Consider the following 52483-nt stretch of genomic DNA (forward strand, 5'->3'; position numbering starts at 1 on the left):
ACCAGAATATGCATTAGAAAATAAAAATGGATTCTTGCTAATTGTGATATGACAAAAGCAGAACTTTATTAAAAACAATAGGAGACACCCAATGAGGAATTCGCATTTCATTGTCTTTCTATGAGGGGTAGGCACAATGAGGATGTCATCTATTTTTGGTACTAGTGAGGATGACATCTTGACTATGCTATTATCAACCACCACAGTGAAGATAATAATGATAGTGATTATTGATCTACAGAAAAAAGAAAAAGAAATATAAATATAATAAACTGTGTGCTGTAATAAAAAAAATTTAAAAGAAAAAATAATATGTAGTGTGTAGTGTTTAAATAAAAGATGTCGACCAATTATTGTTTTAATTACAGTAAGCATACATAACGACATCAATTTGTTGCTTACATATTGCAATGTGCCTAATATAGCAGAGTTGGATTTTCCGTACTTTTAAGAATACTTTTAATGGGAGGAGAATGACTCACATAACTTTTGATCATCATTAGTTTTTATTATAATTTAAAGGATAAATATTACCTAATTTAATAAAGAGTTGTTAATGGTTAAAATTAATGAAGAGAAAAAAAGAACGAAGGAATATGATATACTAGTATTTGTATTACATTTGTTACTATTATATTGTTATTTATTAACCCAAATTAACTCCATGATGCCCCCATTAAAGTGAAAGTAGATCGCGATTCTGAAGCGACCCGAAATATTCTGAAATTAAATATTAAATCATTATTTTAGAAAAATTTCCCCCTCACATTCATCTATTTTTATAAATCTTGTTTGATATACTGACTACTGTCGCATATTAAATATAGTCTTTGACAAAAATAGTTGGTTAGCTAGTTAAAATTTGAAAATTAGTTAGTAGCTATTAATTGAAAGGTGTGAAATTAACTTATTCATTTATAATATTTGGTAAAATCAATTTGAATATATATATATATATATATATATATATATATAGGGGTCAAAGACTTAAATGATAATTTATATCTTTTAAAATTTAATTAATATGACTAATGTTATATTTTCTGTCGACTAATTTAACTATTAATTTTTCAATAATTGCACATGTATTATTCAGGATTTACAAAATTTATATAATATCCTACGTCACATTTAGAGATAGTGTCAATTCTTACGTCATTAACTTAACTAATATTTAAATGTACTTGAATATCTTATTTATTCATTGACAGATAAATAATTACATGTAATGTCACATGTTATCTACAACGTAAAATTCTCTTCTACCTTTCATCTATAAGCAAATATTTATTTCTAACATTATCTATAAGCTTTCGATTATTATCTATAAGTCAGAAATTATGCACAAGACTATAACAACCCTTACAAACAAGGACCAATACACTTGCTCAACTAGTATAAGTAGAGGTTTCATTGAACCCTTCTACACGACTTGCTCACACACACACGATAGCAAGCATGTGTCCTCTTCTCTCTGGCTCATACGAGTCTGATTAAGCAAATACTTACTTGAGTGTCATAGTCCTTTGTTTTATATGTCTCTCTTCTTGTCAAAAACAATTCTCCTAATCGACATACTCACTTGAACGTCATAGTCTTTTGTTTTACAGATCTCTCCTCTTATCTAAAGCATCTCTCCTAATCGATGTGTGAAGTTTAAGACCTCACTCAACTACATCCACCCTAATGTGTCACAATTCTAGATAAGAAAAATATGCCCACTAAATAACATAAACTAGGGGGAAAAACTAAAGTTAAAGTACACTACTTAATCCAAAAAAAAAAAAAAAAAGAAAAATCAGCTTCAACAACCTAACATTTGACACGTGTTACTTTACCCCACGATAACTGAATATTCTAATACGCTTATCTTAGCAGTTCACCATCATCATCTTATTTCTTATTACTATATAATGAACGTACCATAAAATTATGTTGACCAACATGTGCTTAATTATATTTGCATACATATAAAAAAATTATGTTGACCAACGTGTGATTATATTATTTTTAGTTTACAACTTAATTTTTTTTTTACATTTGTTTTTTATTCCTGTGAGTTTTGATTGATTCATTATGAGATAATGCAACAAACTAAGAGAGTATCATATCATTGATTAATTTGATTAAATATGATATAACATATAAAATATAAAATAGTCACATACTCACGTTATCATTTAACATATTTAAACTAACGACACATACTAAAAATAAAAATTTAAAAATATCAAATAGTAAAATAAAAAATATTTTTTAGACAATAAACTGAAAAAAGTGTATATTAAATATATGAAAATTAAATTTAAGTGGATTATATTTGCATACAAGAAGATCGGTTATTATTATTATACCTTCGATATCTCTTTTATTTTATTTTATTTTTCTTCATTTTGGTTCAGTATACTAGGTTATATTTCAAATTCTCAGGTGTCTAGTGACTCCAACTGTTGGTTGGATGAATCTTCTTCAAATGAAGTTGTCTTGACCTGAATTTGAAGCAATAATGAAAATACATATAAAGATATTCTAATACTTAAGTTAGCACAAATCCCCACTCAAAATATATATATTTATAACAATGATACTTGATATATATATATATATATATTAGACTTGGACTGGAGTTATTGTCGCAATACACAAAATCCCTTATAGATAATTATCTTGTGTTGTATTCGTGCAACCTTTAATGTCACATGTTATCTTCAATTAACATCTTAAAATGAATTTGAGTTTACTAATGTAAGGTAAATTGTATTTAGGCTCATTATTGATAGTTTTTTTTCTTAACATTATATTTAATTCTGCCTCTTTCTCTTTTTGTTTCCCACAGTTGTCTTTAAAAAATAATTATATTTGAGATACAATCAGAAACTAAACATAAACACCTCTCATAGTAAGGATTTTCCCTCTCTTTCATTTATCGCTGCGTACAACCTAAAAATGAAGACTGAAGTGTGCATTTAATATTTTTTTTAGAAAAAAGAATAAAAGTTATTCAATTGTGTGAGGCAAGGAAAGATAGGTAGGAAATTAAAATTGAATTGTGATTAGGCACTATGGCACTGACTCTAAAGAAGTCCATACGTGAAATGATTACACTCATGAAGCATAGCAAAACTCCCACAATTTTCCTTTTCTTTTTATGAGTATTTTCCCATATTGGCAGGCCCAGCAACAATGGCGGGGAGGATCATGATCCTGTGGAATCTACATGTCACGTCCTTCTCTCAATCCCCACCGTTTATAGTTAATCCGTCAACTCAATCTTTCAAGAAAAATATTTGATGGACACTATAAAACACTTGAGTGAGAAAAAAGAAATAAAAATATTTAAGAAATATGGATGAGATATTTAAAATAAATAGGTATTTATATATTATTACTCATCTTTCAAACGCTGAAATGATATATAGTAACAGTGCATGCAGCAGTATCCACAGCATAAGGTGGTGGTGGTGGTGGTGGATTGCCAGAACACAAACCAAGAACAAATAACAAAAAGAAAAACAAAAAATTAACAACACAACAAAACACACACACCAGAGAATTAAACACACGTAGTACAGCAACAACGACTATAGTTCATGCCACTTCGCTGTAAAGTGCTTGCCTTAAACAACAACGTAGCGTTGACCCGAAACTTCAACCATCCTCAAATCACGGTTCACCTTCACTTTCATGCCCTCATCAATCAATGTTATGTGTCTTTTACTCTCTCTCTCTCTCTCTCTCTATCTGTCACTGTGTTGAGTTGTGTTATGTGTTGTGTGCTCTCTCTCTATCTCTCTTTTTCTCTCTTATCCTAGTGTTTTTGTATTGATTGCTTTGGTGGGTCTATTTATTTTTTCTTCGTAACCAAATGGGGTGTTAATAATTTCTCAAATTGGCTTCTGCTTCATTCACTTGTTTGTTCTCACCACCAAGCATTTTTCTTTTTTTTTTTTCCCTCTTCCTTTCACAACACGGTACTACTCTTAATTTTTTTTTCCTATTATGTCATCTTCTGCTTTGTCTTGAACCTCCTCTCTCAATTGTCCCGTGTTCACTCTTGATTCTGGGAAACCTTTCCTTATATTGTCTCTTCTTCAAAATAATAAAGCCAACTCCTTATGCTGTTTTGGTTTGTCTGAGAAATGATGGCAATATTGGAGTGTAGTAATAGTTTCCACTTCCTAAATGGGGTTTACATGGTGCTGTTGTTTTGTCTTGGTATTATGGTCCTTGTGAATTCGGTTAATGAAGAGGGTTTGAGTCTTTTGAGATTCAAAGCTTCCCTTCTTGACCCAAACAACAATCTCTATAACTGGGATTCTTCTGATTTGACTCCTTGCAATTGGACTGGTGTGTACTGCACAGGTTCAGTGGTAACTTCTGTGAAACTTTACCAACTCAATCTGTCTGGTGCTTTGGCTCCTTCCATCTGTAATCTTCCAAAGCTTCTTGAGTTGAATTTGTCAAAAAATTTCATCTCTGGCCCCATTCCTGATGGTTTTGTTGACTGTTGTGGTTTGGAGGTTTTGGACCTTTGCACAAATAGGCTTCATGGACCCCTTCTGACCCCTATTTGGAAAATCACAACACTTAGAAAGCTTTACTTGTGTGAAAACTACATGTTTGGTGAAGTGCCAGAGGAGCTTGGGAATTTGGTATCACTTGAGGAGTTGGTCATTTATAGCAATAACTTAACTGGAAGAATTCCATCATCAATAGGAAAGTTGAAGCAGCTTAGAGTTATAAGGGCAGGTTTGAATGCACTCTCAGGGCCAATACCTGCTGAAATCAGTGAGTGTGAGAGCTTGGAGATATTGGGGTTGGCACAGAATCAGCTAGAAGGTTCAATTCCAAGGGAGCTACAAAAGCTTCAGAACCTCACCAATATAGTTCTGTGGCAAAACACTTTCTCTGGGGAGATTCCTCCAGAGATTGGAAACATTAGTAGCTTGGAACTGCTTGCTTTGCACCAAAATTCACTGATTGGTGGTGTCCCTAAGGAAATTGGGAAGCTGTCCCAGCTTAAGAGGTTGTACGTGTACACCAACATGTTGAATGGAACAATTCCACCAGAGCTAGGGAACTGCACAAAAGCTATTGAGATAGACCTTTCTGAGAACCATTTGATTGGGACCATTCCCAAGGAGTTGGGAATGATCTCTAATCTTAGCTTGCTTCATCTGTTTGAGAACAATCTGCAGGGTCATATTCCAAGGGAGCTTGGTCAGTTGAGGGTGCTAAGAAATTTAGACCTGTCACTGAATAACTTGACAGGTACAATTCCCCTTGAGTTTCAAAACCTTACATACATGGAGGATTTACAGCTGTTTGACAATCAACTTGAGGGTGTGATTCCTCCTCATCTTGGAGTTATTAGAAACCTTACTATTCTTGATATATCTGCAAACAACCTTGTTGGTATGATACCCATCAATCTTTGTGGATATCAGAAGCTGCAATTCCTTAGCCTTGGTTCAAATAGGTTGTTTGGAAACATTCCTTATAGCCTCAAAACATGCAAATCTCTTGTGCAGCTTATGCTAGGGGACAACCTTTTGACAGGAAGCCTACCTGTGGAATTGTATGAGCTTCACAATCTCACTGCACTTGAACTCTATCAGAACCAGTTTTCGGGGATAATAAACCCGGGTATAGGCCAACTTAGGAATCTAGAGAGGCTTCGGTTGTCGGCTAACTACTTTGAAGGCTATCTCCCTCCTGAGATTGGAAATTTGCCACAACTGGTCACATTCAATGTTTCCTCTAACCGTTTCAGTGGAAGCATTCCTCATGAGTTGGGAAACTGTGTTAGACTGCAGAGGCTTGATCTTAGCAGGAACCACTTCACTGGCATGCTTCCAAATGAAATTGGCAACTTGGTGAACTTGGAGCTGTTGAAAGTTTCTGATAACATGCTCTCAGGAGAAATACCAGGCACTTTGGGGAATCTTATTAGGCTCACAGACCTGGAACTAGGTGGCAACCAGTTTTCAGGAAGCATCTCTTTTCACTTGGGAAGACTGGGAGCTCTTCAGATTGCACTTAACCTGAGCCATAACAAACTTTCTGGCTTAATTCCTGATAGCCTTGGGAACTTGCAAATGCTAGAGTCCCTTTATCTAAATGACAATGAACTTGTTGGTGAAATTCCTTCATCAATTGGTAACCTTCTCAGTCTTGTAATATGCAATGTATCTAACAACAAGCTGGTAGGAACTGTTCCAGACACCACTACATTTAGAAAGATGGATTTCACAAACTTTGCTGGGAACAACGGCTTGTGCCGTGTTGGTACCAATCACTGCCATCAATCTCTATCTCCCTCTCATGCTGCAAAACATAGCTGGATCAGAAATGGTTCATCAAGGGAAATTATAGTGAGTATTGTTTCTGGGGTGGTTGGACTAGTTTCTCTAATTTTCATAGTGTGTATATGTTTCGCCATGAGGCGGCGTAGCCGTGCTGCTTTTGTTTCACTTGAAGGGCAAACAAAGACTCATGTCTTAGATAACTACTACTTTCCTAAAGAAGGCTTTACATACCAGGATCTCTTGGAAGCCACAGGAAATTTTTCAGAAGCTGCAGTTCTAGGAAGAGGAGCTTGTGGCACTGTTTACAAGGCTGCTATGAGTGATGGTGAAGTTATTGCTGTCAAGAAACTGAATTCCCGTGGAGAAGGAGCGAATAATGTTGACAAAAGCTTCCTTGCTGAGATTTCAACTCTTGGAAAGATCAGGCACAGGAACATTGTGAAGCTGTATGGATTTTGCTACCATGAGGATTCTAATCTTCTCTTGTATGAATACATGGAAAATGGAAGCCTTGGAGAACAACTTCATTCAAGTGCAACCACTTGTGCATTGGATTGGGGTAGTCGATATAAAATTGCTCTCGGAGCAGCAGAAGGCTTATGCTATCTTCATTATGATTGTAAGCCTCAGATCATCCATCGCGATATAAAGTCAAACAACATATTGCTTGATGAGGTGTTTCAGGCTCATGTTGGAGACTTTGGCTTGGCTAAGTTGATTGATTTTTCCTACTCAAAATCCATGTCTGCTGTGGCAGGTTCATATGGCTACATTGCCCCAGGTAAGAATAAGTTCACTACATTGGTGCAGTAATTATAGTAGTTTTATTGTTAGAATATAAGTGAGTCCCATTTTAGTCTTTTGTTGTGATTTACTTTCCAATATTGATTTTCATCAGCTGTGACAACTGACTATGCTTTTGGAGGAAAAAATTATTAAAGTGCATATTAACTATTAAGAGATTTTATCAATAAAAAAGTTACTAATCCCCAACTGTTTAATGCAAATTATCAAAAAGTTGATATTAATAGTGTGCTAAATATGTGATATTTTTACCAAGGTCTAGCATGATTGGTAAATAATTGAGTCTTGACTAGGTGTATCAAAAAGGATTTGTTTGTAGAGGTTTACCTACTTTGGTGATCTGCCTTGAAAGGGATTAGTTTTTTATACCCTTGATGCATACAAAAAAAAGATTAATATTTTCATCAGCAGAGTTATAGTCATTGTAATCATTTTTCTTATGGTTGCTTGATTACTTTTTTCAGAATATGCTTACACCATGAAGGTGACTGAGAAGTGTGACATCTATAGCTTTGGGGTAGTTTTGCTGGAACTAATTACTGGGAGGTCACCTGTTCAACCTTTGGAACAAGGTGGAGATTTAGTGACTTGTGTGAGAAGAGCAATTCAAGCATCAGTACCAGCATCTGAATTATTTGACAAGAGATTGAATCTTAGTGCACCAAAGACAGTTGAAGAAATGTCTCTAATTCTTAAAATAGCCCTGTTCTGCACCAGCACATCTCCACTAAATAGACCTACAATGAGAGAGGTCATTGCAATGTTGATTGATGCTAGGGAATATGTCAGCAACTCACCAACCTCTCCCACATCAGAATCTCCATTGGATGAGGATGATGGCATTTCTTCCAAAGGTTAGAAAACTTAAATGTTCATAATCATATTTTCTTTTGGTGTGATGATATTAATAGAGCTAGTCTTTCATATTATTAGTTTCCAGATTTGTGCTTATATATAAAGGATCAATTCACCTCATGCATTTTGGTAAATATAGGGGGTATAAGCTATTGAAGTTTATACTCAACTGCATTATTTTGAATTTCAGCTTCCTCATGTGCTGCTTCATATTTTTGTGGTATTACTCTGCTTTTGCAATCTGTTAATCTATACTTCACCTTGAACTATTGAGTACTGACAGTTAAAGAATTTCATTGATAGATATCAGGCATCTAGTTTATACTATATAGTGCATATGCACCCACAAACAAGAATTTACTAAAAAAAAAAAGGAAATAGCACTCCCTCCCCCAAACACTATTTATGAACCACTTATTCTCTTTTCACTGGCTAGACTTGTACAATTAAAATCCTGTACTTGTTCCCCCTTATAATCACATTCTTACACATCCAGCATACAAGTTTGATCATGTTAGCTGAAACATGCAAGTAGCAATGTACACTTCAAGTTATATATGTGTGTGTGTGTGTATATATATATATATATTTCCCTTGGGTTTCATTTGTATAGATATTTAAATATCTATTTTATTGCAAAGTTCATATGATAATCAATGTATTGATAATTAGAGAGAAAACTAAATGGCTTGTCATGGTTTGTGCAGATGGTGGTTTTGAGTTGTAAGTTATAACTTATAAGCCTTACTTCGTCCTCCATGGAGAAAGTTTTTGGTACAACAACTTCATTTCTACATGTTTGAGTCTTGGGCAATCATATATCCCTTGGCTCAACTAATAAGTAGCTTTATCTAAAAGGATGACACAAACAACTTCAGAAAAGCAAATGCAGTGCATTAACCCAACAATGTAAAGCTACTCTAATCTATTGTACCTTTTTAGATGTATGATGATTCTATTAACATAACAAACCTCACTGTTCTCCATCTAGGCATCATATCCTTTGTTTCGTGTCTATGGTAGTGAGTTGAACATACAAAGATCGTCCAAGGTAGGCTCATTCTGCATTTAATTCTTCTAATTATGACTATCTTTGCTTTTGACTTCACACAATTTGGCAACATATAAATTGTAAAGTTCTTGCTACGCCTTCTAATTTTCTCAGTAGCCTTGTAGAGATTTTAATTTGTAGCATTAAAGATTTTTAAAGTCTTATGTATGTTTCTTTTGTACAGGGTATTTGTGTTTCAGTCAGTCTTTAGGTGAAATGGATACTCTCATTTTCAAATTTCAAGTGGTTGTGAACATTGTCCTTATCTTTCTATCTTCATATAAATTAAATATGAAGGGCCATACTAAAATTTGCTTACGTTTAAGATGAAAGTGATAAACATAACTTTTTTTTTTTTTACATAATATGGTCATGTAAAAATTCAACATGAGAGCCGGTTTCCCGAACGATTTGATGGTTTGGAATGCATTTCCCAAGCAACGAGTCTTCGGTTCGAAACCAGCAGAGAGAGAAGAAGAGAGGAAGAAGAGAAAAATTAGGTATTCCAAAATACCTGTCTTTTAGAAAAATTCAACATGAGAGAATTTATTCCTATTTTAAGGACGGTGAAACGAAGAACATGAATAGAAAAGAGAATCCACCTTATTTTTTATCCTAAGTCAATAAAAGCATTAAAACATGCGATAAATATATAATCCGTTGTTATATTATAAATTAAAATATACAATTTAAAAATAAGTCTCTCATTCTCTTCGATTAGATATTCTCAATAATTTTTCCTTTAAAGATAGATTTCACCCACTAAGCCAAAAATTTCTTTTAACTATATTAAACTATCTTTCTTTTATTTTTATATGTGTAATTAATATTCTTAACCACTTAACCTTTCAATCTACCCTATTTTATCTCTTTTTAATCTATATTATTTTATTTTTATCTCTAAATTACTTTTAATCATTTTTCAAAAGAAATGGTCAATAATTAAAAATAAATTAATTTCATATTTTAAATTACTTATTATACATTCAAAATACCGTTCATATATTTTTAAAAAATTAATCATTATTTATAAATTTAATTATATAAAAAATAATATTTATTTCATATAATGTACAAACTAATATAATATTACTTTAATTATAATATATTTTGTGCATTAAAACTATTTATTTATTATAAAATTTAATTATATAAAAATAAGCATTTATCTTGTCTCCTAATTAAAGTTATAAAACCATTTATTACTATTCTTAAAGTAGTCGTTTTTCCTCATCTGCCATGTGTAATTTATTTTGACATGTGAATTGTGTTTGCAACAGCTGGCACCTGTAACAGATGTCATTTGACCCACTTATTAACATGTTTAAGCCATAATCTTTCTTTTTAATAATTACACTTGTAACTTTCAATAATCTTGTGTGCACTTCTCTGTTTTACATCACTATCACACTGCATATAGTTAAAGTTGGATACATGTGCATTCTCTAAAGTATTATTAGAAAGTTAATTATTTAATTTTAGTGGTTCATGAAAAATTAACTGTTAATGTTATATATTCGTGTATGATAAATGACGTATTATCATCTATTAAATTTTCATCAAAATTAAAATTACTTGTTTTTACTTTTACTCACTTTTTATAAAAAATACTTATTTTACTTTTACTTACTTTAGAATAACCAAAATCAAAACGAAATTGTATAATTGCAATCCCTCATCACTAATCCCAATATGATGGTGTTATAAACAAATAGCTGAGTTGTAAACACAGCAACCTTACCTAGTGCATCATCCTCATTCTCGTTTCCAAATATTTCCTCTGGCACCAGACAATAATATTTGCTAAAATTCAAGATTTAATTCGGGAAACTTCTGATCAAGGTTTTGAATATCGATCCCGATCATATTACAGTTTTATCGCATTTGCTGATATCATAGCAAATTACGGAGAAATGAAGCTGCATGCAGTCCTAATCGCAATCACAAACAGTTAAAAAAATCTTGATGTTTCCATACAAATCAGTGTTGCAGACCGTTTTTTAAAATCTTGTTTGTGATTGTTGATGGTGTTATATATTTACCAATCTATGACCAAATATAGTTTTCCATCAATGTAGGACATCCTTGTACCTTCGAATTTCTAAAGTGAACACCAAACGTGCATAACATCGTGATTATCACTCCTTTCAATAATGTTATCTATCTCAGTCGGTCACACCAGGATATTTTAAGCAGCTGGAGCTGTTGAAGCCTCTCAGCCAGAGATTGGAAACACAGATCTTTTAAGCAATTGGCTTTCACAACCATTTTTTATTTTTATTGTTTTTGCTACAAGGCTTTCACAACTATTGACAACCACTGTAGAGGTTTTGAAATATGAGGACCTCCTTAAGGATCTTAATTTATTTCGTTAAGTATTATAGTGAGTTGCTAAATCGTGCTGGCTAGCACCATTGTGTCTTGCATTTCAAAAACAACCCTTAGATAATGCATCATAAAAAGATACCTTCAATGTCTCCATATTGGGTAGGTTATTAAGAATTGAAGATGGAAATACATTATCAATAACTGGCATTCAATATATATATATATATATATATATATATATATATATATATACACATATATTGTTCAGCTTGCAAAATGAATTTGGAGCCTGTTGATTGTGCCATATTGACTTTAAATTATTCAGGTAGATGATGGCCAATGTCTTTCAATTTGTCTCCATAAAAGAGTTTAAAGTAGTGAAGTAGTCCTGTGAATCATGTGTTCACCTTTTCATTAAATAATGTCAGAGAGAAATGGTGGTTTGTGTTAGTGTAAGGGTGTTTCCTCATCTTATTCATGTTAGGCAAAGTGCCTTATATAGACATTACAAAGATAGGCCAGTTACTTGGTACAAGTAAGCACATATATACAAGAGAACTAAGCCCAAGCTTCTCTTATCCTAACAAATCCTCCCTTACACTGAATTTTACAAACATACAAAGGAATTCAGTGTAACAAACAATCAAAACAACAAAAAAACAAGCTATACATCTTTAACATCACACATGCTCAACTCCTCCCTTAGTTTGCAAAAACTGTCAAGTTTCAAGGCTTTGGTCATTATGTCAGCCAGTTGCTCTTGAGTGCTGCAATGCTTCAGTTTTACAACTCCTTCTTTTGCAAGATCTCTTAAGAAGTGAAACCTTACATCGATATGCTTGCATCTCCCATGCATGACTGGGTTTTTAGACAACTTGACTGAAGAACTATTATCACACCAGATCACAACTCCACTGTCTTGAGGTTTGCCAAGTTGATCAAGGATTCTTTTGAGCCAAACAGCTTGACAAGCACACGATGCTGCTGCTACAAATTCTGCCTCAGTGGTGGATAAGGTCACAATGGCCTGCTTCTTAGATGACCAAGAGATTGGTCCAGATCCAAAGGTGAAAACATATCCAGAAGTGGATTTTCTGTCATCTAAATCACCTGCATAATCCGAGTCAGTCCACCCTTGCAAATTTACTCTTCCATTCTGTTTCTTGTACCACACTCCAAACTCCATAGTGCCCTTCAAATACCTCAAAACTCTTTTTGCTGCAGCTAAGTGAAGTTCAGTGGGTCTATCCATGTATCTTGCAATGAGACAAACAGAAAAAGTAAGATCAGGTCTTGTGGCCAAAAGATACATGAGGCTTCCAATCATTTGTCTGTATTTAGTAGCATCTACTGATTTTCCTCCTTCATCTTTGGTTAACTTGTTGCCTGGTACCATAGGATTGCACACTGCATTACAATTCTCCATGCCAAATCTTGCCAATATGTCTTGAGCATATTTGTGTTGACAGATTAGAATGCCATCATCCACTTGCTTGACTTCTACTCCCAAGAAATATCTCATCCTTCCCAGATCAGTCATTGCAAAGTTGCTCCTCATAGATTTTCTGAATTCACAGAACATTCCCTCATCATTCCCAGTGTATATTAAGTCATCCACATACAGACTTATAATCAGAACCTTCCCTTTATTGTCTTGCTTAACAAACAGTGTGTGTTCATAGGGGCATTTTGTGAATCCTTCCTGCACAAAATATGACTCAATCTTGCTATACCAAGCTCTAGGAGCTTGTTTCAAACCATACAAAGCCTTCTTCAGCTTATACACACTGTTCTTTCCTTGCTTTTGATAGCCAAGAGGTTGTTCTACATACACATTTTCCACTAGCTCACCATGTAGAAAAGCACTTTTCACATCAAGTTGATACACATTCCAGCCATTGCTTGCAGCCAAAGCAAGTATAGTTCTGATTGTATCCCATCTAGCAACTGGTGCAAAAACCTCATTATAATCAATTCCATGCTGTTGACTATACCCCTTTGCAACTAATCTGGCTTTATACTTCTCTACCTTACCATCTTCATTGTATTTGGTTTTATAGATCCATTTCACCCCTATTTTCTTGCTTCCCTTTGGTAGATCAGTCAATTCCCAGGTATCATTTCTTTCTATGGATTCAATCTCTTGATCCATAGCTTTTCTCCATATTTCAAACTTAGCAGCTTCTTCATAGGTGGTTGGATCATGATTACTGCTAAACACAGCAAGGTTATGCAATTCTGCATCTTCTACATTTTCAATGTCTGTCACAAAATCTCTGACCCAAGCTGGTGGTCTTCTGCTTCTAGGAGTAACTACTGGTTCAGCATCATGCTCTTCACTTTCAGTTTCACTAGCATGCTGCAGTGGAGATTCATTATCACTTGAGTCACCATGTGCATTTACATCTTCTGCTACAGATGGATCTACACTCTCTTCTACATCAATACTTTGCAATTTTTGAGATTTGCCATCCCATTCCCAACCCTTTGTTTCATCAAATATTACATCCCTGCTCACTATGATCTTCTTAGCAACAGGATCATAGAGCTTGTAGGCCTTTGACTCCTCACTGATTCCCAAGTTCACACACTTGATACTCTTGGGATCTAATTTCTTTCTTTGAGTATCAGTAACATGAGCATAAGCTAAACATCCAAACACTTTGAAATGATGAACAGAAGGCTTCACATTGCTCCATGCCTCTTCAGGAGTGATATCTTTGACAGACATTGTTGGACTTCTGTTTAATACATATGTAGCCCATAACACTGCTTCTGGCCAGAACCTCTTAGGAACTTTCATCCCTGCAAGCATGCTCCTAACCATGTTCATAATTGTTCTGTTTTTCCTCTCAGATACTCCATTCTGCTGTGGAGTATATGCTGCAGTCAACTGTCTCTTGATCCCATTTTTACTGCAGAAATCATTAAATGCAGTTGAAGTGAACTCACCACCTCTATCAGTTCTTAAACACTTAATTTGACAGTTGGTCTCTTTTTCAGCAACAGCCTTGAATTGTTTGAAAATAGCTAGAGCATTTGCTTTGCTCGGCAGGGGAATTGGCAGGAGCTACCACGATTCCATCTTCAATAATGCTCCAATACTCCTTAGAACGAAGGAGATTTTCCATCAACATGGACCAATGATCATAATGACCATCAAATTTGGGAATAGAGGGTTGCAGAAAGGATGATTCCGCCATGGATTTGCAGAAAGAAACGAAACAGAAAACGAAAGAACCAGGAAGACGATAACAGAAAACGGTTACAATCACACGCGTGTAACAAACTGCGGTTGTTAGCACTCAGGACCCTCTGCGGACTCCTGATACCAATTGTTAGTGTAAGGGTGTTTCCTCATCTTATTCATGTTAGGCAAAGTGCCTTATATAGACATTACAAAGATAGGCTAGTTACTTGGTACAAGTAAGCACATATATACAAGAGAACTAAGCCCAAGCTTCTCTTATCCTAACAGTTTGTCCTCATGAGCTGTTAATGGCAAACAAAAACTGAAAAGCAAAGGCAAGTTTTCCAATGCAAGATGATGCAATTCAGGGAGCATATTCTTTCTCATCCTCTAGTCTTTCTTCAGCATGATGCATGTCTTCCTTAAACTTTGCATTTTGAAGTTTCCATATGAAAGGTTTCTGTTAATTGCTAGGAAATTCAAAAATTTATTCTTCAACACATCACAAATTGGACTTCAATAACTATTAGTTTTCCAAGAGTGTGCTCTGGAAAGTGGATCATAGAATATTCACTTCTTCCACATGATTCAGCCAAATTGGGGAATGGATCGGAGTTTAGGGACCCACCAACGCTCGAGTTAAAGATTGTGTAACAATTCATCATTGTGTTGGATAAATAGGGATGGATTTATATTGATATAACTTACCATCAATATTAAATTTTGAATTAAAAATAAATAAAAAATGAAAAATAAGGTGTTATTTTTATAATTAAAAGTGAAGATAGAAAATAAAGATAAAATATTTTTTTTTTCCATTTTTTTGGGGTAGAGAATGTAGATATCTACTTCGGAAGACAAGTTCAAGTCGGATTACTATGTGTACCAAAATTCATTTTTTAAATATTTAACATAATTATATATTTAAAATTTGAATTTAACATCACTTAAAATCACTTGTTAATTAATCCATATGGTTGTGGTGATAAAAATATATTTATTCAAACCAACCATGCAGTCCCCTTGTTATAATATTTTCAAAAAGTTGACGCTATACTTATATTCAATATATAGAAAGAATATTAAAATAATATCCACGTGTATCATTGTCATCACTAAAAAAATTCCAGTTAGGAATATTTAATTTTACATTCAAAGTTTGTTACATATCTAATACTTTTTTGCTTGGTTTCGATTCAATATAATACTTGCAGTAAACTGTTGAGTTTTCTTGTCAAAGACTTAGACTTGGGAGATAATGTTTTCTAAACTGCAAAGGAAGCATACAATAAATGTGGAGCGATTATTATAGTGGATGCTATAAAGGGCATCTAAACGTTCGAATTAAGACTTAATTAGTGATTTGTTCCAATTAAAACATGGATGAAGTAGTTCTTGTGGGGTTCTGGACCAGCCCTTATGTGATGAGAGTGAAGATTGCATTGTTAGAGAAGGGAGTTGAATATGTGAGTCCCTCATCATTCTTGAGTACATTGATGAGGTTTGGAAGAAGCAAGAAAAACAGCTCTTCTCTGATGATCCTTACTACCGAGCCAGAGCCAGGTTTTGGATTGATTTGTTTGACAAGAAGGTCACCATTCTCTTACATGTTAGAGATAAGTTTGTCAACCAATATAATTAGGAAAATTAATTCTTAATTCTTATCAGCAATTTTAATATTATATTCTTTTCAAGACATTTTTTTTATTATTAATTGTCATTTTTTATGTTCGTTAGTATATATGTTTTTTCTCCATTCATTTGCATAAGATTTTAGTGGGTAGTACTTTTGCAAGTCTAGTCTTGTGTTTTAGATTCGAGTACGTACTTATAATTTTAAAGAGCGACATTTTTACTCTCTTTACTTTCTTAGTTAATTGGCTTTTTTATGTTTTCTATGATAGCAATTACTATTGTTTTTAAATTTAAAATATATTAATTATTCTTATTAAGAGCGTGTTATTATTTTTAAATTCAAATTAAAATTCATTTTATTTTAAATTCGATCTAATAAAATAAATTTTATTTTCTTTTAAATATTGTTGTCGTACTTATTATATACCAGTATCTTTAATTTAAATGGATTATCTTATTTTGTTATATTAACTTAATTCATTCAAAGAATATAAAAATGATTTTATTTTATATAATTAAGTGATTAATATATAAAAAAATATCTACCCGTGTTATAGGGGTTAAAATGTTAGTATGCATCGAATTTGAATCCAACTGTCATCTCTATATATGTTAGTATATGCATCTAATTTGAATCAAAATTATCATATCATCTATCTATATATGTTAATATGCATCAAAATTGACTCCAAATTATCATTTTTATATTTGACAATACATGTGATATGATTAGTAAATAGATAATTTTATTCCTTAGTCATGTGATCATATATTTGATCCGTAGCTCGTGTGTATGGAGAAATATCTATTGGGAGAGGTCAATTTCTTAAGTGTGTTTAGATGAAGAAATTTAAAATTTTGAAAAATTTTAAATATTTTAATTGAAATTCTTTTATTTTTAAAATTTTGAGTTTGGATAAAAAAAAAATTAAAATTGTGAGGGTAAAAGAAAATGAAGGCAAAGAAAAGAAAAAATATGGTTGATGTGCTTCCAAAAAGAAGAACATTGATGCGGCATAGGAAGTCCCAGGGGAACCCAGCATGACAGTGTATTTCATCACACCTGACCACAACATTCAGTCAACACGCAAAGCATGGCCCAGACCATCTGCGTCGGCGAGCACCTCCATCGCGTGATGGATAGTGACGACTGCTCTCCTGACTAGCCGGTGTAGTTCTATGTGTCCTCCTACGCTCACACACGATCAATGTTTCACGAGCTTAAATGGTATGAAGAAGAGGATCATCGACGTGAGGGAAGAGTCATGAGTTCGAGAACGAGATTTTGGAAACTTTTTAGGTAGAAGAGAGGATTAAGATTATAAAAGGAAAATGCGAACATTTTAGAAGATTCTTCTATCAATAAGAGAATTTTAATTTCTCACCTTTTAGAAGAAAATTAAAATTCAACATTTTTAGTTGTTTAAAATTCTGTTTTAAAATTACAAAAAATTAAATTCTTCATCAAAAAAACATCAAAACAATGAATTTTAGATTAAAAAATTTAAATTATCTAATAAATTACTTTCCTCAGTTAAAATTTTTCATCCAAACACACTTTAAATGAATTAAAAAATTTCAGTACTTCGAGAAAATAGTCATTTTAGTTTTAAGAAAATCTGAAAATTTAACGACATGTTTTTGAGATCAAACTTGATTATATATGCAGATAGCTGATTGTGGCAGGAGACTGTGGGCTAGCAAGGGAGAAGACCAAGAGGCTGCAAAGAAAGAGTTTGTGGAGTGCTTGAAACTCTTGGAAAATGAACTTGGAGACAAGCCTTATTTTGCTGGTGATTATTTTGGCCTTTTGGATATAGCCTTGTTACCAATTACGTGCAGGTTTTACACATACGAGACATTTTGCAAATTTAGTGTGGAGAAAGAATGCCCAAGGTTCATGGCATGGGTCAAAAGGTGTAATCAGAGGGAGAGTGTTTCCAAGACACTTCCTGACCCATATAAAGTCTATGACTTCGCGTTGGAGACGAAAAAAAGGTTCAATATTGAGTGAGATCGAGTTAATTAGGAAGTAACAATATTGCAATGGCGGTTATGCTTGTATTACATTATGTCATTGTGTAAGGTAAATAAAGAACGGTTGTGGAGAGCTTAGTAATAAGAGAGAAATGATACTTGTATTGTACAAAGAAATTTACAACTAACAAGGAGAATAGATCAAAGAAGTTTGAAATGTAACAAATAAATAATATATAAAAATAGAATGTATGTATTAATCATTAATTTTCTCATTGATAATAAAAATTACTTGCTATATACTTTTACACATCTTATAATTTAATAATAACAATTTGATGGTGATATAAACACATTGTTAAGTTTTAAACACAACAATCTTAGATTAAGACTTAAATATATGCATGAGTTGCTGTAAAAAAAATTAGTATTTTTTTTCAATTCATACGAATAAAAATAAATAAATAATATATGTATGTATATAAACAAGTGTACATATGATATCTTATAAACTTTTTTTAATGGTTGAAATATCACCTTTGACTTAGTCATGCTTTTTAAAAAAGGTTAAGGTATGATCATTTTGTTAGACAAGCCATGCAGGCTAGATCTTATGCAAGCGAGACCCATGATAAATCGTCTAATCTATTTTTATCCTTACTAGGATGTTACAACTTGTACTTCTGAAAAGGAATAGAATTAACATAGGTATTACACCTCAATTAATCCCTTAAGGTAGTTGATTTTTCTCAAAAAGTGCATTTTTTTTAAAATAGGTTTTAGCACAATAAAATTGTCACAATTTATGTTAAAAAATGAAAGATTAAAAAGGGTAAGGATCATGCTTAAATCAACCCATTTTTTAAAAATAGGTTTAAGAATAAGATGACGATAGCATAAAAAATAAGTAAATAAAACAAAAAAATACATGAATAAATACATGAATGCAACAATTACTGATGAGCACAAGGCTTAAAATGATTCATAGCAAGACTTGCATCTCTAACTTAAAGTTCTAAGAATAGTAAATAAAAGTTAAACTAAGTTATAGGCCTTATGTTATTCATCAGGCCCATATAACCCAACTTTCGGATGATGTTAATGTTTAATAATATATATATATATATATATATATATATATATATATATATTATTGTCACCTGATTCTTTGTTCCTTCATCTTCTACTAATCTATCTACATTCTCATACCCGATTCCATGTTCACAAAAATCTCATTACAAGGATACTGTGATTTGTTTCTACGAAAGAAAACAAATTATCATAGACCAAATGGTATGAGGTTTTTTCTAATCTTGTGACATTAAGATCTCAAACACCTAATTGAGTAGTTTCTTCTTTGACCATCACTGAGTTATTTCAACTAGGTGCCAAAATATGAGAAAATTACAGTATTGACAAGTTAAGAAAACAACTATTATGTGTCCTTATAAAATGAGTGATTTATTGATCATAAACACACAACTTAAAACAAACATTACAACATCCATCCTTCCTCAGCTCCAAATCCTGTAGACACACTCAAGGGTCTAGCAATCATAAGTAACTGAAGGCTAGCAAACATAAGATAAAGTTACAAATCCTGCAGACACTAGACACACTCAAGTGTCTAGGAAGCTATAAGTAACTCCCAAGCAAACATAAGATAAAAATTACACAAGACCTTACGTGAATTTATTCAAGAAGTCTCTCTAGTTTGACTCAAGTACTTTTGTTACGGCCACAACATAGTCATACACCTTCTTCTCATCAGGAAGAGATTTGGACACAGCCTCTCTTTGCATGCATCTCTTAGCCCAAGCAACGAGTTTAGGACACTCTTCTTCCATTTTGAAGTTGCCATATGTCTCAAAGGTATAAAACCAACTGTAGAAAGGGATCAAACCAATATCAAGGAACCCAAAGGTGTCACTTCCATAATAAGCTTTGTCACTCAGTGTCTCTTCTAGCTGCTTAAAGATAGAGATAAACTCCTTCTTCCCTGCCTCATGCTCCTCTCCTTTAGAAAGCCACATTTTCCTCCAAGTGTCATACACCTGTGTTGAAAATCACACATTTTTATTTGTATTGAAAACAGAGATAAAAACTTTTTTTTTATCACTAGGTTATTTATTCTTAGTATATCGATTTTGCCTATAATTAATCTTTGCCAAACAACTTAGCTAGTTACCTTTAATGAGTCTTCTTTTCCTACCACATTTGTTTCATTTACAAAGCTCAAATCCAAAACTCTGTTTAAAGGATTCGAACCCAATTCCACTTGTACTACCGAGATGTTGGCACAGAGATAAAAATCTAGTACTCCTCCCAGGCATCAAAATGAAAAATTACCAAAAAAACAAAGAAATATTCCATTTTAAACTATTTTTTTTATTTTAGTAGGCCATTATTTTAAAGATTAGTTTTATATTTTTGGGAGAGAAGCATACAATATGTTCTGGTTTGTTTCAAGGTTTGAAAAAACTTCCTACTTAAAACCTCTACTTTCAGACATATGGGGGTCAACACACTTATTAAGTGAGGCCAGAAGAAAAATTAAAAAAGAAAAATTCATTTTAAATAGAAGAGTTATATGTCGAGCTTTTTCTTACATATGTGACCTTTTTATTTTGAAAAATTAATTAATTTTTTATTAGTAGACCAGAACTTTAATTATTTTATCCATAAGCGATATATTAACAAGATATGTGAGTCGTCTAATCCCTAGTTGAGAGTGAATAATAGCAAACAAAGAATCCCTGTACTTCAAACTTCAAATTTTGAATTAATAAGACAAAAATAAAGAATAGGAATCACATGACACATATTAAAGCATGTACCTTTTTGTCAATGTAATCTACCCAGAATCTGGCTTGAGCTCTCTCATAAGGGTCAGAGGGCAAGATTGGAGCTTTGTCATTCCAGACCTCATCAATGTACTGCACTATAATTGCAGATTCACAAATGGGTTTGCCATTATGGATCAGAACTGGAATTTTCTTGTGAATTGGGTTCATTTGCAAAAGCAAAGGACTCTTGTTCCTGAGATTTTCTTCCTTGTATTCATACTCAACACCCTTTTCAGCTAATGCAATCCTAACCCTCATCCCAAACATGCTGGCCCATGTATCCAACAGAACCACCCCGTCAGCCATAAGTTCACAGGATCAACAAAAACGAACTGAAGCTGTGAACTAGCTAGCTCTGAAATTATAGGTAATAGTTTCAAAGGATAGATAGAGATAATGTTTATTAGGGAAAATAATTTTTCTGGTCCCATAGTGCCAAGAGTTAAAAATATTAATTTATTCCAATGTAAATCTAATGAATAAAAATAAAATGAACACAAAAATAAATGTCATAATCCGTTAACAAAATTTTAATTCTGCTTAAATTTAATTTTAGGAAATATTTAAATTGCAGTATCAACACTTTCAGTCTTGGAGAAAGGGACTTGGGTTGAAAAATGTGTTTAAAGCAAAAGAGCTTCGATGGCATTCTTAGGACTGGACAAATATAAGATAACGCTGAGACAGCTGGCTTAGCTAGAAGAATCGAGATACACCAATGTGAAGACAAAAGAAGGGATGGGTTCTTACAAAGAATGACCACATTATATGCACATGTTTATTCAACTACGTATATCCCAAATCGATCCGTATACTCTGTCTTCTACACTAGACCAGAAAATGAAGATATTTGTGTCCAAGAGATCCTGTTTCATGAAGAGATGGATGCTTACCCTGTCGCATTCTAGAGCCAACAATTGCATGTCAAGAATTGCCTAAGTTGTTATCCATGTGAAATAATAAAAAATAAAAATAAAAATTAAAGCTTACTCATTTATGTAAAGTTAAATCTTGGTTGTTATGCATGTATAATATGTTATGGTTTACAAAAATGATAACGGTTTGTTTCTGGTTCAGAATATGAATTCTTATAAATTGTATGAAATAAATTATATTGGAAGAAAAATTATTATCTTGTATATATGTATTCCGATAGAGATTAATCATCATTCCTGTGGGATTACTTCATACCAATATTATAGTTAACAAAAAAATACTCATATATTTAATATTTTTTTTTCAAAATTTAATGATTATATATATGTGTGTGTATATATATATATTAAAATTTTATTTAACCATAAAATTTTTAAAAGATTTATCAAACAAAAAATTAAATATCTTCAAGATTTAATTCATACCATCTTAAAATATTTTAAATCTATCACCACTATAACTACCATGGTCATGACTATTTTCTATCACAATTGTGAGAACTGCCACCGCAATCACCATAATTATTGTCAATGTTACTTCCACTACAACTATGATCGTTGCTGGTGTTGGTGGTGGCGATAACGACAGAGATCATGTTGATAGTGACGATGGTGGTCATGGTGACAATCATGGTGGTGGTGATTGTTGTTGTGGTGGTGGTGATCTTGACATAAAAAAAATCAATAAAAGGAAATATATTAAATCCTTAAGATATTTGATTTTCTGTTTGCTAATTTTTTTAGAGATTTTACAGTTAAATAAAGCTATAATTTAAACTTAAAATATTTTAATCTTAATCTTTCATTTTAATCTAATGATTGAGATTAATCATTCTCATTCTAATATGATACATCCTATATATATATATATATATATATATATATATATATATATATATAAAGTGAAACATGCTAATAAGAATTAAGTTTGGTTTAAATATCATATTGGTCCTGTATATTATCATTTTTTATTTTTGGTTTCATTTTTTAATTTTGGTCCCTATCATCTACTTTCATTAAAAAAAAAAGAGGTAAGACATCATTGTGTGCCATATAAGCAAAATATGATGTCATCACATGCCAGGTCAACAAAAATAACACATCATCAATGTTACTATCGATAATATTACGTTAACGATGACGTCAAATGAAATGAAAAAATAGAATTTATATAGACTAAAAATAAAAGAATAAAAAATATTTATCTGCAAATGTCATTAAAGTTGTGCATATTCATGTTTTCGAATATTTATGTGTTACAAAAATAATATGACAACTATCATATTAAAAACAATTGATGCAAAAGATAATGAGAAAAATGGTTATACACTAAAAGTATAATTTTTTTATACAATTATCCAATCACAGTCTACTATGTATAGTAAATTTATTGTTTTTTAAATTAATTATTTTTAAGTAATTCAAACAATAATTTATAATTGGATAATAATGTAAATTTATTTTACACTAGTGCATAAACATTAAACTTAAAGATAATTAAAAAAATCTAACAAATTAAATCTTATGAGTTTTTTTTGGGATGCAGCATGAATAGAAAAAGCAAGAGACAAGAAAGCTTAACACATGGTCAGGGAATCTTTCATAAGTTTCTCTATAAACACATCGATCAAAAGGAGAGTCTCCTCTTTGCTCCAAAATACTTGAACAGATATCCTAACTAGCCAAGGTATTTGCCACCTTATTAGAATCACAAGACGCACATGCAATCAGAAAATTCCAATTATTTCTCACTAGCACTATTTTCCCCCCTACAATCTTGGATGCATATTTGTGAATGAAAAAGCATAGTTCTACCACAGATGGATGGATTATGCGGTAGACGTGATTAATGATACTCTAACATATGCAAATATTTTAATTAATTCATTATTACTTATTTTATTTTATCTTAAATTTGTACATGATACTTAAGATCATACTTAAATATTTGGCTATGGAATTCGCACGTGCCAATAATAAATTCTTATTCACTTTTAAACAACACGTGTGCTGCTTGTTTTGCAAACTTTTCTAATCATGAGTACTAGAAGCATGTTCTCATGGGACAACTGAAGACAAACAATTTAAACATTACACGTTACATAATTATGATTCTTATCCAAAGCTTTGAAACAATCACAAACAACAATTTCCTTGCCAGGAAATGAATCTTCTAGCAAAATTCTCAGAAACCGTAATCTTGCAAAAACTATTTTTCCAATAGTGATTCCCATGTATTAGAAAAGTGGACCCCCTAATAAAGAGTAGAGCTCAGGATGATTGCTGAGAACTCTACCTTTACAAATTTGACAATTTAAAGCAGCTACAACTGCCTCAATAGCTTCTGCTCAATCTAAGCTGCCCCAAAAGGATCTTCCTGCATTATTGCATTTGTAAGCTCTTCGGGCTATTAAAATCGCTTTCATGTATAATAATGGAGGGTCTAAAAGTTATGATTTTAAAATTACTGAGTCACAAAACTTAGGTAGCTGTGCATAACCAATGTTTCCATATAAGCACTCATTGAATGAAATTACCATGAGATCAAGCAACAATAATATCACTGCAACTAAAGGGCGTTCTTCAGGTGGAGAGCCTTCTGAAGGTAAACGAAGAAAATGTGCATCATGTTTAAGATTCATCATCTTCGAGTCCTCTTCAGAACTTTAAAATCTTTGGTTCTTCTGATAAGATTCCAAAAGGTTGTCAACATTTTCAATAGAAAAAAAAAACGGCACACAAAACAAATATGTCAGCAAAGGTAAGAAAGAAGCACATACCAATCAAGGTAGAGCAACACAGCTAGCCCAGACAAGACACACACAACCATTGGAATTTCGTTTACTACTGAATACTGATAAGTGATAACAATGAGTTTCATGTAACAAAGTCCTGTCTATATTGATTATGTTACAAAGTCCCACAACCAACCAAAGTTCCTCCAATTAGACCCATGAAATGTGAGGAGATGCGTGTTTGTTAATTTTTTTTAAATGTTTTTAAAATCAAATTAATTTTTTTGACATAAAAATAAAATAAAATAAAAAACAAATTTTATATTGAGAAAAAATAACATAAAAATGTATATTTTAAAGTTAAATTTAATTTTTTATTAGCATACATTTTTTCTATAACATTCATATTTCTTTCTACTCTCTTTTTAACTAATCAAAACAAGCAGAGAATTTTTTTTCACTTTTTCCTTTTCATTTCTATTCATCTAAATTCTAAACTATAAGTTTTTCACTTCTATTTTTCATTTCACTCATCAAAACTACACATTTTTCTATTCTATTTCCCTTCTATTTACATATTTGGCATTTCTTCCTCCCTATTTCACTCCTCATACAAACACAGTATTTTTTTATTTTTTATTTTATCAGCAAAAATAGATATGTATTCATATGAAGTACCAGAGGTACATACAATACATAAGGAATTAGACCATATAGATGGTTCCAGAATCAGACTAAAACACAGTCTTGATAGGAACCAACCAATGGCTGAGAAAACATAGGCTGAAAGATTGATTTGTTATGTGAACTCCTCAACTAAACAAAACCATTCCTAAGGTTACTTGACCACTGATTAAAATGTATTGTAAAATTCCTCTCTAAACCTTCTAAGCCAGGTCCAGAGAAGAAAAACTGCGTCTTCAAACACTTTGTTGCCATTGAACACTGCATTGGACCATGTCAGGGCCAACCACCAACATTGCCACCTATTTACCCTTATGACCTTGTCCAGACCTGAACCATGTTGGAGGAAGTGCTGTCTTGGAGTTTGTGGGGTAGCACCTTGAATATTCAGCCAGGACATGGATTCCCACCAGAGAGGTTGGATTTTACTGCAGTGAATGAATAAATGGGCTTCATCCTCCTCTGAACATCTGCAGAAAGGGCAAGACATATCGATGATCTGCAGCTGTCTTCTGTGTAAATTTGTTCTTGTTGGCAGCCTGTTTCTAAGTAATCGCCAAGCAAAGACTGAGATTTTGCTTGGAACTTTTATCTTCCATAGCATCTCAAAGCATTCAAATTGGCTTCCCTCAGCTATTTCCCCCTAAGCATGTTGTACAAACACAGTATTAGTACGAACCTACAAGAAAGGACTGAAAATAGTCCAATCTCTACATCACAGGCCATAATTGACCTCAATTCTTGTCAATTTGGGTTAATGCTCTTCCAATATATATCATCCCTTCTTCCTGTCAGCAGTGAGAAAGGATATTAGATTTCTGAAATCCAATTCTACATTTTGAATCTGTAGATTTTCATCTACGAATTTAAAGCACTGAAACTAACCTGAACAAAACTGCATTCGTATTCATCTTTGTACAGTATTTCAACAACCTCAACATGAAACTGAAGAAGCTTCATCAGAATCAGTCATATTCAGTTTCATATTCATCTTCACTTCCAACTTCATATTCAGCTTCACTTCCAGTTGCATATTCAGTTTCACTTTCAATTTCAGAATGTTCTTTTGAGTTGAATGTGAATTTCATCTCTTGGCTAACTAACTCGGCAAGATCCTTCCTGTTGCAAATTTTATAGGCATCTATAATAGCCTTGAACAAAGATTCATTCGACTCAATCTCGCCATATTCTAATTGGCTATATATCCGTTTCACACCTTCAACCATGCCAGCCTTTCCATAACAACCTACCAAATAAATATACGTTACAAGATCAGGTCCCAGATGTTCATCCCGCATTTTCATATATATATTCAAGGCCTTGTTGATATCTCCAGCTGAACCATATGCATAGATTGCCACATTAAAGGCAGAGGAGTCCAGATCGACCTCAGATTCTATGAATGTTTGAGCAGATTCAAGTGCCAAATTATGCATACCAACTAAAGAGTACAAAGCTGTGAAGGTTGTTTGCCGAGCATAAGGTTTCCCCTCCTGGTAAGATGACTCTAACTGTGCCACTGCCTCAGTGGGAATCCCTCCCTTCTTTAATATAGTGAATAACACTTTAAAAGTCCCATCATTTGGCAACAGCTTCTGAGATATCATCTCATGTATTAATTCACCACATTCATAGAATTGCCCGTTGGCAGCATAACACACCAGTACCTTATTATATGAAACACAATCCCTCAGTAAACCTGACAGTTTCATCTCCTCTGCAATCTCAATGGCCTCGTCAATCAGGCCGACACCCTTGTAAAGATACATGATAGTTGCATATGAAATTGCATCAGCCCGGCCCATTTCTCTCAAATTTTCAAAAGCCAACTTGGCTTCAGATACCAAGCCAAGATCTGCAAAGAGACCAATCATACTATTACATGCAACTAAGTCAAGACCCCCTTCCATGTTCTTCATCCGCTCATAGATGGCTTTTGCTCCTTCCAAGTTTCCAACCTTACAATAAGACTTTAGTAGGGATGTTAAAACAACTAAATTTGAGGATAATCCAGATTCTTCCATCATGTGGAAGTATTTAAGTGCCTCTTCGAGACTACCATGTTCGGCAAATCCATTTATTAAAGATCCATACACTACCTCATTTGGTTTTACTCCAGTTCTTACCATTTCCTTGAACACACTGACTGCATCAGAAAGCTGACCAAGGCGAGCATAACATCCAATAACAGCAGAAAAAGTTTGACAAGGTGGCTTAAACCCCACTTCCTGCATTTCATCCACGAGGTCCATTGCTTGGTCCACTAAATCAGCACCAGATAACATTTGAACAAGGGAATTATACGTGCTTTCGTTTGGCCAAGTCCCGTGATTTTTCATCCCCTTAAAGAGAGAAATAGCCTTGTCATAAAGTTTTGCTTTGCCATAAGCTTTGATCATGACATTGCACTCTAGAACATCCCTTTTCCGCCCTGCCAAGTTCCTTCCCCTGTAAAACACATCCTCTGCTTCCTCCCAGAGTCCTTTCTCAGCAAAAACATCCATAATCGCAGCACGAATATTCGATGACATCTCCCCATTCACTTGAAACTTCTTCAGCAAGTCAAATGCTTTATCAACATCCCCCTCACCAACATACATCTCCACAATACCAGGAACACAATGCTCATCAACAGACACAAAAGCCCTCTCCATTTCATCAATCAAATCCTCCACCTCTCGAACCATATTCTTCCTGCACAACACGCCAAGCAGAGCCCGGTAAGTCACCTCATCCGGACACAACCCAGCCTCCCTAATCCTCTTGTAACACAAAACCGCAGCACCAATATCCCTGGCTTCAGCATACAAAGACAGAAAAATGTTAAAAGTCTTGGTATCCGGTGCCACGCCTTTCTCCTCCATCATCCCAAGCAAAGCCTCCGCCTCTGCCAAATCACCTTGACTCCCACAAACAAAAATCATGGTATTAAAAGTCCACACATCCACCGCCACGCCGGCCTTCAACATCTCCGCGAAAACCTCCGCTGCCTCGCTCAACCTCCCCGCCTTACCATACAAATCAATCAACACATTATAAGTATTAGAGAGCCGCGGCTTCTGCGGTCCATTCAACGAACTCGAATTCGTTGAACGCGCCTCACCAGAAACCGGTGCTCTTCCACCAATCTTAAACAACTCAGTGGAGAGAAACTGCTTGAAACTAATCCCCATTGATGCAGACCCATTACTACTATTATTAATCCCTAAAGAATCCTCTAATTCAAGATCATTCAACTCAACCTTTCCCTCGCACCACCCTTTGTAAAACCTATGAGCCCTATCAAAATCCCCAACATCCTTCAGCACCTTAACAACAGTACACATAGTAACCTCGTCAGGGAAAAAGCCTCTCACCCTCATGTGGCGAATCCACAGAAGCGCTTCTTGAACGAGACCCGCTTTTCCGTACACGTCGACCAGCATGCTGTAGGTGTTGTTCGTGGGCAAGACTCCGTTTTTCGCCATGTCGAGCCAGCAGAGGCGTAACTGGTCCCATTGCTGGGCTTTTCCTAAGGCCCTGAGGACGACGTTGTAGTGAATCGCGTTGGGGGTGTACCACGTTTGGGACTTGAACCATTCGAAGATTCTTGCCGCGCGTTGCCACGTGGATTGTTCCTTGAGGAGGACGGTGATTTCTTTGGGGGAGAGAGGGGAGGGGAGGGTGGAGAGGGCAGTTTCCAGGTCGGCGGCGGTGGAGAGGGTGCGGAGGAGGGAGGGGAGGGCGCCGCCGTAGGGTTTTTTCTTTTTCTTTTTTCTGTTTGGGGGGAGGGGGAGGGTGTTGGAGTGGAGAGAGAAAAGAGGGGGAGGGACACGTGGCGGGTGGTGGAGAGGGGTGAAGGGAAGAGAGAGGGGTTTGGGGAAGAGGGTGGTGTTGGTGAGGAAGGGAGAAGAAGAAGAAGAGGAGGGTTTTAGAGGGAGTGAAGTTGCGAACATGGTGGTTGTTGGGGGAAGAGAAGAGACTAGAGAGGTTAACCAAGACAAAATTCCCTATGATTTTTATTTTTATGTAATGGTCGGCGATTAGGGTTGTTGCATAGGTCGAACTACACAAGTAGTTTCATTCAGTTGCAATTGCAACTACCTAACTAACTTCTAAACACTATGGGTCTTCCGATAAAGGGTGCATGTTGTCCACTAAACAAAGAAAGTAGCATCGTGAAAATTCAAGTACAACCATAAAAATTTTGGAAAGTTCACATTAGATTCTTATAGACATGGCAATGGGGCAGGTCGGGTACGGGTATTGTCTCCCCAATTCCTTACCTCGACTCCTCAACATATCCCCCGTACCCGATATTCGACGGGTTTGAGTTTATTGTCCCATCCCGTAACCGTCGGGTATCGGGTAGCCCCAACCTCATTTCACACACCATTTAGAAAAATATTTTTTTTTAAAAAAAAATATTAAAAATTTGATTTTAGAAAAAAATAAATTGATTATTAAATATTTATTTTTAACTACTTATATATCAATAAATTTATTATAACGCGTGTGTCTACATAAATAGTTAAGAAAATAATATTAAATTATGTAAAAATTTTAAAATAAAATTAACTAGTAATAAAAATTATATGCCTTTTGATTAAATTATGCAAAAATTTTAAAGATTTTAAGTGGTGGGACGGGGTCGGGACGGGTCTAGTAATCTCATACCCGTACCCGTATCCGACTTTTGGTTATCAGGGAAAACCCGAACCCGTACCCATACCCGGTCAACTCGGGTATTACCCGTCAAAGTCGGGACGGATTCGGACGGGTACCCACGGATATAAATTTTCTTGTCATGTCTAGATTCTTATCCACTGGTGTCAATCTATATTGACTCTTTTTATCCATCAAAAAGCTAAAACAATAGCCTTATATTTACTATAAACATTGTTAATGACATTTGAGACAGTAAAAGGACATAGGGATGAAAGACAAATATCCAATCAATCAAACTTTGACCACAAACTACTCATATCTTAGCTAGATGGTCAGCCTAAGAATTATCTTCCCTAAACATGTGTTGGCAATCCAACTTTAAGTTCGCAGACATTGTTAAAGTTATTATCCGAGGTATTTATTTGTTTAGGTGTTTGAAAGCTCATCATGATTTTTTGTTCTTGTTAAAAGGTACCTATATGGATTAAGAGAGGATGATGTATATAAATTATCATTGGTCTGGATTTCTAACCAATGTGAAACTTTATGACTAATGGAACAAACCCCCAATCAAGGTTAAGAGACAAGAGTAATCTAGACCCTCCTTCTAACACCAATGTTTTAATCTATAGTCTCTGGACATTAGGATCATCATCCAAAATATTGTTCGCTTAGAACTCTATCATGATGTTTTTCTTTTGATAAAAGACACCTATACAGGATAAGGGAGCATAATGTATATAAACTACCATTGACCTTATCTCCTAAGCAATGTAGGATTTTGTGACTATTGAAATAGTTGAAAATACATATTCTAATTGCGATTTCTAAATTGATAATGTTGTGGATTAAAGGTGCATAGGAATGAAGAGAATAAACCCTATCAACAATAGTCTTGACGGCTATGGCTATCAATGGAGTCAGATTCATAAATGGTATCTTGCATATATATATATATTTAAAATTATTTTTCCTATTTTCATATGTCAATGTTTTAGAAAAATCTTATTATTGTCATTATAAAAAAAAGATTACTTTATTCTTTTTCTTTGAAAAGAGTATTCTTTGTAAGATATAGTCATCGGCGTTAACATTAAATTAATAAAGAAAGAAAACATGGAAATGCTTCCAAATTTTAGTAAAACGTTGATTCATGTCAAAACGTAAGTGCGAACGTAATAAGTAATAACCAAGGTCTTTATCAGCCGTCTCGTATATAGGAACATTTCAAAACCAATTTCATATTTTCAATTCCTAAAACGTTGATTCATGTCAAAACTTAAGTGCAAACGTAATAAGTAATAACCAAGGTCTTTATCAGCCGTCTCATAGGAACATTTCAAAACCAATTTCATATTTTCAATCCCTAAAAGGTTGACTGTATCAGTATAAAAGAACCACCATGCTGTAGCCAACAGCATCTACACTTGTTTCCATCTCACAACTCCAATAGTGTTTTTGATGATCTTGTGCAGCAATGTCGCACGACGAGGTGGTTCTGTTGGATGCATGGGGAAGCATGTTTGGGATGAGGGCATGGATTGCATTGGAAGAAAAGGGTGTTAAGTATGAACACAAGATGGAGGATCTCAACAACAAGAGCTCTTTGCTTATGCAGATGAACCCTATTTACAAGCAAATTCCAGTTCTCATCCATAATGGCAAACCAATTTCTGAATCTGCAATTATAGTGCAGTACATTTATGAGGTCTGGAATGACAACAAAGCTCCAATCTTGCCCTCTGATCCTTATGAGAGAGCTCAAGCCAGATTCTGGGTAGATTACATTGACAAAAAGGTACGTAGAAGCTGGTTTAATGTGTAGATCATGTGATTTCTTTTTTGGGTCTACTCAAATTTGGAAGGTTCAATTCAAAATTTGATGATTGATATCCACGCTCAACTCTTGAGTCTTGATTAATAATCTGTTTATATAATTGTTTCCAAATTAGATCTTTGGTGAATTTAGATATTATAAAAGGTAGTAAGTTTAATTCAGTTGATTGAGTAGAGTATTTGATCTGTTATAACCTTCTTATTACTTATTTTTTATTCCAATGGATAAAAAAATAGTCTAAAAGGTGGACAAAAATTTGTATTATTAAAATAAATTTTATTAAACTTCAAAGCAAATGAGTGTTTCTAATGGGAGTCCAAATGAGAATATATAATTGGTTTTTAGTAACCTTTATATTTTGGTGGGAGGAGTATTAGAATTTTATATTTTGTACGTTAAATTTATGTTTTTATTACCAATAATAGTTTTGTGATATTCAATGCAGGTGTATCCTGCTTGGAATAAAATGTGGCTTTCTAAAGGAGAAGAGCATGAGGCAGGGAAGAAGGAGTTAATCTCCGTCTTTAAGCAACTAGAAGAGACATTGGGTGACAAAACTTTTTATGGAGGTGACACGTTTGGGTTTGTTGATATTGCTCTGATCACTTTCTATAGTTGGTTTTATACTTTTGAGACATATGGCAACTTTGAAATGGAAGGAGAGTGTCCTAAACTCGTGGCTTGGGCTAAGAGATGCATCCAGAGAGAGACTGTGTCCAAAGTTCTTCCTGATGAGAAGGAGTTGTATGATGCAGTTGTGGAAATGAAGAAGGAACTTGATTCGAAATAGAGGAACTTCGTGGATCAACCCAATGAAGATTTGCATGTTAAAAGGCCTTGAGTACTTTAATTTTGTGTTTGTTTAGCTCGGGTTATTTATGGTTTGCCCAACACTTAGGATTTCTACTCTTTACAAGATTAAGATGGGGGTTGAATGTCGTTATTTTTGTTTTAAGTTGTGCACCTATAATCAATAAAATCTCATTTTATCAAGTCATCGAAATAGTTGTTTTCCTCACTAGCTAGTTTTTGGCACTAAAATAATTAGTATCCGAATTGGCCGTAACCTATATCGGCTAAGAGTGTAAATCCTGTAGTAAAATAAAGGTTAAATGTACTAGGTTTTTCAATTATTAAATAGTTTAATTGAATTCTCTAATTATTTAAAATAATAGTTAAAATCACAACAATATTATTGATCCATCTAAGACTTATCTCCTAGATATGATGACACTAGATTTTTTTATAAAGAAAAAAAAATTATATGGTGTCCTCATTAATTTGGAGGTATTGATATAATTGATTTTTCAACTAATTAATAGAAATTAATTTGTATTATTTTATTGTTATTTTAAAATTTAATGATAATTTGAAGAAAAAAAACTTCAATTTTTTTTAAAAAAATTTGTTAGATTAATTTAAAGAAAAAGAAGGTATACCAATTAACATAATAACAAGCAAAATGGTATGACAGCAAATCAAGAAAGTGATTAAAAAAATCCACAAGTTTAAAATTTTGAATTTATTCTTATCTTTGTTTTAAGTCTTTGTATTTTAAGAATTGTATGTATTTTATATAATTCTAACATATGCAAAAGATATTCATTGCTTATCTTTCTACCATTTTCATTTTCCGTGTTTACTATAATTGTTGCTTGTAACTTTATTTATTTTTATTGACAGCGATAGTTTGATTTAAATTTGCAATTTAAAAAAAGTTTGCAACATTATCTCCAAAAGTACTCCTAATGAGTAGTCTCTGATCTGGTTGAGACATTTGATATGAGAATTTCCTTTTGCAAATGTAAGAAAAAAAATATTTCTCTATTGTATTGATGCTAGGATACGTTTGTCATTATTGGAGCTCACGAGTCACGACATTCTTCTAGATTGGAAATGTCTTGTTTGGATACGTTCTCCTTGAATAAAAAAAAAAAATTGTTTGTAATATATACATCATATAAAATTATTTTTCTGATCATCTTTTGCTTTAGATGATAATAAAAAAGGTATTTAGACACGTAGTTTAGAGGGTATGGTGGAGCATGTGATAGGTAAATTGAATAGACGTAATTGCTAACGTAATATACATACGAATATTTTTTTCTATCTCAACAAAAACATTTGACGAAACAATGATTTAGGGGTATTTTTTAAAAATTATTAAATGGGAATAAATTTTAAACAAACATTCAGGAAGGAATTGTAAGGTATTTGAAGTGGTAAATAATATTATTTTAGTTTTATTTAATATTTATATTTTTATATATTTTTTATTTAATATTTTTATATTTTGTATATTGTTTTTATTTAATATTTATATTTTTTTATGTTAAGATTTTTTTTCTAATTATAGTACATTCCAAAATTCGACTTTAAAATCATACATATCACCACAACTTCATTTTATTAGAGCTTTGTTTATATAAAATATATTACATAAAACAATATAGAAAATATAGATAATATTAAATAAAAAAATACAAATATTAAAAAAATATTAAATAAAATAATATATAAAAATATATAAAATATTACATAAAACTAAAAATAATATACAAAGTCGTATATTTTTTATTTAAATTAATATTTTTTATATTGTTTTATATAATATTATTTTATATTTTTATTTAATATTTTTTATATTTGTTAAATTATTTTATTTAATATATTTTCTATAAATGAAGCACTAATAAAATGAATTTGGGGTTATATATATATATGACTTTAAAGTTAAACTCGCTCGAATGTACTACAATTAGAAAAAAAAAATATAAAACATATAAAAGTATTAGATAAAAAAAAATATACAGAAATATAAAAAATATTAATTAAAATTTAAAATAAAATTATTAATTTAAATAAAATTATTTACGATTTTAATGTCATAAATTATTTAGGACTTCAAAGTAAAATTTAAAAAAAAATGAGATATCCTATTACTTATATGGATATTTATTTAAAATTTATTCCCATTTAGTATTTAGAAGAAAAAAATTAGCCTAAAAGGTCGTTTCGCCCATTTGAGAACTATCTGCACATTTCTTTATTGCAAAAAAATGTAAAAAGTTGTCTCATTATAAATGACCACTTGTCCTGTTAGTCCAGAACATATCTACACTTTTCTGGCAAGTTCATAACTTGAGTTGGGTGTTTTGGTGATCCTTTGCAACGATGGCAGACGAGGTTGTTCTGTTGGATACATGGGCTAGCATGTTTGGAATGAGGGTTAGGATTGCATTAGCTGAAAAGGGTGTCAAGGAAGAGATTCTTAGGAACAAGAGTCCTTTGCTTTGCAAATGAACTCAATTCTCAAGAAAATTCCAGTTCTGATCCATAATGGCAAGCCCATTTGTGAATCTGCAATTATAGTGCAATACATTGATGAGGTCTGGAATGACGACAAAGCTCCAATCTTACCCTCTGACCCTTACCAGAGACTCAATGCTAATTAAAGAAACTACTCAATTTAGGGTGTGTTTGCATAGGATTTGCATCCAAAGCAACCAGCTTGCAAGCCAAAGCTTCCACACACCTGCTTTGGCTTTTTTGCTTTGGAAAGTGTGTAATTTTTCAGTTTAACGTGGATACAACGAGTATCCAAACACTCTTGGTGTTTAAGATCTTGAAGTCACAATAACTTGTTATGCATCTATCAGATGTGGGTTCAAGAATTGAAAATACCACTCATACCATTTGTGTATGATAATTTGGTGGGTCTCCATATTGCTTAGGAGTTAGGAAGCCTTCTTGTCCTCGAAATCAAGTAGCTCTTTCTTTCACCTATCAATTGGCTTTAAGCACCGAGGCATTTGTAGTCAAAATTGCTAATAAAGCACCATAGAATATAGAATATTATCATAATTTGCTAATACTGACTCAATGAAGAAAAATCTTCAGTTTCTTACTCATAGGATTGACTACTGTTCTTTGTTAGTTTAGTCCTCTTTGACATTGCAATGATACCATATGCAAAAGAGAGATATTCATAGCTCAATTTTATACCATGTTTAGCACTTTAGTGGCTTGTAACGTTTGCAATGTAAAAGGTTTGTAACATGTAATCTCTGAAAGTACTCCTAAGAAGTGTCTGATCAGGTTGTGACTTTTAAGTAAATTATTTATTTTGAAATAAGTGAATTTGCTGGTGCAAATATTTGAATAATCCAAAGTATTCCTAAGAAGTGTCTAATCAGGTTGTGACTTTTAAATAAATTATTTATTTTGAAATAAGTGAATTTGTGGGTGCAAATATTTGAATAATCCAAAGTATTCTTAAGAAGTGTCTGATCAGGTTGTGACTTTTAAGTAAATTATTTGTTTTGAAATAAGTGAATTTGCTGGTGCAAATATTTGAATAATCCAATATGTTATTCACAGAGTTACTATGTAAGAGAAAATTAGTTTCTCTATTTATTGATGCTTGGATAGAAATTATAAGGAATATATTTGTTTTACATAATTATAAGGAATATATATATTTTTTACATAATTATAAGGAATTTCCTAGATATTTGCCCATGTATGTCACTAAAGCTCACCACGTTCTTTTCAATTCATTTGGAATTGGCTTGTTTTTGCTCGTTAATCTCATTTTTTTGTTTTCTAGAGATTACGAGTAGTTATCAATTCAACAGGTGCTTGTGGTGTGTGACTGCTGTTGGTCCAAATAAATTTTGTTCAGTGAAAATCGATAGTCTTCCTTCTCATACTAAAAAACTTGTTCTTTCTCATGCAAACATAAAATGACTTTATATCACTGTCACAATCTTTTAGGTTTTAACCTTGGTTTAATTGTTGGATTTGTATAATCTTTCATATATATTTTTTTATTTTATAAAATTCTCATATTTTTATTAAAATTAAATATGTAAAACTCAAGATATTTTTAAGATAAAAAATATTAAGGAGCTATGAAAGTAATCTAAAATCCATAAAAAAGTGTGAAAAAAGAAAAAAAAAACTTGTGAACTAAAATCTATTTGCCCAACCCACAGCCCTTTCTGACATTTCAGAGTCCTTTGACTTGTGAGAGTGAAACAATATCTAATTGCTTTATGGGTTTTGATAAAACAGTGCCTAAAACATAATTTAGGAGCATTTTATGTTTTTTATGAAATATTTTTATTATTTTAAAATTGATTATAAAATATTTTTCATGTTATTAAAATAAAAAATACATGAATGGTGAAAAATTATTAATATTAGGTCAAGAGTGATTTAGAAAGGCTAGACACCCAACAGCAACCAAAAATTCTGCACTCTTTGCCCAGAAGCTGTTTGATGATTTGTCTGAGAGAATTTTAATTCTGTTTTTACTTGTTATTGCATGGTTCACATTTAAACTCCTGCACATCCTTTCATAATTTAAACGTACTTTGCCTAGAAAAATTGGTGCACAAATTGTTGAGTACAAACTTAGTCTATTCAGATACTTAGACTTTTCATTTATTACCACTTATCAGCGAGTTAACACCAACTAAAACAGAAAAATAAATGGCAGAATATGTAATATTAGTAAAGACCAAGTCTATCTCAGAGGCAAACTCTCACAGCTTCAAGAAACACTTCACAGTGTTCCCTTAGTTCAATATAAATTTGTTCTTATAATCCAAAACAGCCACATAAACCTCCCTCTCATCTGCAAGAGTTTCTGATACACTTTCCTTCTGCATGCATCTCTTGGCCCAGGAGATAAGTTTTGGGCACTTTCCCTCCACTTTGAAGTTTCCAAAGGTCTCATAAGTATAAAACCAGCAATAGAAAGGAATGAGAGCTACATCAACAAATCTAAATGTGTCACCCCCAAAATAAGGCTTGTCTCCATGAAACTCCTCCAATTACTTTAAGCTCTCTGGGAAGTCCTTCTTTGCCACCTCTTGCTCATATCCCCTAGAAATCCATATTTTCCTAGAAGCATGATACACCTACATTTTTTAGCACATAAGTCGTTACTGATAACTTTCAAGAACATACATGTTATATACTTAGATACAATAACTCTTATGTTCAAATTTTGAAATCTACCTTCTGATCTACAAAATCAGCCCAGAACCTGGCTTGAGCTTTATGGTAGAGAGCAGAGGGAAGCAAAGGACAATTATTGTGCCAAACTATATCAATATACTCAACAATTATGAGAGACTCACAGATTGGTCTTCCATGATGTATGAGAACTGGAATCTTTTTGTGAACTGGGTTCATTTCCTGAAGCAAGGGGCTCTTGTTGGTGAGATCTTGTTCCATGTACTTATATTTGATTACTTTCTCTGCCAAAGCTATCTTAGCTGTCATCCCAAAAATACCGAACCCTGAGCCTAACAAAACCACTTTGGCTTTTTTTTCCACCATTGCATTAGGCAGCAACTGCACTGAGAAAGTGAAGGGAACAAATATCTGGAAGTTTAGTTATCTTTGGTCCAAACAAGAGATATTGGTGTCAATCAAGTAATGTCAAGTGAATAATTTCATTAAACACTTGTAAATTTGTAACAAGGGTTTATTCCTAAGCTTGACTTTAGAAGTCGCTGTAATAAATTAAAAATAATGAATAAACTTCTCCATAAAATTTAATGAAAATTTATAGAAAGATTAAAAAAAAACATACATAAATTCAAGCAAACTTCAGTATACGGTATACACTTTGAATATTTATTAGGGATTACAAACATGCTTTAGCCATTTGAAAAAATACAAGTAGCAACCAAAGCCAAAAAGGCACATCTAAGTTCATTCTTGTAATGCCACTATTCAGAAGATAGAGCACACATGTAACTAGAGGCAATATTTCCCTATAGGCACCCTTCCTCTAGTTCACTCACTGTTCAAATTCTTTTTCTTCTTCGAAATAAACTCCTTGACCCTATGCTCCTCGGGAAAACATTTTGACACACTCTCTTTTTGAGTACACCTCTTAGCCCAAGCAATGAATTTGGGGTACTTGTCCTCGTTGATGAAATTGCCATATAAATTATAGGTATAAAAATAACAGATCAATGGAACTAGTGCAACATCCAGAAGACCAAGGTTGTCTCCACCAAAATAAGGCTTGTCCCCAAGTTGTTCTTCGAATAACTTCAGACACTCCAAAAATTCTTCCTTTGCAGCTTCTTTCTCTTCCCCTTCAGTTGTCCAAAACTTCAAGGCAATCTCACACATCTATTTCACAGTGGAAGTTGAGTAGCAAATTTCACATTTTTCAAACAATGGTTATTTGATAACAAGATAAAAAAAGGACAAAACTTGGACATAGTTCCATAATTGTTGTGTTAAAATCTCCAATCAGAATTGAAGTTTCACGTTGGTAATCTGTGTAATAAGAGGTTTCCAATGATATCAACGCAGATTATCAGATTATCGAGGTAAAACACCAATTTTGATTGGAAAACAATAACAAAAGTACATATAGAATTGCATCTAAGTTGTATATGATTGAAAAAACAGAAATAATCACATTCATAATAAAAAAATAAAAATGAAGCATCAGAGAGAAGTAAAGTACCTTAGTGTCGACATAGTTAGCCCAGAATCTAGCTTGTGATCTGTGGTAAGGATCAGAAGGCAACAAGGGAGATCGATCATCCAAACCTCATCGATATACTCAACAGCAATGAGTGACTCACAGATGGATCTGCCGTTGTGGATGAGAACTGGTATTTTCTTATGAACTGGATTCATTTGGAGGAGTAAAGGGCTCTTGTTGCTAAGGTTCTCTTCTCTATTCTCATACTTGATGCCCTTCACCTCTAGTGCGATGCGGACTCTCATCCCATAAGGGCTTAACCAGAAATTCAACAGAATCACCTCATTTCCCATTGCTGAGAAAGAAGATTCCAATGAAAGAAAATTAGTGCTGGAAGAAAAAGTGAGTGGCACATGAGTTTGGTGAGTCAACTTGTACAGAATGTGGAGGTGGATGATATCAGAAATGAAAATAAACTAACAGAAATGTCACTATCACTGATATTTCTATGCATGTTGTTTCGTCTGTATCATTTCTTGATAACAGCACCTGATTCAGACGGCAATTGAGACATTTCTTTTATTTATTTATTATTGTTATGATGATGATTATTATTATTCAAAAGGCTAATGGAGCAACAAAACAGAACTATAAACAATGATAATAATAATAAAAATTAAAACGGAAGCACTTATTCAAAATCGACGCATGATTTTATCTTAAATACAGGACTGAGTGTCATGTAAAAGGTACACCTTTATTACTGGCGTATAGCTAGCAAATTTGAGCTCTAAGGTTATCAGGTTCAATGATGAGAAGCTTGCATGGCTAAGAAATTGATCAAGAAACAGAATGATAAAGTATGAGAAATCATCCCTTAGAATAGCAGAACTTGTCATATGTAACTGTCAAAAGGAAGCTGTATAAATCCTTTTCATTGAATTCATGCCATATATGTTATAAGAACAAATGTTTTTTTTTATGATTAACCTTAAGTTATAATAGTACTAAGAGGTCATAGGTAAATGGAACAATACCAGCCAGCTGGGCACATACAAGATGTTGACCAAGCATGATGTTACAAGTCTTAATGAAGTTCTGAACTCACAAGTTTGTTTCTTCTTTTTAATTATGCTCCCATTGTGCCAAGAAAGCATTAACAGTGACGCAAAGTGGAGGCATTGTTGTGTTGATGTTGCTCTCATTCCATTATATTGCTGGTTTTATACTTATATGACCATTGGAAACTTCAAAATGGAGACAGTGTGTCCAAAACTTATCTCCTGAGCCAAGAGATGCATGCAGAAGGAAAGAGTATATGAAACTGCTGCAGATGAGAAAGAGGTTTATCAGCCTAATCTTTATATTTATTCTTCTTTTTAATTAGCTATATACGTAACTGTTATTGCTTTTTTGGTACATTAGGAACATAATTAGAAGAAACAAACTTGTGAGTTCACAACTTCATAAAGACTTTTGTAACACCTTGGTTTGTCAACACCAAGATGGGCCCAGCTTCAAAAAAGAATTAATTAATAATAATCGACAAAGTATCATGTGAAGATTAATTGAGATTATAGTAGTCTCAAATTATGAAAATAAGTTTCATAAAACAGGCACTGTCATCCAGTTACTCAAGTATTACAAAACCAACAACCACATGAAAGATACATCAGAGGTTTTCCAAAACCTACACATTCCTACAGAAAGCATTAAGTTTGGCACATCTAAGTGCCTTTTATTACACAAATATTACTTAATTGAAAGGTTAAGAACGACCAATAGAAGACCAATACTTCACAATGGTCATTAAGCTCCAACCTACTCCATGCCTAACTTCTTTCTTAGATCCATAATGAACTTATAAACCTTATGCTCTGTCTTTCTGCAGGCACCTCTAGGCCCAAGCAATAAACTTGGGGCACTCACTCTCTATGTTGAGGCTGCCAAAAGTCTCAGGCTTTGAACCAAGTGTAGAATGGAACAAGTGCTATATCCACAAAACCAATATTGTCTCCTCCAAAATAAGTCTTGTCTCCAAGTTGTTCCTCCAACATAAATTGGGCTTCCATGAACTACTTCTTGGCAGCTTCTTTTTCTTCTCCTTTGATGTCCAAATCTTCCTTCCAAGATCATATATCTATTTGACATTGAGAATTAACACTCAATTAGATCATAAATTGTAAGAATGAATGAGAAGAGGATAAAGAGATAACAAATACATTTTGCTTGACATAGATCCACTTATAAAGATAATCTAATACTTCATTCTATATCTTGCTAAGTAGGCAGAGGAATATTTACCAAAAGAACAAAACTTTCAAACAGGGAAAGTAGCTTAACCACTTAATATAGGTTGTGGAAAATCTTGGAAAAAAAAAGGGATCTAAAGAAAGTAGCTATTTTGTATCCTAATGGGGACCATCATCCTTACATTATGCATCTCCCATGTTTCAGATTACATTCAACTAAGGGTAAGAATTAACAGCAACATTGACATGAAACAACCAAATTACATCATATTATACCATGGTTTTAAATAGCATTCCGCAACCGCAATTGCGACCGCATTGTCAAGTTAATTTGACTCACCTTCGCATTTTCCTGGAATACGAAGGTTTTCTGAATTAAACTTGTGTGACATTAAACCATGCACTTTGTTTCATCTATTATTTACTGGCATTTATTTATTCATCTTATTTTTCGGTACTATTAAAAATATGCTTATTTTTTTATTTTATCTTGTTTTTATCTCATTTTTTAATACTTATTTTTTATATTTCCTTAATGTTCCATTAATTATGTGGATTTTATTAGTAAAAAATAAGTATTAAAAAATTTTACACCCTCAGCTAATCACGACATGTCACATATTTAAAAAACTTACTATCGTCACATTATTTAATAGAAATGCATTTTTTTTAATTAATATACTTTTTTAAACAATCAAACTTGAAAGTAAAAAAAAAAAAAAAAGTCATGTATAACCGTTTAACATAGATATGAATGCAAAACAGACATTTTGTTTGACATTAAAAAAATCTAACACAAAAGTTAAGAAATGTAATTAATAATTTAGAAGTCATAAATATTAGTCTTTCTCGTATTATATTTGTTGTTTAAGAAAAATAAATAATTCTAAAATAATTGTCATTTTAATTTTTTTAATGTAACATTAATTAATTTCTTTCACTTACTAGTAATCTCTTATTAATGATAGACAACAAAATTTATAAATAAATTAATGATGATATGAGATTAATTCTGTAAAATGATTATTTTCTTTTATTTATTTATTATTTTTCTGTGTAAAATATTTGACTTATTAACAGCTAAATACATAAGGGATCCGATTATGTCTCTATTTTTTTAAGAAGTTGATTTGCAAGTTGTGTTAGATTCTAAAATGGTTAATGGATGCATGAGGTAGTCATTGACTTAGCTTCATCGATCTTGAACCTCTAAAGAATATCTAGGATATACTTTTCTTAAAGATAATATACCTTTCTCTCACACACACAAAACTATTGTGACACATGTATTAACACATTTTTAAATAATTCGATGTTAATCTATGCAAATATATGATAATACGGAAAATACTCTATTGCAAAACCAACAAACACATGAAAGATACATCAGAAAAATTTTAAAACCTACACAATCCTACAGAAAGCATGAAGTTTGGCACATCCAAATGCCTTTTTATTACACAAATATTATTTAGTTGAAAGGTCAAGAACGACCAATACTTCACTATGGCTATTAAGATCCAACATGAAACCTACTCGATGACTAACTTCTTTCTTATCTCCACAACGAACTCATAGACCTTGTGCTGATCAGGAAGAGACTTTGCAACACTCTCTTTCTGTAGGCACCTCTTGGCCCAAGCAACAAACCTGGGGCACTCATTCTCAATGTTGAGGCTGCCAAAAGTCTCATAGACTTTGAACCAAGTGTAGAATGGAACAAGTGCTATATCCACAAAACCAATATTGTCTCCTCCAAAATAAGTCTTATCTCCCAGCTGTTCCTCCAACAATTTAAGGGCCTCTATGAACTCCTTCTTGGCAGCTTCTTTTTCTTCTCCCTTTGATGTCCAAATCTTCTTTCCAAGATCATGTATCTGTTCGACATTAAGAATTAACACCCAATTAGATCATAAAATGTAAGAATGAGAAAAAAGGAGCCACTAATAATAACCAATACACTCATATATACCATAGTGATACCAGAAGGGATGATAGAGACAATCAAATACATTTTGTTAGACATAAGATCAATCACTTAAAAAGATAATCAAATACTTTTTGCAACATGTTGCTAAAGTAGGCTGAGGAATATTTACCAATAAATAAAACAACAAAAGAACAAAACTAGCAAACACGGAAAACAGCTGAACCACTTAGACAGGTTGTGGAGAATCTAGGGGGAAAAAGGTGTTTAAAGAAAGTTGCTATTTTTTATCCAAATGGGTCCATTTTCCTTTCATTAAACATCTCTCATATTCCAAATTACATCTAAATAACTAAGAAGGGAAAAGTTAATAATAGGAAGCAACATGGGAATAAAACAACCAAATTACATCATCATAATCTAAAAGCATAATATAAAACCAATTGTAGGGAATTACAAGTAACAATCAAAGCATAAAAAGCTTGAAGAACAGAAGAAGGGTACCTTAATGTCAACATAATCAGCCCAGAATCTAGCCTGAGCTCTCTGGTAAGGGTCTGAAGGCAACAAGGGATTTCTGTCATTCCAAACCTCCTCAATGTACTGAACAGCAATGAGGGATTCGGAAATGGGTTTGCCATTGTGGATGAGAACCGGAATCTTCTTGTGAACCGGGTTCATTTGTAAGAGAAGAGGACTCTTGTTCCTCAAGTCCTCTTCTTTGTACTCATATTCGATACCCTTTTCAGCAAGTGCAATCCTGACCCTCATCCCAAATGGACTTGGCCAGAAATCCAGAAGAACCACCTCATCTGTCATAGGGAATGTTCAAGTAATCAAGTTCTAGGAGAACAGAGAAGGATGAAGAAAATTCAAGTAAAAAACTGATTTGTAGTGCAAAAGAAGGTTATGGCCCGCTTATATATAGTGATGAGTACTAGACATTGGCTTATGAAAAATTGACTTTTATGTATAATCAAATGTTCTACTTTAGATACTACCGTATCAAAGAATATTTTAGGATTTTTCTTTGGTATTATTTTCCTTCCTTGGCTTTCTACACGAGCACGTTACTTTCAAAGCTCTGGGACCTTCCGTGTTTAAATTTGATGTTGACTAGAGTCCCCACTCCCCGAGGCATGTCATGGCTTAAGTAAGCAACGTATTTACTTTTTCTTCTGCTATTTATTCATCTTATCTTTTATATGTCTCAATTTTTTTACATTTTTTTAATTCTTTTCACAATATAATATATTATTTTTTATTTTTATACATCTAAGACGCGAATTAATTTATTTTTATACATTCTTAAATAAAAATCTTGAGTTCTAAGTCATAATTATAACTTAAAGATGAAAATAAGTCAGGTGACTAGAAATGAATTTATATTTTAGTCTATTTAATTAAACAGACAAAAAATCTGAATATTCAAAAAATCTTTTAGATTTATTAGATGGTTCTATTTAAAAAATCATAAATAATTATTCATGGTTAATATTATTATTATTATATTAAATTTATTATAATTTATTAAAATGTTTGTCTTGTTAAATGTTGATATTTATAAAAGAGTTAAGTTAAAGCTTATAATTAAGATTATTGAAAATAAATTTATGTCTTAATTAAATATGTTGTTGTAAAATATATTTTTAAATAAGATTATGAATATTACATTAAATTTTGAAATTTATTTTTTAGTAAATCTTAAAAATATATTTATATCATATAAATAAGTTATATTTAATATATATATATATATATATGTTTTTATTTTTATTTAAATATTAAATTATCACTAAGCTCATAAAATAAATTTATAGACCAGATTAAAGTTTTATGTAGATCAAATTGAAATCCTTACAAAAATCTTAGGCCATAAATTTTTAGCCCGAGCCAGACTCATGATCTAACAAAACTTAATTGGACTCGGTCTATTTTCACCACTAAATACCCGTAGAATGAGTTACAATTTTTACCAAAAGAAATTTTCTATTTATATTTTTTTTCTCTGTATACTACCTGAGAATATCATTTCTTTTATTTATTTTTAATAGAGAGAATTTTTGTTTAATTCGACCAAAATGTGATGTAAGCAATTACATCATCCAGTTTTTTTACAGAACATCATCCAGTTAGTCACTGGTTAATTTAGCTTAAAATATTTAAATTATATCTTCTATTTTTAATTTTTTAAAATAATCTTTTGATTTTTGTAAAATATTTTTATTTTAGTTATTTAAAGATTTGTTTATATTATTTGTTGGGAAGTAATTGTATTAAATGATGATAGCAATAACTTTCATGACCTATTAACTACTCATATTATCAAGAAATTTAATAAGATAATTACATGTAATTGTAATTTTTTTATAAATTATTTTTTTAATTCTCATCTCATTTATTACAGAGTTGATGATGTTGGCAATGACGATTTTTTAAAAAAATAGTAATAATTATCATATATACAAAAATAAAGATATGAATATTAAAATATCATAAATTTCAATAAAACTAAAATCAACTAAATCACATTATAATAAAGGCATGCCTAATGTCTCCAACGAAAAATCGAGTGTAAACCCATAACAAGTAGCACAGGTCAGATGCATAATAATAGGGGGACAAAATATTTTTTTAAAGATTATATATATATATATATATATATATATATATAATTACAAAATTCAATGGGGGCAAAATATTTTTTTGAAGACTATATATATAAAATTACAAAATTCAATCGGGACATTTGCCCATCCTCAACTCCGAATGGTGTGTTTAGACAATTGACATAGATGGTCTCAATCTTATTATTATATCATATGTTATCATTCACTAACGTTATCCATTACCTGATATCAAAATTTAAAATAAAAATTTTAAAAACTAACAAAAATCTCTATTTTACAAACAACAAATGATTATTCAAGATTTTTATTTTTCATTCTATTTCCTTTTCCTTTCTTTACTACGTGAAAATATTATTATTTTTTTATTTTCAATTGAGGCCACTTTTCTTCTAAAAAAAAAAAAAGAGAGCACTTTTCTTTTAATTTAATTCAACTAAAGTGCGATGTAAGCAATTACATCATTGGGTCAAGTCAACCGCAAGTTACTTTAGCTTAGAAATATTGAAAAAATGTTTTTCTTTTCCTTCACTTTTTATTATTTAAAAACAATTTAAAATTGACTTAAAAAAATCAAATGAATTAAAAGTTTCAACCTGAGCTGTTAGGAATTTTTTTTTCAATTTCAGCTGTTTTCTCTCATTTTAGTTGTTTAAAAATAAAGTTAAATGTTTGAAAAACTAATTAATTTAAATTTAAAAAAGCTTTCTTCATAAAAATAAACTATTTTACAGCATTTTGAGAGCCAATGGGTGAAATTATTGACAAACATCTATTTCGATTTTTTTTTTTAAAATCTTTTTTTATTTAAAGTGATAATAAAAAAATTTCAACTTGATATTTTTAACAAAACTAATAGATTAACATTTTTTTGATAAAAAAATCTGAGAAAAGGAGGCCTGTCTTTGAAAATTAACAAGGTGACTTGAATATATCTACAAATTACTTGATGTCTTGAAGTAACACCACACCTAGTTGCAACAATAGCAGCACCAATGGTAAGATTTAACGCAACTTTCTCATGCGTAATGCTGTTAGAAACATTCAGCATCTATATAAAAAAAAAGTTTGTTTATTCAGCAGTAAAAAAAAAATTCCTTTCTCAATTGCAACTCAATATGATTTAAAAAAAAAAAAACAATACAAAATTATATATAAAAAAAAATCCAAAAAAGATGATAAAAGAAAAGAATGTTGAAACAGAGAAGGCCATTTTGATAGTGCTTCCAAAACCCCTTGTCCATTTTTGCTGCAGCAAAGATGCAGAGTTTGTCTCCACCACAACAGTTACTCAGAGGAGACATTACGGACCTGCACCACAACCACCAAGAATTGGCATCAATTGATGTTGTTTTACTTTACTCACCATCTTATTCATTTGTTTTACGTTGCATCTCAAATTGTCTAATTGTATTATTGTTTTGATTTTTTTCCTTTTTCAATTCTTTACTTTTATTTCATGCCACTGCTATTTTTCTTGTTTCGCTCTAAGTGTTTGTCATTGGGTCTGGCTCTATTATTATTATTATTATTATTATTATTATATCCCATAAATCTTGATTAACTTTTGTTGAGAACCCTAGGTACATTTTAAAGAAAAATATTTTTCTCATGATTTATTTCATATCTAATATCAGAATTTAAATATGGAATTATTTTATCAACAAATATAAATCTTACCACTTATTTCAACTGATGTTGGTGTTTTAATTTTTACTAAATTATGTTATATATTTGCATTAGAAAAAAAGCTGGAACTTTAATAATTTTGCAGGATTTAATATTTATCTCAAAATAATATAAGTTGGTGAAATATTGAAATAAAAGCCATGAAATGACATTAACAAAAGTCAGCCAAAAAAAATATTGCATAGCTATTCAAATAATAATGATATCCATTTAAATAAAAGCAAATTTATGATAATAAAAACTTCATTTTACCAAAAGTAAACCGATAGTTAAAATTATTACATAAATCATTAATTGGATATGATATCTCTTCTTAACCATGAAGTTTTGAGACACACTGACGATTTTTTAAAATTTTTCTCTAATATGACATTGTTAAATCCAAATTTTATGCTTACTAATAATAATGCAATCCTGAATATAAGTATTCTATAATTAGTTTATGATTTAGTCGAAATAATTTATTAGTGATAGCAAAAATCTTTATTAAATAAAGAATTAATTACATGTAACATCTTCTTAATCCTTAGGTGTTGAGACACAAGTTGATGACTTGATGTTTTAAATTTTCTCTTTAAAATGACACTATTAAATAAAATTAAATTGGTACAAAATAAAAAAATTCAGAAATTTAAAAGGCATGAAAATAATATAAAAAATTAGAAAAACATCAACACAAATATTTTCTAAAAAATAAATACTTAATTTTGATTTTCTATTACACCTGAAAATATATAAGAATAAAGAGGATCACTCTTGTGGAGCTAAAGAATAAAAATAAAAATATTAATTCTCCTTTTATATATTAAGAAAATATAATTTTCACTGAAACAAAAACCCGTCATAAAATAAATCTTTGCCAATTTTAAAATATTTTAAGTCCGATAAATATTTTTAAAATTATAAATAATTTACTTAATTAATTAGATGTAAGTGTAGCTGTCTTTGAACAGATGTGGTAGGGGGACGATAAGGTACGTGCCAGTACTTTCTCTACATGCACTTTACTCTCAATCCTGAAGATTATTTTTAAAAGGCTTTCACGGTTTCCCCTAAAATAAATATTGTAAAAATAAGATCAATCTAATGACTATTATTTGTGGGGTACCATAAACCACCGATCAACGTGGTGCACCGTAGATGTCGTCTTGTTTCCGATCCACTGTACTTTTATTTTTTTATTAAAAAAAACGTTTATACAAAAGCTGTGATATTTGCTTTCTACACTTTGCTTTTGAATGAGTTACTCGTCCAGTTTTTACCAAATTCAATTGCAAATTAAATTGTTTATCAATTTTATTTAAAATATATTTTTCATTTTCATAAAATAAAATAAAAACAAGTTAAAATTCTGGGAAACTGTATCAGTCTAAAATTTAATTTATTTTTTAAAACTTCAAGTAAACAATATGCAATATTTAACGTTAAATTAGACAAATTAATCCTAACAATTCGAATATTTCAATTAATTTTTAAAATATAGTAATCATTATTTTAATTAATAAGTCATTTTATTCGGATACTGTTAAGTCTTTAATAGAATGACATCACGAAATCTCAACATTTTTTTAAGCTTAGGATATGCTTCATTTGTTAAAATTTATGATACATGATATCTTTCTTTTTCATGGGACTACACAAATTAATCAGATAATGATAGAATAAAAATTAAATTTTTTATTACTTATAAAATCATGAATAACTTTTTTTTTAAGTTATATTATCAACTACTTAACTTGTATGTGCCCTGTATTTTAAATTTTCATAAAATATAATAATAATGTAAATTATATTAAAATAATTAATATTAAAAAGATATTTTTAGTAAATTTTATATTAGCATGCTTGTGTTGTCAATTTATAATCAAAATAATGCACATTATAAAAAATTGTATGTAATTCAAATATTTATTTTATGTTTTTCTATTTATCCTATACCGTATAGGGTAAAAAAACAACAAGCTTATTTGTATGAAATTTTGTGTGAATCTCAACAATCTTCGGCGTTGTGTTCCCTGAAACGGCGTCGTTTCGAGCGTTTTAAGCGTTGTTCGGAGCATGGGGCGTACTGCGTGTGGACACCAAAGTCCGTTGGGAGGGAAGAAAAGAAGAGCAACTCGACGGTGGAAGCTTCGCGTTCGGAATTTGCCTCTGAGGAGCCACAGTCACGGAAATGATAGTAATAATAATAATAATAATAATAAACAACAACAGCAGCAACAGAAAGAACTCAAAGAAGTGGTGTTTCAGATTCCGAAGAACAAAGTGGCAGCGAAGCCTCTGAACGGAACAAGAGCAATTGGTTGAACTCAATGGCCTTGGTTGGAATTTGCGTCCCTTTTTATTTTTCGAACTTAATTAAAAATTAAACAATACTTATTATTTAATTATTCCATTCATAATAACAGAAACACAACAAAAAAATATATAAAATAAGAATAAAAGTATTAAAAATAATTAAAGTTTTAAACATTTACAATTAGATTCTCTCGATAAAGTTATCAAGGTTTAAAAATTAATAGATCATAACTAGACTTGTCATTAATATCATATCTATGTGAGGCTTAGTTACAATATTAACTAGGTTAATGTGTGAAGCACCTCAAGTGGATCCTCCACTATTAGATCGTTGCTGAAGTAGTGACATCAAAGTTTGGTATTGTTGTGGGAGTGACTTGATATTCTGATTCTGTCTCTTGATTGTTATTGGCATTAGACTCCTCTCTTATAGCATTATTGATTGAACTATTTTGAATTTTGTACAACTTGTGTCCAATGGATATCCATGTTTCATATAACATTCATCAATTGTGTGTTCATTAATTCTACAATGTGTGCATACTTTATCATTGTTATTACTTTTATTCCCAAACCTTCCTCTACCAGAACCTCTACCTCTTTTTCCTCCTCAATTAGAAAAGAAATTAGGAGGATAACCATTCTTTTTAAAATAATTATCCTTTGTATGATAATCTTTGCCACAATAAATACATGAATTACTTGATCGGGAAACAACATTAACTACACTCAAATTACCTAGAGCATTAGCATTATTAGATTGTCTCTCCTGCTAGACAATAAATGAAAACACCTTGTTTATAACAGGAAGTGGATCAATCATCAAAATGTTTGATTTCATATGACTGTATTGATCATTTAAACCGCATAAAAATTGCATAATCTAATCCTAAGTCTTGTTTATTTCACAGTTTTTAAAGCATCACAAGAGCATTTTGTAGCACAAGTGCAAATAGGTTTTGGCCTATAATTCTCAAGCTCATCTGAAATAACCCTTAATTTAGTGAAATAATCAGTAATACTAGTGTCACCTTGCTTAATTGAAGCAAGTTCTTGTTGTAAATAAGAAATTCTCAAAAGATCACCTCGTGAGTACCTTACCTTTAGATCCTTCTATATATCCATAGTATTATCCATCCAAAGAATACTCTTGTCGAATCGATATTGATACTGAATGTACAAACCAAGACACCATCATGTTGTTACATCTTTTCCATGCTGGATATAGAGCATGAGTCGCAACTAGTTTGTAGATTGAGCTATCAACGAACTCAACCTTTATCTTCGCACTCAAAGTAGTGAACATCAATCTTCTCTAAGAATTATAATTTGGGGATCCAATCAAGGCGAAACCAATGTTGTGGCTAGACTTTCACTTGGATGCAAGTAGTAAGGACTGTGTATGTTGAGGGATTGATTCAACTCTTCACTCATCTTGTGAGAAAAACAAGAACAATAGAACAAAACGATAGAAAAATATCAAAATAACTAATAAATAATTATGTGAGGGATAAACTATCAAAGAAAGAGAATGGCACGACAGAGCTCTTCAATATACCATCATAAAATCGAATAGAAGCATGAAGAAATTGAGTATAAGCAAAAAAGAGTTTTGTGAGGAAGAAGATAAGGAATTTGGGATAGAAAAACAACTTTGATTCAATGAATTATTAGTTCTGTGTAGTTTAATTGTTAGTAGAAGCTTTTATACATAGAGGAAGTTAGTTACAAGTCTAACTAACTACTAACAACCATAATCAATTATCAACTACTTTTTAACCATAGTTAATTCTCTAATGATTGACTTCTAACATGACTAATATATATAAGTATTTATTAAGAAATTTATCCGAGATATTAGTTAATGAATATGCGGAGTAGCTGAAATATCGTTAAGTACATGCTCTACGAAAATCTTCATTTCTATTCCATTCAGAGAAAATAGACAAACGGACGAATGTCTATATTCTGTAACATTTTGTTTTCATTTTTTTAGTTTCTGTATATTTTAAAGTTACAAAATTAATTTCCGTACTTTTTAATGAAAAATAATTATTTTAATATGAATGTGGGACTAATTAAATTAATTTAAACATAAAATTTAGTTGTACTTAATAATTTAAAAATTAGTTCCATCAAAACCAATTTAATTAAACTTTAAAACCATCAACCACTTATGGACTCGTGAAACTTGATCAAATCTGTTTCAATTTTAATAAAAAGAAAAATAGAAACATGGCCTAAAAGCGGCAGGGTCCACTATTGTCATATTGATGAATGACTTTTGTTGGGCATTGTTATTCCCACACCTCTATTATTCTAAGTTCACCCTTCTTATCATAAGAAATTGAAATGACAAATTAATTCAACCCTCCCGCCACCCCCTTAAAAAAAAT

At 32.0% G+C, this 52483-nt stretch overlaps 5 protein-coding genes and 3 pseudogenes across 5 annotated transcripts; 3 read left to right on the forward strand and 5 right to left on the reverse strand.

Annotated features, from left to right (window-relative positions):
- The first annotated feature begins 3368 nt into the window (after positions 1 to 3368).
- On the forward strand, positions 3369 to 9113 carry LOC114422148 (leucine-rich repeat receptor-like serine/threonine-protein kinase At1g17230). Its single transcript, XM_028388362.1, has 3 exons — positions 3369 to 7089; positions 7577 to 7966; positions 8675 to 9113. The coding sequence occupies exons 1-3, from the start codon at positions 4140 to 4142 to the stop codon at positions 8692 to 8694; spliced, it is 3360 nt and encodes a 1119-aa protein (XP_028244163.1). The 5' UTR covers positions 3369 to 4139; the 3' UTR covers positions 8695 to 9113.
- A 6802-nt stretch (positions 9114 to 15915) lies between these two features.
- Positions 15916 to 18450, forward strand: LOC114422150 (annotated as a pseudogene).
- Positions 18451 to 19568: 1118 nt separating this feature from the next.
- Positions 19569 to 21420, reverse strand: LOC114422149 (glutathione S-transferase 3-like). Its single transcript, XM_028388363.1, has 2 exons — positions 20986 to 21420; positions 19569 to 20202 (listed from the first exon to the last, which is right to left on the reverse strand). Exons 1-2 carry the CDS (start codon positions 21298 to 21300, stop codon positions 19858 to 19860), a joined length of 660 nt encoding a protein of 219 aa, XP_028244164.1. The 5' UTR covers positions 21301 to 21420; the 3' UTR covers positions 19569 to 19857.
- Positions 21421 to 25328: 3908 nt separating this feature from the next.
- Positions 25329 to 29396, reverse strand: LOC114422152 (pentatricopeptide repeat-containing protein At1g73710). Its single transcript, XM_028388364.1, has 2 exons — positions 26234 to 29396; positions 25329 to 26136 (listed from the first exon to the last, which is right to left on the reverse strand). Exon 1 carries the CDS (start codon positions 29281 to 29283, stop codon positions 26314 to 26316), a length of 2970 nt encoding a protein of 989 aa, XP_028244165.1. The 5' UTR covers positions 29284 to 29396; the 3' UTR covers positions 25329 to 26136; positions 26234 to 26313.
- A 2018-nt stretch (positions 29397 to 31414) lies between these two features.
- Positions 31415 to 32835, forward strand: LOC114423914 (glutathione S-transferase 3-like). Its single transcript, XM_028390821.1, has 2 exons — positions 31415 to 31793; positions 32278 to 32835. Exons 1-2 carry the CDS (start codon positions 31473 to 31475, stop codon positions 32620 to 32622), a joined length of 666 nt encoding a protein of 221 aa, XP_028246622.1. The 5' UTR covers positions 31415 to 31472; the 3' UTR covers positions 32623 to 32835.
- A 4477-nt stretch (positions 32836 to 37312) lies between these two features.
- LOC114423445 lies at positions 37313 to 39445 on the reverse strand (annotated as a pseudogene).
- LOC114423446 lies at positions 38422 to 39743 on the reverse strand (annotated as a pseudogene).
- Positions 39744 to 42875: 3132 nt separating this feature from the next.
- LOC114422154 (probable glutathione S-transferase) lies at positions 42876 to 44406 on the reverse strand. The gene is made up of 2 exons (XM_028388366.1): positions 43978 to 44406; positions 42876 to 43423 (listed from the first exon to the last, which is right to left on the reverse strand). The coding sequence occupies exons 1-2, from the start codon at positions 44290 to 44292 to the stop codon at positions 43079 to 43081; spliced, it is 660 nt and encodes a 219-aa protein (XP_028244167.1). The 5' UTR covers positions 44293 to 44406; the 3' UTR covers positions 42876 to 43078.
- Between the last annotated feature and the right edge of the window lie 8077 nt (positions 44407 to 52483).

This window comes from Glycine soja, chromosome 8 (genome assembly GCF_004193775.1).
Source record: "Glycine soja cultivar W05 chromosome 8, ASM419377v2, whole genome shotgun sequence".
Classification (NCBI taxonomy): Eukaryota; Viridiplantae; Streptophyta; class Magnoliopsida; order Fabales; family Fabaceae; genus Glycine; species Glycine soja.

Excerpts from the sequence above, each read along its gene's own strand:
- LOC114423914 (XM_028390821.1), top strand. The coding sequence starts at position 31,473 with ATGTCGCACGACGAGGTGGTTCTGTTGGATGCATGGGGAAGCATGTTT. Across the intron at positions 31,794-32,277 it reads TAGATTACATTGACAAAAAG|GTGTATCCTGCTTGGAATAA; the intron begins GTACGTAGAAGC and ends TATTCAATGCAG.
- LOC114422154 (XM_028388366.1), bottom strand. The coding sequence starts at position 44,292 with ATGACAGATGAGGTGGTTCTTCTGGATTTCTGGCCAAGTCCATTTGGG. Across the intron at positions 43,424-43,977 it reads CTGATTATGTTGACATTAAG|ATACATGATCTTGGAAAGAA; the intron begins GTACCCTTCTTC and ends AATGTCGAACAG.
- LOC114422148 (XM_028388362.1), top strand. The coding sequence starts at position 4,140 with ATGATGGCAATATTGGAGTGTAGTAATAGTTTCCACTTCCTAAATGGG. Across the intron at positions 7,090-7,576 it reads ATATGGCTACATTGCCCCAG|AATATGCTTACACCATGAAG; the intron begins GTAAGAATAAGT and ends TACTTTTTTCAG. Across the intron at positions 7,967-8,674 it reads TGATGGCATTTCTTCCAAAG|ATGGTGGTTTTGAGTTGTAA; the intron begins GTTAGAAAACTT and ends TGGTTTGTGCAG.
- LOC114422152 (XM_028388364.1), bottom strand. The coding sequence starts at position 29,283 with ATGTTCGCAACTTCACTCCCTCTAAAACCCTCCTCTTCTTCTTCTTCT.
- LOC114422149 (XM_028388363.1), bottom strand. The coding sequence starts at position 21,300 with ATGGCTGACGGGGTGGTTCTGTTGGATACATGGGCCAGCATGTTTGGG. Across the intron at positions 20,203-20,985 it reads TAGATTACATTGACAAAAAG|GTGTATGACACTTGGAGGAA; the intron begins GTACATGCTTTA and ends TTTTCAACACAG.